Raw genomic sequence first — 67890 nt, forward strand, 5'->3', positions numbered from 1 at the left:
GGGTGGCGACCGAGGGGGCCTTTGGGGACGGCTCGCCAAGGGTGGCCTCTCCTCTGGGGGCGGCTCGCCCAGGGGGGGCCTCTCCTCTGGGGGCGGCTCGCCCAGGGGGGGGCCTGTCCTCTGCGGGCGGCTCGCCCATAGGGGGCCTCTCCTCTGGGGGCGGCTCGCCCAGGGGGGGCCTCTCTTCTGGAGGCGGCTCGCTCAGGGGGGCCTCTCCTCTGGAGGCGGCTCGCTCAGGGGGGCCTCTCCTCTGGGGGCGGCTCGCTCAGGGGGGCCTCTCCTCTGGGGGCGGCTCGCTCAGGGGGGCCTCTCCTCTGGGGGCGGCTCGCTCAGGGGGGCCTCTCCTCTGGGGGCGGCTCGCTCAGGGGGGCCTCTCCTCTGGGGGCGGCTCGCCCAGGAGGCCTCTTGGGGGGTGACGAACCAGGAGGTCTCTTAGGGGGCGGCGGCAAGGGAGGCCTCTTGAGGGGCAAAAACACAGGATTCCTTTTCCTCTCAGGAGGCCTCTTGGTTGGAGGCAAGAGGTCCAGGAGGCCTATTGGGGGGCGGCGACCCACGGGGACTCTTGGGGGGCGGCGACCCAGGAGGCCTCTTGGGGGGCGGCGGCCTAGGAGGCCTCTTGGGGGTGGCGACCCAGGAGGACTCTTGGGAGATGGCGGCCCAGGAGGCCTCTTGGGAGACGGCGGCCCAGGAGGCCTCTTGGGGGGCGGCGACTGTAAAAATGATTAATATACAATATAACATATGCAAGGGTATACAAGATGGCTGACAAGAGTCAAACCTAAAATGGATGCCATGACCTTTAGGAAAGTTGAGCTATAGCCCCAACTAGCTGAATACTATAGATAGAATTGCTGAGGTATGCATAACTATACTATTCTAGGAAGGGTAGTAATGTACAATCAGTATGTAAGTTAAGCGTGACATAATGTATACACCCATTAGTTAACCCCTTAAGGACTCAGGGTTTTTCCGTTTTTGCACTTTCGTTTTTACCTCCTTACCTTTTAAAAATCATAACCCTTTCAATTTTCCACCTAAAAATCCATATTATGGCTTATTTTTTGCGTCGCCAATTCTACTTTGCAGTGACATTAGTCATTTTACCCAAAAATGCACGGCGAAACGGAAAAAAAAATCATTGTGCGACAAAATTGAAAAAAAAACGCCATTTTGTAACTTTTGGGGGCTTTCGTTTCTACGCAGTGCATATTTCGGTAAAAATTACACCTTATCATTATTCTGTAGGTCCATACGGTTAAAATGATACCCTACTTATATAGGTTTAATTTTGTCGCACTTCTGGAAAAAATCATAACTACATGCAGGAAAATTTATACATTTAAAAATGTCATCTTCTGACCCCTATAACTTTTTTATTTTTCCACGTATGGGGTGGTATGAGGACTCATTTTTTGCGCCGTGATCTGAAGTTTTTATCGGTATGATTTTTGTTTTGATCGGACTTTTTGATCACTTTTTATTCATTTTTTAATGATATAAAAAGTGACCAAAATACGCTTTTTTGGACTTTGGAATTTTTTTGCGCGTACGCCATTGACCGTACGGCTTAATTAATGATATATTTTTATAGTTCGGACATTTACGCACGCGGCGATACCACATATGTTTATTTTTTATTTTTTTTACACTGTTTTATTTTTTTATGGGAAAAGGGGGGTGATTCAAACTTTTATTAGGGAAGGGGTTAAATGACCTTTATTAACACTTTTTTTTTACATTTTTTTTGCAGTGTTATAGGTCCCATAGGGACCTATAACACTGCACACACTGATCTCTAATGCTGATCACTGGCGTGCATTAACACGCCTGTGATCAGCATTATCGGCGCTTGACTGCTCCTGCCTGGATCTCAGGCACGGAGCAGTCATTCGTCGATCGGACATCGAGGAGGCAGGTAAGAGCCCTCCCGGTGTCCGATCAGCTGTTCGGGACGCCGCGATTTCACCGCGGCGGTCCCGAACAGCCCGACTGAGCAGCCGGGTCACTTTCACTTTCACTTTAGAAGCGGCGGTCAGCTTTGACCGCCGCTTCTAAAGGGTTAATACCGCACATCGCCGCGATCGGCGATGTGTGGTATTAGCCGCGGGTCCCTGCCGTTGATTAGCGCCGGGACCGACGCGATATGATGCGGGATCGCGGCGCGATCCCGCTTCATATCGCGGGAGCCGGCGCAGGACGTAAATATACGTCCTGCGTCGTTAAGGGGTTAAAGATATACTCAATCCAACCCACTAGGAGGAGATATATAGAGACAAGTATATTTATGGATATAAGGCGTAGTATAACCACGCCCACAAATGTAAAGAACACACCCATAAGTACAGTATTTAAGAAGACTGCATCATTATGGAAGGATGATCATTAAGGCATCATTAAGGAAGCATCATTAAGGAAGCCTCATCCATGGTGGACGAGGAGAACATCATGAAGCAAGACCATTGAAGTAAGCCAAGCCAAGCTAAGAGGAAGGAGGTGGAGCCAGACCAGTCTGATGAAGGAGGAAGCCATCTTGGATGAACTTTCCATGATGGATCCAGCCCACACAACCCTCACTTGGTGAGATTGTTCTGAGAACATGCCTGCACTTCCTACTGTTATTATTGTAATACTTAAGCAAGAACTGTTATTTACATAATATTTACTAGTTTGTTCTGTTTGCCATATTTGTCTATGAACCTAAAATAAATGTATGATTGTTTACTTAATTTGACGTAAAGTGAGTAATTTATTCCTCTCCAATGGTGACTGTGTCAAATGAAATTTGACCAGTATAAGAATGTAACAGCGACCCAGGAGGAGTCTTGGGGGGCGGCGACCCAGGTGGAGTCTTGGGGGGCAGCGACCCAGGAGGAGTCTTGGGGGGGCGGCGACCCAGGAGGAGTCTTGGGGGGCGGCGACCCAGGAGGAGTCTTGGGGGGCGGCGACCCAGGAGGAGTCTTGGGGGGCGGCGGACCAGGAGGCCTCTTGGGGGGCAGCGACCCAGGAGGCCTCTTGGGGGACGGCGACCCAGGAGGCCTCTTGGGTGGAGGCAAACCAGGAGGCCTATTGGGAGGAAGAGGTCAAGGAAGCCTCTTAGGGGGGTGGCAACCCAGGAGAACTCTTGGGGGAGACAGCCCAGGAGGCCTCTTGGGGGGCGGTGGCCCAGGAGGCCTCTTGGGGGGCGTCGGCCCAGGAGGCCTCCTGGGGGGGGCGGCCCAGGAGGCCTCTTGGGGGGCAACGAACCAGGAGGCCTCTTGGGGGGCGGTGGCCCAGGAGGCCTCTTCGGGGGCAAAAACACAGGATTCCTCTTCTGCTCAGGAGGCCTCTTGAGTGGAGGGGAACCAGGAGGCCTCTTGTGAGGAAGAGGTCCAGGAGGCCTCTTGGGGGGCGGCGACCTAGGAGGCCTCTTGGGGGGCGGCGGCCCAGGAGGCCTCTTGGGGGGCGGCTGCCCAGGAGGCCTTTTGGGGGGCGGCGGCCCAGGAGGCCTCTTGGGGGGCGGCGGCCCAGGAGGCCTCTTGGGGGGCGGCGGCCCAGGAGGCCTCTTGGGGGGCGGCGATCCAGGAGGCCTCTTGGGGGCGGTGACCAAGGAGGCCTCTTGGGGGTGGCGGCCCAGAACGTCTCTTGGGGTGCGGCAACCCAGGGGGCCTCTTGGGGGGCAACGAACCAGGAGGCCTCTTGGGGGGCGGCGGCCCAGGAGGCCTCTTGGGGGGCGGCGGCCCAGGAGGCCTCTTCGGGGGCAAAAACTCAGGATTCCTCTTCTGCTCAGGAGGCCTCTTGAGTGGAGGGGAACCAGGAGGCCTCTTGGGAGGAAGAGGTCCAGGAGGCCTCTTGGGGGGCGGCGACCCAGGAGGCCTCTTGGGGGGCGGCGGCCCAGGAGTCCTCTTGGGGGTGGGGCGGCGGCCCAGGAGGCCTTTTGGGGGGCGGCGGCCCAGGAGGCCTTTTGGGGGGCGGCGGCCCAGGAGGCCTCTTGGGGGGCGGCGGCCCAGGAGGCCTCTTGGGGGGCGGCGGCCCAGGAGGCCTCTTGGGGGGTGGCGACCCAGAACGTCTCTTGGGGTGCGGCGACCCAGGAGTAATCCTGGGGAGGTGCGACCCAGGAGCACTCTTGGGGGGCGGCGACCCAGGAGGACTCTTGGAGGGCGGCGACCCAGGAGGACTCTTGGGGGGTGGAGGACCAGGAGGCCTCTTGTGAGACGGCGGACCAGGAGGCCTCTTGGGAGACGGCGGCCAAGTAGGCCTCTTGGGGGGCAGCGACCCAGGAGGAGACTTGGGGGGCGGCGACCCAGGAGGAGTCTTGAGGGGCGGCGACCCAGGAGGAGTCTTGGGGGGCGGTGACCCAGGAGGAGTCCTAGGGGGTGGCGACCAAGGAGGAGTCTTGGGGGGCGGCGACCCAGGAGGAGTCTTGGGGGGCGGCGACCCAGGAGGAGTCTTGGGGGGAGGCGGACCAGAACGTCTCTTGCGGTGCGGCAACCCAGGAGTAATTCTGGGGTGTGACGACTCAGGAGTACTCTTGGGGGGCGGCAACCCAGGAGGACTCTTGAGTGGAGGCAAACCAGGAGGCCTATTGGGAGGAAGAGGTCCAGGAAGCCTCTTAGGGGGGCGGCGATCCAGGAGGCCTCTTGGGGGCGGTGACCCAGGAGGCCTCTTGGGGGCGGCGGCCCAGGAGGCCTCTTGGGGGCGGCGGCCCAGAACGTCTCTTGGGGTGCGGCGACCCAGGGGGCCTCTTGGGGGGCAACGAACCAGGAGGCCTCTTGGGGGCGGCGGCCCAGGAGGCCTCTTTGGGGGCAAAAACACAGGATTCCTCTTCTGCTCAGGAGGCCTCTTGAGTGGAGCGGAACCAGGAGGCCTCTTGGGAGGAAGAGGTCCAGGAGGCCTCTTGGGGGGCGGCGACCCAGGAGGCCTCTTAGGGGGCGGCGGCCCAGGAGGCCTCTTGGGGGGCGGCGGCCCAGGAGGCCTCTTGGGGGGCGGCGGTCCAGGAGGCCTCTTGGGGGCGGTGACCCAGGAGGCCTCTTGGGGGCGGTGGCCCAGAACCTCTCTTGGGGTGCGGTGACCCAGGAGTAATCCTGGGGTGCGACGACCCAGGAGTCCTCTTGGGGGGGGAGGACCAGGAGGACTCTTGGGGGGCGGAGGACCAGGAGGCCTCTTGGGGGGCGGAGGACCAGGAGGCCTCTTGGGGGGCGGAGGACAAGGAGGCCTCTTGGGAGACGGCGGCCCAGGAGGCCTCTTGGGAGACGGCGGCCCAGGAGGCCTTTTGGGAGATGGTGGCCCAGGAGGCCTCTTGAGTGGAGGGGAACCAGGAGGCCTCTTGGGAGGAAGAGGTCCAGGAGGCCTCTTGGGGGGCGGCGACCCAGGAGGACTCTTGGGGGACGGCGACCCAGGAGGACTCTTGGGGGGCGGCGACCAAGGAGGACTCTTGGGGGGCGGCGACCAAGGAGGACTCTTGGGGGGCGGCAACCCAGGAGGCCTCTTGGGAGGCGGCTGCCCAGGAGGCCTCTTGGGGGGTGGCGACCCAGAACGTCTCTTGGGGTGCGGCGACCCAGGAGTAATCCTGGGGAGGGGCGACCCAGGAGTACTCTTGGGGGGCGGCGACCCAGGAGGACTCTTGGAGGGCGGCGACCCAGGAGGACTCTTGGGGGGTCGAGGACCAGGAGGCCTCTTGGGAGACGGCGGACCAGGAGGCCTCTTGGGAGACGGCGGACCAGGAGGCCTCTTGGGAGACGGCGACCAAGGAGGCCTCTTGGGAGACGGCGGCCAAGTAGGCCTCTTGGGGGGCAGCGACCCAGGAGGAGATTTGGGGGGCGGCGACCCAGGAGGAGTCTTGAGGGGCGGCGACCCAGGAGGAGTCTTTGGGGGAGGCGGACCAGAACGTCTTGAGGTGTGCGGCAACCCAGGAGTAATCCTGGGGTGCGACGACCCAGGAGTACTCTTGGGGGGCGGCGACCCAGGAGGACTCTTGAGTGGAGGCAAACCAGGAGGCCTATTGGGAGGAAGAGGTCCAGGAAGCCTCTTAGGGGGGTGGCGACCCAGGAGAATTCTTGGGGGAGGCAGCCCAGGAGGCCTCTTGGGGGGCGACGAACCAGGAGGCCTCTTGGGGGCAAAAACACAGGATTCCTCTTCTGCTCAGGAGGCCTCTTGGGTGGAGGCGAACCAGGAGGCCTCTTGGGAGGAAGAGGTCCAGGAGGCCTCTTGGGGGAAGGCGACCCAGGAGGCCTCTTGGGGGGCGGCGGCCAAGGAGGCCTCTTGGGGGGCGGTGGCCCAGGATGCCTCTTGGGGGGCGGCGGCCCAGGAGGCCTTTTGGGGGGCGGCGACCCAGGAGGACTCTTGGGGGGGCGGCGACCAAGGAGGACTCTTGGGGGACGGCGACCAAGGAGGACTCTTGGGGTTCGGCGACCAAGGAGGACTCTTGGGGGGGCGGAGGACCAGGAGGCCTCTTGGAAGGCGGCGGCCCAGGAGGCCTCTTGGGGAGCGGCGGCCCAGGAGGCCTCTTGGGGAGCGGCGGCCCAGGAGGCCACTTGGGGAGCGGCGGCCCAGGAGGCCACTTGGGAAGCGGCGACCCAGGAGGCCTCTTGGGGAGCAGCGACCCAGGAGGCCTCTTGGGGAGCAGTGACCCAGGAGGCCTCTTGGGGGGCAGCGACCCAGGAGGCCTCTTGGGGGGCGGAGGACCAGGAGGCCTCTTGGAAGGCGGCGGCCTAGGAGGCCTCTTGGGGGCGGCGGCCTAGGAGGCCTCTTGGGGGGCGGCCTAGGAGGCCTCTTGGGGGGCGGCGACCCAGGATGCCACTTGGGGGGCGGCGACCCAGGAGGCCTCTTGGGGGGCGGTGACCAAGGAGGACTATTGGGGGGTGGCAACCAAGGAGGACTCTTGGGGGGCGGCGACCCAAGAGGACTCTTTGGGGGCAGAGGACCAGGAGGCCTCTCGGGAGGCGGCGGCCTAGGAGGCTTCTTGGGGGACGGCGACCCAGGAGGCCTGTTGGGGGCGGCGACCCAGGGAGCCTCTTGGCGCGGCGACCCAGGAGGCCTTTTGGGGGGCGGCGACCCAGGAGGCTTCATGGGGGGCGGCGACCAAGGAGTACTCTTGGGGGAGACAGCCCAGGAGTACTCTTGGGGGGCGGCGACCCAGGAAGACTCTTGGGGGGCCTAGATCCAGGAGGCCTCTTGGGGCTGCGACCCAGGAGGCCTTTTGGGGGGCGGCGACCCAGGAGGACTCTTGGGGGGCGGCGAACCAGGAGGCCTCTTGGGGGGCGGCGAACCAGGAGGACTCTTGGGGGGCGGCGACCCAGAAGAACTCTTGGGGGGCGGCGACCCAAGACGACTCTTGGGGGGCGGCGACCCAGGACGACTCTTGGGGGGTGGCGACCCATGACGATTCTTGGGGGGCGGCGACCCAGGACGACTCATGGGGGGCGGCGACCCAGGACGATTCTTGGGGGGCGGCGACCCAGGACGATTCTTGGGGGGCGGAGACCCAGGACGACTCTTGGGGGGCGGCGACCCAGGACGACTCTTGGGGGGCGGCGACCCAGGAGGCCTGTTGGGGGGCAGCGACCCAGGAGGACACTTGGGGTGCGGCGAACCAGGAGGTCTCTTGGGGGGCGACGACCCAGGATGCCTCTTGGGGGGCGGCGGCCCAGGAGGACTCTTGGGGGGCGGCAACCAAGGAGGACTCTTGGGGGACGGCGACCAAGGAGGACTCTTGGGGTTCGGCGACCAAGGAGGACTCTTGGGGGGGCGGAGGACCAGGAGGCCTCTTGGAAGGCGGCGGCCCAGGAGGCCTCTTGGGGAGCGGCGGCCCAGGAGGCCTCTTGGGGAGCGGCGGCCCAGGAGGCCACTTGGGGAGCGGCGGCCCAGGAGGCCACTTGGGGAGCGGCAACCCAGGAGGCCTCTTGGGGAGCAGCGACCCAGGAGGCCTCTTGGGGAGCAGTGACCCAGGAGGCCTCTTGGGCGGCAGCGACCCAGGAGGCCTCTTGGGGGGCGGTGTACCAGAAGGCCTCTTGGAAGGCGGCGGCCTAGGAGGCCTCTTGGGGGCGGCGGCCTAGGAGGCCTCTTGGGGGGCGGCCTAGGAGGCCTCTTGGGGGGCGGCGACCCAGGATGCCACTTGGGGGGCGGCGACCCAGGAGGCCTCTTGGGGGGCGGCGACCAAGGAGGACTATTGGGGGGTGGCAACCAAGGAGGACTCTTGGGGGGCGACGACCCAAGAGGACTCTTTGGGGGCAGAGGACCAGGAGGCCTCTCGGGAGGCGGCGGCCTAGGAGGCTTCTTGGGGGACGGCGACCCAGGAGGCCTCTTGGGGGCGGCGACCCAGGAAGCCTCTTGGCGCGGAGACCCAGGAGGCCTTTTGGGGGGCGGCGACCCAGGAGGAGTCTTGGGGGGCGTAGGACCAGAAGGCCTCTTGGGGGGTGGCGACCCAGGAGGCTTCATGGGGGGCGGCTACCCAGAGGCCTCTTTGGGGGGGCGGCGACCAAGGAGAACTCTTGGGGGAGACAGCCCAGGAGTACTCTTGGGGGGCGGCGACCCAGGAAGACTCTTGGGGGGCCTAGATCCAGGAGGCCTCTTGGGGCTGCGACCCAGGAGGCCTTTTGGGGGGCGGCGACCCAGGAGGACTCTTGGGGGGCGGCAAACCAGGAGGCCTCTTGGGGGGCGGCGAACCAGGAGGACTCTTGGGGGGCGGCGACCCAGGAGAACTCTTGGGGGGCGGCGACCCAGGACGACTCTTGGGGGGCGGCGACCCATGACGACTCTTGGGGGGCGGCGACCCAGGACGACTCATGGGGGGCGGCGACCCAGGACGACTCTTGGGGGGCGGCGACCCAGGACGATTCTTGGGGGGCGGAGACCCAGGACGACTCTTGGGGGGCGGCGACCCAGGACGACTTTTGGGGGGCGGCGACCCAGGAGGCCTGTTGGGGGGCAGCGACCCAGGAGGACTCTTGGGGTGCGGCGAACCAGGAGGTCTCTTGGGGGACGACGACTCCGGAGGCCTCTTGGGGGGCGGCGACCCAGGAGGCCTCTTGGGGGACGGCGACCCAAGAGGCCTCTTCGGTGGATGCAAACCAGGAAGCCTATTGGGAGGAAGAGTTCCAGGAAGCCTCTTAGGAGGGTGGCGACCCAGGAGAACTCTTGGGGGAGGCGGCCCTGGAGGACTCTTGGGGGGCGGCGACCCAAGAGGACTCTTGGGGGGCGGAGGACCAGGAGGCCTTTTGGGGGGCGGCGACCCAGGAGGACTCTTGGGGGGCGGCGAACCAGGAGGCCTCTTGGGGGTCGGCGAACCAGGAGGATTCTGGGGGGCGGCGACCCAGGAGGAGTCTTGGGGGGCGGCGACCCAGGACGACTCTTGGTGGGCGGCGACCCATGACGACTCTTGGGGGGCGGCAACTCAGGACGACTCATGGGGGGCGGCGACCCAGGACGACTCTTGGGGGGCGGCGACCCAGGACGATTCTTGGGGGGCGGAGACCCAGGACGATTCTTGGGGGGCGGAGACCCAGGACGACTCTTGGGGGGCGGCGACCCAGGACGACTCTTGGGGGGCGGCGACCCAGGAGACCTGTTGGGGGGCAGCGACCCAGGAGGACTCTTGGGGTGCGGCGAACCAGGAGGTCTCTTGGGGGGCGACGACCCAGGAGGCCTTTTGGGGGGCGGCGACCCAGGAGGCCTCTTGGGGGACGGCGACCCAAGAGGCCTCTTCGGTGGATGCAAACCAGGAAGCCTATTGGGAGGAAGAGTTCCAGGAAGCCTCTTAGGAGGGTGGCGACCCAGGAGAACTCTTGGGGGAGGCGGCCCTGGAGGACTCTTGGGGGGCGGCGACCCAAGAGGACTCTTGTGGGGCAGAGGACCAGGAGGCCTTTTGGGGGGCGGCGACCCAGGAGGACTCTTGGGGGGCGGCGAACCAGGAGGCCTCTTGGGGGGCGGCGAACCAGGAGGATTCTGGGGGGCGGCGACCCAGGAGGACTCTTGGGGGACGGCGACCCAGGACGACTCTTGGGGGGCGGCGACCCAGGACGACTCATGGGGGGCGGCGACCCAGGACGACTCTTGGGGGGCGGCGACCCAGGACGATTCTTGGGGGGCGGAGACCCAGGACGACTCTTGGGGGGCGGCGACCCAGGACGACTCTTGGGGGGCGGCGACGCAGGAGGCCTGTTGGGGGGCAGCGACCCAGGAGGCCTCTTGGGGTGCGGCGAACCAGGAGGACTCTTGGGGGACGGCGACCAAGGAGGACTCTTGGGGGACGGCGACCAAGGAGGACTCTTGGGGTTCGGCGACCAAGGAGGACTCTTGGGGGGGCGGAGGACCAGGAGGCCTCTTGGAAGGCGGCAGCCCAGGAGGCCTCTTGGGGAGCGGCGGCCCAGGAGGCCTCTTGGGGAGCGGCGGCCCAGGAGGCCACTTGGGGAGCGGCGGCCCAGGAGGCCACTTGGGGAGCGGCAACCCAGGAGGCCTCTTGGGGAGCAGCGACCCAGGAGGCCTCTTGGGGAGCAGTGACCCAGGAGGCCTCTTGGGGGGCAGCGACCCAGGAGGCCTCTTGGGGGGCGGTGTACCAGGAGGCCTCTTGGAAGGCGGCGGCCTAGGAGGCCTCTTGGGGGCGGCGGCCTAGGAGGCCTCTTGGGGGGCGGCCTAGGAGGCCTCTTGGGGGGCGGCGACCCAGGATGCCACTTGGGGGGCGGCGACCCAGGAGGCCTCTTGGGGGGCGGCGACCAAGGAGGACTATTGGGGGGTGGCAACCAAGGAGGACTCTTGGGGGGCGACGACCCAAGAGGACTCTTTGGGGGCAGAGGACCAGGAGGCCTCTCGGGAGGCGGCGGCCTAGGAGGCTTCTTGGGGGACGGCGACCCAGGAGGCCTCTTGGGGGCGGCGACCCAGGAAGCCTCTTGGCGCGGCGACCCAGGAGGCCTTTTGGGGGGCGGCGACCCAGGAGGAGTCATTGGGGGCGTAGGACCAGAAGGCCTCTTGGGGGGTGACGACCCAGGAGGCTTCATGGGGGGCGGCTACCCAGAGGCCTCTTTGGGGGGGCGGCGACCAAGGAGAACTCTTGGGGGAGACAGCCCAGGAGTACTCTTGGGGGGCGGCGACCCAGGAAGACTCTTGGGGGGCCTAGATCCAGGAGGCCTCTTGGGGCTGCGACCCAGGAGGCCTTTTGGGGGGCGGCGACCCAGGAGGACTCTTGGGGGGCGGCGAACCAGGAGGCCTCTTGGGGGGCGGCGAACCAGGAGGACTCTTGGGGGGGCGGCGACCCAGAAGAACTCTTGGGGGGCGGCGACCCATGACGACTCTTGGGGGGCGGCGACCCATGACGACTCTTGGGGGGCGGCGACCCAGGACGACTCATGGGGGGCGGCGACCCAGGACGACTCTTGGGGGGCGGCGACCCAGGACGATTCTTGGGGGGCGGAGACCCAGGACGACTCTTGGGGGGCGGCGACCCCGGACGACTCTTGGGGGGGCGGCGACCCAGGAGGCCTGTTGGGGGGCAGCGACCCAGGAGGACTCTTGGGGTGCGGCGAACCAGGAGGTCTCTTGGGGGGCGACGACTCCGGAGGCCTCTTGGGGGGCGGCGACCCAGGAGGCCTCTTGGGGGACGGCGACCCAAGAGGCCTCTTCAGTGGATGCAAACCAGGAAGCCTATTGGGAGGAAGAGTTCCAGGAAGCCTCTTAGGAGGGTGGCGACCCAGGAGAACTCTTGGGGGAGGCGGCCCTGGAGGACTCTTGGGGGGCGGCGGACCTGGAGTCCTTTTGGGGGGCGGCGACCCAGGAGGACTCTTGGGGGGCGGCGAACCAGGAGGCCTCTTGGGGGGCGGCGAACCAGGAGGATTCTGGGGGGCGGCGACCCAGGAGGAGTCTTGGGGGGCGGCGACCCAGGACGACTCTTGGTGGGCGGCGACCCATGACGACTCTTGGGGGGCGGCAACCCAGGACGACTCATGGGGGGCGGCGACCCAGGACGACTCTTGGGGGGCGGCGACCCAGGACGATTCTTGGGGGGCGGAGACCCAGGACGATTCTTGGGGGGCGGAGACCCAGGACGACTCTTGGGGGGCGGCGACCCAGGACGACTCTTGGGGGGCGGCGACCCAGGAGACCTGTTTGGGGGCAGCGACCCAGGAGGACTCTTGGGGTGCGGCGAACCAGGAGGTCTCTTGGGGGGCGATGACCCAGGAGGCCTTTTGGGGGGCGGCGACCCAGGAGGCCTCTTGGGGGACGGCGACCCAAGAGGCCTCTTCGGTGGATGCAAACCAGGAAGCCTATTGGGAGGAAGAGTTCCAGGAAGCCTCTTAGGAGGGTGGCGACCCAGGAGAACTCTTGGGGGAGGCGGCCCTGGAGGACTCTTGGGGGGCGGCGACCCAAGAGGACTCTTGGGGGGCGGAGGACCAGGAGGCCTTTTGGGGGGCGGCGACCCAGGAGGACTCTTGGGGGGCGGCGAACCAGGAGGCATCTTGGGAAGCGGCGAACCAGGAGGATTCTGGGGGGCGGCGACCCAGGAGGACTCTTGGGGGCGGCGACCCAGGACGACTCTTGGTGGGCGGCGACCCATGACGACTCTTGGGGGGCGGCGACCCAGGACGACTCATGGGGGGCGGCGACCCAGGACGACTCTTGGGGGGGCGGCGACCCAGGACGATTCTTGGGGGGCGGAGACCCAGGACGACTCTTGGGGGGCGGCGACCTAGGACGACTCTTGGGGGGCGGCGACCCAGGAGGCCTGTTGGGGGGGCAGCGACCCAGGAGGCCTCTTGGGGTGCGGCGAACCAGGAGGACTCTTGGGGGGCGACGACCCAGGAGGCCTCTTGGGGGGCGTCGACCCAGGAGGCCTCTTGGGGGACGGCGACCCAAGAGGCCTCTTCGGTGGATGCAAACCAGGAAGCCTATTGGGAGGAAGAGTTCCAGGAAGCCTCTTAGGAGGGTGGCGACCCAGGAGAACTCTTGGGGGAGGCGGCCCTGGAGGACTCTTGGGGGGCGGCGACCCAGGAGGACTCTTGGGGGGCGGAGGACCAGGAGGCCTTTTGGGGGGCGGCGACCCAGGAGGACTCTTGGGGGGCAGCGAACCAGGAGGCCTCTTGGGGGGCGGCGAACCAGGAGGACTCTTGGGGGGCGGCGACCCAGGAGGACTCTTGGGGGGCGGCGACCCAGGACGACTCTTGGGGGGCGGCGACCCATGACGACTCTTGGGGGGCGGTGACCCAGGACGACTCATGGGGGGCGGCGACCCAGGACGACTCTTGGGGGGCAGCGACCCAGGACGACTCTTGGGGGGCGGCGACCCAGGACGACTCTTGGGGGGCGGCGACCCAGGAGGCCTGTTGGGGGGCAGCGACCCAGGAGGCCTCTTGGGGTGCGGCGAACCAGGAGGACTCTTGGGGGCGACGACCCAGGAGGCCTCTTGGGGGGCGGCGACCCAGGAGGCCTCTTGGGGGACGGCGATCCAGGAAGCCTATTGGGAGGAAGAGTTCCAGGAAGCCTCTTAGGAGGGTGGCGACCGAGGAGAACTCTTGGGGGAGGCGGCCCTGGAGGACTCTTGGGGGGCGGCGACCCAGGAGGACTCTTGGGGGGCGGAGGACCAGGAGGCCTTTTGGGGGGCGGCGACCCAGGAGGACTCTTGGGGGGCGGCGAACCAGGAGGCCTCTTGGGGGGCGGCGAACCAGGAGGACTCTTGGGGGGCGGCGACCCAGGAGGACTCTTGGGGGGCGGCGACCCAGGACGACTCTTGGGGGGCGGCGACCCATGACGACTCTTGGGGGGCGGAGACCCAGGACGACTCATGGGGGGCGGCGACCCAGGACGATTCTTGGGGGGCGGCGACCCAGGACGACTCTTGGGGGGCGGCGACCCAGGACGACTCTTGGGGGGCGGCGACCCATGACGACTCTTGGGGGGCGGTGACCCAGGACGACTCATGGGGGGCGGCGACCCAGGACGACTCTTGGGGGGCGGCGACCCAGGACGACTCTTGGGGGGCGGCGACCCAGGACGACTCTTGGGGGGCGGCGACCCAGGAGGCCTGTTGGGGGGCAGCGACCCAGGAGGCCTCTTGGGGTGCGGCGAACCAGGAGGACTCTTGGGGGGCGACGACCCAGGAGGCCTCTTGGGGGGCGGCGACCCAGGAGGCCTCTTGGGGGACGGCGATCCAGGAAGCCTATTGGGAGGAAGAGTTCCAGGAAGCCTCTTAGGAGGGTGGCGACCCAGGAGAACTCTTGGGGGAGGCGGCCCTGGAGGACTCTTGGGGGGCGGCGACCCAGGAGGACTCTGGGGGGGCGGAGGACCAGGAGGCCTTTTGGGGGGCGGCGACCCAGGAGGACTCTTGGGGGGCGGCGAACCAGGAGGCCTCTTGGGGGGCGGCGAACCAGGAGGACTCTTGGGGGGCGGCGACCCAGGAGGACTCTTGGGGGGCGGCGACCCAGGACGACTCTTGGGGGGCGGCGACCCATGACGACTCTTGGGGGGCGGTGACCCAGGACGACTCATGGGGGGCGGCGACCCAGGACGATTCTTGGGGGGCGGCGACCCAGGACGACTCTTGGGGGGCGGCGACCCAGGACGACTCTTGGGGGGCGGCGACCCAGGACGAATCTTGGTGGGCGGCGACCCAGGAGGCCTGTTGGGGGGCAGCGACCCAGGAGGCCTCTTGGGGTGCGGCGAACCAGGAGGACTCTTGGGGGGCGACGACCCAGGAGGCCTCTTGGGGGGCGGCGACCCAGGAGGCCTCTTGGGGGACGGCGATCCAGGAAGCCTATTGGGAGGAAGAGTTCCAGGAAGCCTCTTAGGAGGGTGGCGACCCAGGAGAACTCTTGGGGGAGGCGGCCCTGGAGGACTCTTGGGGGGCGGCGACCCAGGAGGACTCTTGGGGGGCGGAGGACCAGGAGGCCTTTTGGGGGGCGGCGACCCAGGAGGACTCTTGGGGGGCGGCGAACCAGGAGGCCTCTTGGGGGGCGGCGAACCAGGAGGACTCTTGGGGGGCGGCGACCCAGGAGGACTCTTGGGGGGCGGCGACCCAGGACGACTCTTGGGGGGCGGCGACCCATGACGACTCTTGGGGGGCGGAGACCCAGGACGACTCATGGGGGGCGGCGACCCAGGACGATTCTTGGGGGGCGGCGACCCAGGACGACTCTTGGGGGGCGGCGACCCAGGACGACTCTTGGGGGGCGGCGACCCAGGACGACTCTTGGGGGGCGGCGACCCAGGAGGCCTGTTGGGGGGCAGCGACCCAGGAGGACTCTTGGGGTGCGGCGAACCAGGAGGACTCTTGGGGGGCGACGACCCAGGAGGCCTCTTGGGGGGCGGCGACCCAGGAGGCCTCTTGGGGGACGGCGATCCAGGAGGCCTCCCTCTTTGGTGGATGCAAACCAGGAAGTCTATTGGGAGGAAGAGTTCCAGGAAGCCTCTTAGGAGGGTGGCGACCCAGGAGAACTCTTGGGGGAGGCGGCCCTGGAGGACTCTTGGGGGGCGGCGACCCAAGAGGACTCTTGGGGGGCAGAGGACCAGGAGGCCTCTCGGGAGGCGGCGGCCTAGGAGGCCTCTTGGGGGGCGGCGACCCAGGAGACCTCTTGGGGGCGGCGACCCAGGAGGCCTTTTGGGGGGGCGGCGACCCAGGAGGACTCTTGGGGGGCGGAGACCCAGGAGACCTCTTGGGAGGGAGAGGTCCAGGAGGCCTCTTTGGGGGCGGCGACCCAGGAGGACTCTTGGGGGGCGGCGAACCAGGAGGCCTCTTGGGGGGCGGCGAACCAGGAGGACTCTTGCGGGGCTGCGACCCAGGACGACTCTTGGGGGGCGGCGACCAAGGACGACTCTTGGGGGGCGGCGACCCAGGACGACTCTTGGGGGGCGGCGACCCAGGACGACTCTTGGGGGGTGGCGACCCAGGACGACTCTTGGGGGGCGGCGACCCAGGAGGCCTGTTGGGGGGCTGTGACCCTGGAGGCCTCATGGGGTGCGGTGAACCAGGAGGACTCTTGGGGGGCGGCGACCCAGGAGGCCTCTTGGGGGGCGGCGACCCAGGAGGCCTCTTGGGGGGCGGCAACCCAGGAGGCCTCTTCGGTGGATGCAAACCAGGAAGCCTATTGGGAGGAAGAGTTCCAGGAAGCCTCCTAGGAGGGTGGCGACCCAGGAGAACTCTTGGGGGAGGCGGCCCTGGAGGCCTCTTGGGGGGCAGCGACCATTGGATCCTCTTGGGGGGCGGCGGCCCAGGAGGCCTCTTGGGGGTGGCGGCCCAGGAGGCCTCTTGGGGGGCAAAAACACAGGATTCCTCTTCCCCTACGGATGCCTCTTGGGTGGAGGAGAACCAGGAGGCCTCTTGGGAGGAAGAGGTCCAGGAGGCCTCTTGGGGGATGGCGACCCAGGAGGACTCTTGGGGGTTGGCGACCCAGGAAGCCTCTTGGGGGGCGGCAGCCCAGGAGGCCTTTTGGGGGGTGGCGGCCCAGGAGGCCTTTTGGGGGGCGGTGACCCCGAAGGCCTTTTGGGGGGGGGGCGGCCCAGGAGGAGTCTTTGGGGGCGGCGACCCAGGAGGACTCTTGGGGGTCGGAGGACCAGGAGGCCTCTTGGGAGGCGGCGGCCTAGGAGGCCTCTTGGGGGGCGGAGACCCAGGAGGACTCTTTGGGGGCGGAGACCCAGGAGGACTCTTGGGGGGCGGAGACCCAGGAGGACTCTTGGGGGGCGGAGACCCAGGAGGACTCTTGGGGGGCGGAAGACCAGGAGGCCTCTTGGGAGACGGGGGGCCTAGGAGTCCTTTTGGGAGACGGGGGCCTAGGAGGCCTCTTGGGGAGTGGTGACCCAGGACGACTCTTGGGGGGCGGCTCGCCTAGGGTGGCCTCTACTCTGGGGACGGCTCGCCCAGGGTGGCCTGTCCTCTGGGGGAGGCTCGCCCAGGGTGGCCTCTCCTCTGGGGCGGCATGCCCAGGTGGCCTTTCCTCTGGGGGCGGCACGCCCAGGTGGCCTCTCCTCTGGGGGCGGCACGCCCAGGGGGGCCTCTCCTCTTAGGGCGGCTAACCCAGGGGGGCCTCTCCTCTTGGGGCGGCTCGCCGACGGGGGCCTCTCCTCTGTGGGCAGCTCGCCCAGGGGGGCCTCTCCTCTGGGGCGGCTCGCCCAGGGGAGCTTCTCCTCTGGTGGCGGCTCGCCCAGGGGGGCTTCTCCTCTGGGGGCGGCTCGCCCAGGGAGGCCTCTTGGGGGGTGGCAGCCTAGGAGGACTCTTGGGGGGAGGCGGCCCAGGAGGCTTCTCCTCTGGGGGCGGCTCCCCCAGGGGGGCCTCTCCTCTGTGGGCGGCTCGCCCAGCGGGGCCTCTCCTATGGGGGCGGCTCGCCTTGGGGGGCGACTCCTGGGGGGCGACTCCTGGTGGGGCGGCGACCCTGGACGACTTTTGAGGGGTGGCGACCCAGGAGGCCTCTTGGGGTGCGGCGACCCAGGAGGACTCTTGGGGGGCGGCGACCCAGGAGGCCTCTTGGGATGTGGCGACCCAGGAGGCCTCTTGGGGGGCGGCAGCCCAGGAGGACTCTTGGGGGGAGGCAACCCAGGAGGACTCTTGGGGGGAGGCGACCCAGGAGGCCTCTTGGGGGCAGCGGTCCAGGAGGCTTTTTGCTTTTTGGGGCTGGCGGCCCAGGAGGCCTCTTGGGTGGCGGCGCCCCCCCCCCCAAGAGGCCTCTTGGGGGGGAAAAACACATTCCTCTTCTGCTCAGGAGGCCTCTTGGGTGGAGGTGAATCAGGAGGCCTCTTGGGAGGAAGAGGTCCAGGAGGCCTCTTGGGGGGCGGCAGCCCAGGAGGCCTTTTGGGGGGCGGCGACCCAGGTGGCATTTTTGGCGGCGGCGACCCAGGAGGACTATTTGGGGGTGGCAACCCAGGAGGCCTCTTGAGGGGCGGCAAACTTGGAGGCCTCTTGGGGGGGGGGGGCGGTGACCCAGGACAACTCTTAAGGGGCGGTGACCCAGGAGGAGTCTTGGGGGGTGGCGACCAAGGCGGACTCTTGGGGGGCGGCAGCCAAGGAGGACTCCTGGTGGGGCGGCGACACAGGACGACTTTTGAGGGGTGGCGAACCAGGAGGAGTCTTGGGGGGCGGCAACCCAGGAAGACTCTTGGGGGGCGGGGGACCTGGAGGCCTCTTGGGGGGCGGCTGCCCAGGAGGACTCTTGGGGGGTGGCGACCCAGGAGGACTCTTGGGGGCATATACCCAGGAGGACTCTTGGCGGGCATAGCCCCAGGAGGCCTCTTGGGGAGCGGCGACCCAGGAGTCCTCTTGGGGTGCAGCGAGCCAGGAGTCCTCTTGGGGTGCAGCGACCCAGGAGTCATCTTGTGGTGCAGCGACCCAGAAGGCCTCTTGGGGGGTGGCAGCCTAGGAGGACTCTTGGTGGGAGGCGACCCAGGAGGGCCTCTCCTCCGGGGGCGGCTCGCCCAGGGGAGCCTCTCCTCTGGGGGCGGCTTGCCCAGGGGGGCCTCTTATGGGGTGACAAACCATGAGGCCTCTTGGGGGGCAGCGGCCCATTAGGCCTCTTGGGGGGCAAGAACATAGGATTCCTCTTCCTCTCAGGAGGCCTCTTGGGTGGAGGCAAACCAGAAGGCCTATTGGGAGGAAGAGGTCCTGGAGGCCTCTTGGGGGGCGGCGACCCAGGAGGCCTCTTGGGGGCAGCGGCCCAGGAGGACTCTTGGGTGGCAGCACCCCCCCCAGAGGCCTCTTTGGGGGCAAAAACACAGGATTCCTCTTCTGCTCAGGAGGCCTCTTGGGAGGAAGAGGTCCAGGAGGCCTCTTGGGGGGCGGCAGCCCAGGTGGCCTTTTGGTGTGCGACGACCCAGGTGGACTCTTGGGGGGCGGAGGACCAGGAGGCCTATTGGGAGGCGGCGGCCTAGGAGGCCTCTTGGGGGTGACCCAGGGGGCCTCTTGGGGGCGGCGGCCTAGGAGGATTCTTGGGGGGCGGAAGCCTAGGAGGACTCTTGGAGGCGGAGACCCAGGAGGGCTCTTGGGGGGTGGTGACCCAGGAGGCCTCTTGGGGGCGGCGGAGACCCAGGAGGACTCTTGGGGGGCGGCGACCTAGGAAGCCTCTTGGGGGCGGTGACCCAGGAGGCCTCTTGGGGGCGGCGGAGACCCAGGAGGCCTCTTGGGGGCGGCGGAGACCCAGGAGGACTCTTGGGGGGCGGCGACCTAGGAAGCCTCTTGGGGGCGGTGACCCAGGAGGCCTCTTGGGGGCGGCGGAGACCCAGGAGGCCTCTTGGGGGCGGCGGAGACCCAGGAGGACTCTTGGGGGGCGGCGACCTAGGAAGCCTCTTGGGGGCGGTGACCCAGGAGGCCTCTTGGGGGGTGGAAACCCAGGAGGCCTCTTGGGGGGCGGCTACCCAGGAGGCCTCTCGGGGGTGGCAACCTAGGAGGCCTCTCGGGGGCGGCAACCTAGGAGACCTCTTGAAGGGCGGCGAGCCAGAAGTCCTCTTGGGGGACGGCGATCCAGAAGGCCTCTTAGGGGGCGGCGGCCTAGGAGGACTCTTGGGGGGCGGCGACCCAGGAGGACTCTTGGGGGGCGGAAACCTAGGTGGCCTCTTGGGGGGCGGCAACCAAGGAGGCCTCTTGTGGGGCGGCGAACTAGGAGGCCTCTTGGGGGACGGCTGTCCAGGAGGCCTCTTGGGGGGCAAACACCCAGGAGGCCTCTTGGGGGGCGGCGAACCAGGAGGCCTCTTGGGGGGCGGCGATCCAGAAGGCCTCTTGGGGGGCGGCGACCCAGGAGGCCTCTTGGGGGGCGGAAACCTAGGAGGCCTCTTGGGGGCGGCAACCTAGGAGGCCTCATGTTGGGCAGACACCTAGGAGGCCTCTTGGGAGGCGGCGACCCAGGAGGCCTCTTAGGGGGCGGAGACACAGGAGGACTCTTGGGGGGCGGAAACCTAGGAGGCCTCTTGGGGGGCGGCGGCCTAGGAGGACTCTTGGCGGCGGAGACACAGGAGGACTCTTGGGGGGCGGAAACCTAGGAGGCCTCTTGGGGGGCGGCAACCTAGGAGGCCTCTTGTGGGGCGGCGAACTAGGAGGCCTCTTGGGGGACTGCTGCCCAGGAGGATTCTTGGAGGGCGACAACCCAGGAGGCCTCTTGGGTGGCGGAAACCCAGGAGGCCTCTTGGGGGGCAAACACCCAGGAGGCCTCTTGGGGGGCGGCGACCCAGGAGGCCTCTTGGGGGACGGCTGCCCAGGAGGCCTCTTGGGGGGCGGCGTCCCAGGAAGCCTCTTGGGGGGCGGCGAACCAGGAGGCCTCTTGGGGGGCGGCGACCCAGGAGGCCTCTTGGGGGCGGCAACCTAGGAGGCCTCTTGGGGGGCAGACACCTAGGAGGCCTCTTGGGGGGCAGCGAACCAGGAGGCCTCTTGGCTGCGGCTACCTAGGAAGCCTCTTGGGGGCGGCAACCTAGGAGGCCTCTTGGGCGGCCGCGAACCAGGAGGCCTCTTGGGGGGCGGCGATCCAGGAGGCCTCTTGGGAGGCGGCGACCCAGGAGGCCTCTTAGGGGGCGGAGACACAGGAGGACTCTTGGGGGGCGGAAACCTAGGAGGCCTCTTGGGGGGCGGCGGCCTAGGAGGACTCTTGGCGGCGGAGACACAGGAGGACTCTTGGGGGGCGGAAACCTAGGAGGCCTCTTGGGGGGCGGCAGCCTAGGAGGCCTCTTGTGGGGCGGCGAAATAGGAGGCCTCATGGGGGACGGCTGCCCAGGAGGCTTGTTGGAGGGCAGCAACCCAGTAGGCCTCTTGGGGGCGGCAACCCAGGAGGCCTCTTGGAGGGTGGCGACCCAGGAGGCCTCTTGGGCGGTGGAAACCCAGGAGGCCTCTTGGGGGGCGGCTACCCAGGAGGCCTCTCGGGGGCGGCAACCTAGGAGGCCTCTCGGGGGCGGCAACCTAGGAGGCCTCTTGGGGGGCGGGGAACCAGGAGGCCTCTTGGGGGGCGGCGACCAAGGAGGCCTCTTGGGGGCGGCGACCCAGGAAGCCTCTTGGGTCGGCAACCTAGGAGGCCTCTTGGGGGGCGGCGGCCTAGGAGGACTCTTGGCGGCGGAGACACAGGAGGACTCTTGGGGGGCGGAAACCTAGGAGGCCTCTTGGGGGGCGGCAACCTAGGAGGCCTCTTGTTGGGCGGCGAACTAGGAGGCCTCTTGGGGGACTGCTGCCCAGGAGGCTTCTTGGAGGGCAACAACCCAGTAGGCCTCTTGGGGGCGGCGACCCAGGAGGCCTCTTGGGGGCGGCGAGCCAGGAAGCCTCTTGGGGGGCGGCAACCTGAGAAGCCTCTTGGGGGCGGCAACCTAGGAGGCCTCTTGGGGGGCGTCGAACCACGAGGCCTCTTGGGGGGCGGCGACCCAGGAGGCCTCTTGGGGGGCGGCGACCCAGGAGGCCTCTTGGGGGATGGCTGCACAGGAGGCCTCTTGGGGGGCGGCAACCCAGAAGGCCGCCCCAGGAGGCCTCCTGGATCGTCGTCCCCAAGAGGCCTCCTGGATCGCCGCCCCCCAAGAGGCATCCTAGGTTTCCGCCCCCCAAGAGGCCTCCTGGATCGCCGTCCCCTAAGAGGCTTCCTAGATTGCCGCCCCCAAGAGGCCTCCTAGGTATCCGCCCACCAAGAGGCCTCCTGGGTCGCCGCCCCCCAAGAGGCCTCCTGTGTCGCCGCCCCCCAAGAGGCCTCCTGGGTCGCCGCCCCCCAAGAGGTCTCCTGGGTCACCGCCCCCAAGAGGCCTCCTGGGTCGCCGCCCCCAAAGAAGCCTCCTGGTTCGCCGCCCCCCAGGAGGCCTCTTGGGGGGCGGCGACCCAGGAGGCCTCTTGGGGGGCGGCGACCCAGGAGGCCTCTTGGGGGACGGCGAACTAGGAGGCCTCTTGGGGGGCGTCGGCCTAGGAGGACTCTTGGGGGGCATCAGCCTAGGAGGACTCTAGGGGGGCGGCGACCCAGGAGGCCTCTTGGGGGGCTGCGACCCAGGAGGCCTCTTGGGGGGGAAACCTAGGAGGCCTCTTGGGGGCGGCAACCTACGAGGCCTCTTGAGGGGCGGCGAACCAGAAGGTCTCTTGGGGGACGGCGATCCAGGAGGCCTCTTAGGGGGCGGCGGCCTAGGAGGACTCTTGGGGGGAGGCGACCCAGGAGGCCTCTTGGGGGGCGGAAACCTAGGAGGCCTCTTGGGGGGCGGCAACCTAGGAAGCCTCTTGGGGGGCGGCTAACTAGGAGGCCTCTTGGGGAACGGCGACCCAGGAGGCCTCTTGGGGGGCGGAAACCCAGGAGGCCTCTTGGGGGGCGGCAACCTAGGAGGCCTCTTGGGGGGCGGCGAACCAGGAGGCCTCTTGGGGGGCGGCGACCCAGGAGGCCTCTTGGGGGCGGCGACCTAGGAGGCCTCTTGGGGGGCGGAAACCTAGGAGGCCTCTTGGGGGGCGGCAACCTAGGAGGCCTCTTGTGGGGCGGCGAACTAGGAGGCCTCTTGGGGGACGGCTGCCCAGGAGGCTTCTTGGAGGGCGGCAACCCAGGAGGCCTCTTGGGGGCGGCAACCTAGGAGGCCTCTTGGGGGACGGCGATCCAGGAGGCCTCTTGGGGGGCAGCGACCCAGGAGGTCTCTTGGGGGCGGCAACCTAGGAGGCCTCTTGGGGGCGGCAACCTAGGAAGCCTCTTGGGGGCGGCGACCTAGGAAGCCTCTTGGGGGCGGAAACCCAGGAGGCCTCTTGGAGGGCAAACACCCAGGAGGCCTCTTGGGGTGCGGCAACCTAGGAGGCCTCTTGGGGGGTGGCAAACTAGGAGGCCTCTTGGGGGACGGCTGCCCAGGAGGCCTCTTGGGGGGCGGCAACCTAGGAGGCCTCTTGGGGGGCGGCAACCTAGGAGGCCTCTTGGGGGGCGGAAACCTAGGAGGCCTCTTGGAGGGCGGAAACCTAGGAGGCCTCTTGGGGGACGGCTGCCCAGGAGGCCTCTTGGGGGGCGGCAACCTAGGAGGCCTCTTGGGGGGCGGCAACCTAGGAGGCCTCTTGGGGGGCGGAAACCTAGGAGGCCTCTTGGAGGGCGGAAACCTAGGAGGCCTCTTGGGGGCGGCAACCTAGGAGGCCTCTTGGGGGGCAGACACCCAGGAGGCCTCTTGGGGGGCGGCGAACTAGGAGGCCTCTTGGGGGACGGCTGCCAAGGACGCCTCTTGGGGGCGGCATCCAAGGAGGCCTCTTGGGGGGCGTCGGCCTAGGAGGACTCTTGGGGGGCGTCAGCCTAGGAGGACTCTAGGGGGGCGGCGACCCAGGAGGCCTCTTGGGGGGCTGCGACCCAGGAGGCCTCTTGGGGGGAAACCTAGGAGGCCTCTTGGGGGCGGCAACCTACGAGGCCTCTTGAGGGGCGGCGAACCAGAAGGTCTCTTGGGGGACGGCGATCCAGGAGGCCTCTTAGGGGGCGGCGGCCTAGGAGGACTCTTGGGGGGAGGCGACCCAGGAGGCCTCTTGGGGGGCGGAAACCTAGGAGGCCTCTTGGGGGGCGGCAACCTAGGAAGCCTCTTGGGGGGGCGGCGAACTAGGAGGCCTCTTGGGAAGGGCGACCCAGGAGGCCTCTTGGGGGGCGGAAACCCAGGAGGCCTCTTGGGGGGCGGCAACCTAGGAGGCCTCTTGGGGGGCGGCGAACCAGGAGGCCTCTTGGGGGGCGACGACCCAGGAGGCCTCTTGGGGGCGGCGAACCAGTAGGCCTCTTGGGGGGCGGAAACCTAGGAGGCCTCTTGGGGGGCGGCAACCTAGGAGGCCTCTTGTGGGGCGGCGAACTAGGAGGCCTCTTGGGGGACGGCTGCCCAGGAGGCTTCTTGGAGGGCGGCAATCCAGGAGGCCTCTTGGGGGCGGCAACCTAGGAGGCCTCTTGGGGGACGGCGATCCAGGAGGCCTCTTGGGGGGCGGCGTACCAGGAATCCTCGTGGGGGGCAGCGACCCAGGAGGTCTCTTGGGGGCGGCAACCTAGGAGGCCTCTTGGGGGCGGCAACCTAGGAAGCCTCTTGGGGGCGGCGACCTAGGAAGCCTCTTGGGGGCGGAAACCCAGGAGGCCTCTTGGGGGGCAAACACCCAGGAGGCCTCTTGGGGTGCGGCAACCTAGGAGGCCTCTTGGGGGGTGGCAAACTAGGAGGCCTCTTGGGGGACGGCTGCCCAGGAGGCCTCTTGGGGGGCGGCAACCTAGGAGGCCTCTTGGGGGGCGGCAACCTAGGAGGCCTCTTGGGGGGCGGAAACCTAGGAGGCCTCTTGGGGGCGGCAACCTAGGAGGCCTCTTGGGGGGCAGACACCCAGGAGGCCTCTTGGGGGGCGGCGAACAAGGAGGCCTCTTGGGGGGCGGCGATCCAGGAGGCCTCTTGGGGGGCGGCGACCCAGGAGGCTTCTTGGGGGGCGGACACCTAGGAGGCCTCTTGGGGGCGGAAACCTAGGAGGCCTCTTGGGGGGCAAACACCTAGGAGGCCTCTTGGGGGGCGGCGGCCTAGGAGGACTCTTGGGGGGCGGCGGCCTAGGAGGACTCTTGGCGGCGGAGACACAGGAGGCCTCTTGGGGGGCGGAAACCTAGGAGGCCTTTTGGGGGGCGGCAACCTAGGAGGCCTCTTGGGGGGTGGAAACCCAGGAGGCCTCTTGGGGGGCGGCTACCCAGGAGGCCTCTTGGAGGGGGCAACCTAGGAGGCCTCTTGGGGGCGGCAACCTAGGAGGAATCTTGGGGGGCGGCGACCAAGGAGACCTCTTGGGGGCGGCGACCCAGGAGGCCTCTTGGGGGCGGCAACCTAGGAGGCCTCTTGGGGGGCGGAAACCTAGGAGGCCTCATGGGGGGCGGAAACCAAAGAGGCCTCTTGGGGGCGGCAACCTAGGAGGCCTCTTGAGGGGCAGACACCCAGGAGGCCTCTTGCTGGGTGGCGAACCAGAAGGCCTCTTGGGGGACGGCTGCCCAGGAGGCCTCTTGGGGGGCGGCGTCCCAGGAAGCCTCTAGGGGGGCGGCGACCCAGAAGGCCTCTTGGGGGGCGGCGACCCAGGAGACCTCTTGGGGGGCGGCGACCCAGGAGGCCTCTTGGGGAGCGGCAACCCGGGAGGCCTCTTGGGGGGCGGCGACCCAGGAGGCCTCTTGGGGGGTGGCGACCCAGGAGGCCTCTTGGGGGGGGACACCTAGGAGGCCTCTTGGGGGCGGCAACTTAGGAGGCCTCTTGAGGGGCGGCGAGCCAGAAGGCCTCTTGGGGGACAGCGATCCAGGAGGCCTCTTAGGGGGCGGCGACCCAGGAGGCTTCTTGGGGGGCGGAAACCCAGGAGGCCTCTTGGGGGGGCAAACACCTAGGAGGCCTCTTGGGGGGCGGCAACCCAGGAGGCCTCTTGGGGGGCGGCAACCTAGGAGGCCTCTTGGGGGGCGGCGAACTAGGAGGCCTCTTGGGGGACGGCTGCCCAGGAGGCCTCTTGGGGTTGCGGCTGCCTAGGAGGCCTCTTGGGGGCGGAAACCTAGGAGGCCTCTTAGGGGGCGGAAACCTAGGAGGCCTCTTGGGGGCGGCAACCTAGGAGGCCTCTTGGGGGGCAGACACCTAGAAGGCCTCTTGGGGGACAGACACCTAGGAGGCCTTTTGGGGGCGGCAACCTAGGAGGCCTCTTGGGGGGCAGACACCAAGGAGGCCTCTTGGGGGGCAGCGACCCAGGAGGCCTCTTGGGGGGCAGACACATAGGAGGCCTCTTGGGGGGCGGCAACCCAGGAGTCCTCTTGGGGAGCAGCGAACCAGGAGGCCTCTTGGGGGCGGCGACCCAGGAGGCCTCTTAGGGGGCGGCGGCCTAGGAGGACTGTTGGGGGGCGGCGGCCTAGGAGGTCTCTTGGCGGCGGCGACCCAGGAGGCCTCTTGGGGGGCGGAAACCTAGGAGGCCTCTTGGGGCGGCAACCCAGGAGGACTCTTGGGGGGCTGCAACCTAAGAGGCCTCTTGGGGGTGGAAACCTAGGAGGCCTCTTGGGGGCGGCAACCCAGGAGGCCTCTTGGGGGGCAGACACCCAGGAGGCCTCTTGGGGGCGGCAACCCAGGAGGCCTCTTGGAGGGCGGCGACCCAGGAGGCCTCTTGGGGTGTGGAAACCCAGGAGGCCTCTTGGGGGGCGGCTACCCAGGAGGCCTCTTGGGGGCGGCAACGTAGCAGGCCTCTTGGGGGCGGCAACCTAGGAGGCCTCTTGGGGGGCGGCGACCCAGGAGGCCTCTTGGGGGCGGCGACCCAGGAGGCCTCTTGGGGGCAGCGACCTAGGAATCCTTTTGGGGGGCGGCGACCAAGGAGGCCTCTTGGAGGGTGGCGACCCAGGAGGCCTCTTGGGGGGTGGCGACCCAGGAGGCCTCTTGGGGGGGGACACCTAGGAGGCCTCTTGGGGGGGCGACGAACTAGGAGGCCTCTTGGGGGCGGCAACCTAGGAAGCCTCTTGGGGGGCGGCGAACCAGGAGGCCTCTTGGGGGGCGGCGACCCAGGAGGCCTCTTGGGGGGCGGCGACCCAGGAGGCCTCTTTGGGGCGGCGACCTAGGAAGCCTCTTGGGGTCGGCAACCTAGGAGGCCTCTTGGGGGGCCGCGAACCAGGAGTCCTCTTGGGGGCCGGAAACCCAGGAGGCCTCTTGGGGGGCGGAAACCTAGGAGGCCTCTTGGGGGCGGCAACCAAGGAGGCCTCTTGGGGGGCAGACACCCAGGAGGCCTCTTGGGGGGTGGCAACCCAGGAGGCCTCTTGAGGGGCCGTGATCCAGGAGGCCTCTTAGGGGGGCGGCGACCCAGGAGGCCTCTTGGGGGGCTGAATCCTAGGAAGCCTCTTGGGGGCGGCAACCTAGGAGGCCTCTTGGGGGGCAGACACCTAGGAGGCCTCTTGGGGGGCGGCAACCTAGGAGGCCTCTTGGGGGCGGCAACCTAGGAGGCCTCTTGGGGGGGGCGGCGAACCAGGAGGCCTCTTGGGGGGTTGCAACCCAGGAGGCCTCTTGGGGGGCAGTGATCCAGGAGGCCTCTTAGGGGGCGGCGACCCAGGAGGCCTCTTGGGGGGCTGAAACCTAGGAAGCCTCTTGGGGGCGGCAACCTAGGAGGCCTCTTGGGGGGCAGACACCTAGGAGGCCTCTTGGGGGGCGGCAACCTAGGAGGCCTCTTGGGGGCGGCAACCTAGGAGGCCTCTTGGGGGGGGCGGCGAACCAGGAGGCCTCTTGGGGGCAGCGACCTAGGAATCCTTTTGGGGGGCGGCGACCAAGGAGGCCTCTTGGAGGGTGGCGACCCAGGAGGCCTCTTGGGGGGTGGCGACCCAGGAGGCCTCTTGGGGGGGGACACCTAGGAGGCCTCTTGGGGGGGCGACGAACTAGGAGGCCTCTTGGGGGCGGCAACCTAGGAAGCCTCTTGGGGGGCGGCGAACCAGGAGGCCTCTTGGGGGGCGGCGACCCAGGAGGCCTCTTGGGGGGCGGCGACCCAGGAGGCCTCTTTGGGGCGGCGACCTAGGAAGCCTCTTGGGGTCGGCAACCTAGGAGGCCTCTTGGGGGGCCGCGAACCAGGAGTCCTCTTGGGGGCCGGAAACCCAGGAGGCCTCTTGGGGGGCGGAAACCTAGGAGGCCTCTTGGGGGCGGCAACCAAGGAGGCCTCTTGGGGGGCAGACACCCAGGAGGCCTCTTGGGGGGTGGCAACCCAGGAGGCCTCTTGAGGGGCCGTGATCCAGGAGGCCTCTTAGGGGGCGGCGACCCAGGAGGCCTCTTGGGGGGCTGAATCCTAGGAAGCCTCTTGGGGGCGGCAACCTAGGAGGCCTCTTGGGGGGCAGACACCTAGGAGGCCTCTTGGGGGGCGGCAACCTAGGAGGCCTCTTGGGGGCGGCAACCTAGGAGGCCTCTTGGGGGGGCGGCGAACCAGGAGGCCTCTTGGGGGGTTGCAACCCAGGAGGCCTCTTGGGGGGCAGTGATCCAGGAGGCCTCTTAGGGGGCGGCGACCCAGGAGGCCTCTTGGGGGGCTGAAACCTAGGAAGCCTCTTGGGGGCGGCAACCTAGGAGGCCTCTTGGGGGGCAGACACCTAGGAGGCCTCTTGGGGGGCGGCAACCTAGGAGGCCTCTTGGGGGCGGCAACCTAGGAGGCCTCTTGGGGGGGCGGCGAACCAGGAGGCCTCTTGGGGGTGGCGACACAGGAGGCCTCTTGGGGGAGGCGACCTAGGAGGCCTCATAGGGGCGGCAACTTAGGAAGCTTCTTGGGGGGTGGAAACCCAGGAGGCCTCTTGGGGGCGGCAACCTAGGAGGCCTCTTGGGGGGCGGAAACCTAGGAGGCCTCATGGGGGGCGGAAACCAAAGAGGCCTCTTGGGGGCGACAACCTAGGAGGCCTCTTAAGGGGCAGACACCCAGGAGGCCTCTTGGGGGGCGGCGAACCAGGAGGCCTCTTGGGGGGCGTCGATCCAGGAGGCCTCTTGGGGGGCGGCAACCCAGGAGGCCTCTTGGGGGGCGGAAACCTAGGAGGCCTCTTGGGGGCGGCAACCCAGGAGGCCTCTTGTTGGGCAGACACCTAGAAGGACTCTTGGGGGACGGCTGCCCAGGAGGACTCTTGGGGGGCGGCAACCTAGGAGGCCTCTTGGGGAGCGGAAACCTAGGAGGCCTCTTGGGGGGCGGAAACCAAAGAGGCCTCTTGGGGGCGGCAACCTAGGAGGCCTCTTGGGGGGCGCCGATCCAGGAGGCCTCTTGGGGGGCGGCGACTCAGGAGGCCTCTTTGGGGGCGGAAACCTAGAAGGCCTCTTGGGGGCGGCAACCTAGGAGGCCTCTTGTGGGGCAGACACCCAGGAGGCCTCTTGGGGATCGGCGACCCAGGAGGCCTCTTAGGGGGCGGCGGCCTAGGAGGACTCTTGGGGAGCGGCGGCCTAGGAGGACTCTTGGCGGCGGAGACACAGGAGGACTCTTGGGGTGCGGAAACCTAGGAGGCCTCTTGGGGGGCGGCAACCTAGGAGGCCTCTTGTGGGGCGGCGAACTAGGAGGCCTCTTGGGGGACGGCTGCCCAGGAGGCTTCTTGGAGGGCGACAACCCAGTAGGCCTCTTGGGGCGGCAACCCAGGAGGCCTCTTGGGGGGCGGAATCCCAGGAGGCCTCTTGGCGGGCAAACACCCAGAAGGCCTCTTGGGGGGTGGCGACCCAGGAGGCCTCTTCTGGGACAGCTGCCCAGGAGGCCTCTTTGGGGGCGGCGTCCCAGGAAGCCTCTTGGGGGCGGCGACCCAGGAGGCCTCTTGGGGGGCGGCGACCCAGGAGGCCTCTTGGGGGGCGGCGACCCAGGAGGCCTCTGGGGGGCGGCGACCCAGGAGGCCTCTTGGGGGGTGGCGACCCAGGAGGCCTCTTGGGGGGGGGCACCTAGGAGGCCTCTTGGGGGGGGCGACAAACTAGGAGGCCTCTTGGGGGCGGCAACCTAGGAGGCCTCTTGGGGGGCGGCGAACCAGGAGGCCTCTTGGGGGGCGGCGACCCTGGAGGCCTCTTGGGGTCGGCGACCCAGGAGTCCTCTTGGGGGCGGCGACCTAGGAAGCCTCTTGGCGGCGGCAACATAGGAGGCCTCTTGGGGGACGGCAATCTAGGAGGCCTCTTGGGGGGCGCCGATCCAGGAGGCCTCTTGGGGGCGGCAACCAAAGAGGACTCCTGGGGGGCGCCGATCCAGGAGGCCTCTTGGGGGGCGGCGACTCAGGAGGCCTCTTTGGGGGCGGAAACCTAGAAGGCCTCTTGGGGGCGGCAACCTAGGAGGCCTCTTGTGGGGCAGACACCCAGGAGGCCTCTTGGGGATCGGCGACCCAGGAGGCCTCTTAGGGGGCGGCGGCCTAGGAGGACTCTTGGGGAGCGGCGGCCTAGGAGGACTCTTGGCGGCGGAGACACAGGAGGACTCTTGGGGTGCGGAAACCTAGGAGGCCTCTTGGGGGGCGGCAACCTAGGAGGCCTCTTGTGGGGCGGCGAACTAGGAGGCCTCTTGGGGGACGGCTGCCCAGGAGGCTTCTTGGAGGGCGACAACCCAGTAGGCCTCTTGGGGCGGCAACCCAGGAGGCCTCTTGGGGGGCGGAATCCCAGGAGGCCTCTTGGCGGGCAAACACCCAGAAGGCCTCTTGGGGGGTGGCGACCCAGGAGGCCTCTTCTGGGACGGCTGCCCAGGAGGCCTCTTTGGGGGCGGCGTCCCAGGAAGCCTCTTGGGGGCGGTGACCCAGGAGGCCTCTTGGGGGGCGGCGACCCAGGAGGCCTCTTGGGGGGCGGCGACCCAGGAGGCCTCTGGGGGGCGGCGACCCAGGAGGCCTCTTGGGGGGTGGCGACCCAGGAGGCCTCTTGGGGGGGGGGCACCTAGGAGGCCTCTTGGGGGGGGCGACAAACTAGGAGGCCTCTTGGGGGCGGCAACCTAGGAGGCCTCTTGGGGGGCGGCGAACCAGGAGGCCTCTTGGGGGGCGGCGACCCTGGAGGCCTCTTGGGGTCGGCGACCCAGGAGTCCTCTTGGGGGCGGCGACCTAGGAAGCCTCTTGGCGGCGGCAACATAGGAGGCCTCTTGGGGGACGGCAATCTAGGAGGCCTCTTGTGGGGTGGCGAACTAGGAGGCCTCTTGGGGGGCGGCGACCCAGGAGGCCTCTTGGGGTCGGCGACCCAGGAGGCCTCTTGGGGGCGGCAACCTAGGAGGCCTCTTGTGGGGCGGCGAACTAGAAGGCCTCTTGGGGGACGGCTGCCCAGGAGGCTTCTTGGAGGGCGGCAACCCAGTAGGCCTCTTGGGGGCGGCATCCCAGGAGGCCACTTGGAGGTCGGCGACCCAGGAGGCCTCTTCGGGCGTGGAAACCCAGGAGTCCTCTTGGGGGGCGGCTACCCAGGAGGCCTCTTGGGGGCGGCAACCTAGGAGGCCTCACGGGGAAGGCAACCTAGGAGGCCTCTTGGGGGGCGGCGAACCAGGAGGCCTCTTGGGGGCGGCGACCCAGGAAGCCTCTTGGGGGGCGGAAAACCTAGGAGGCCTCTTGGGGGCGGCAACCTAGGAGGCCTCTTGGGGGGCGGCGATCCAGGAGGCCTCTTGGGGGGCGGCGACCCAGGAGGCCTCTTGGGGGGCGGAAACCTAGGAGGCCTCTTGGGGGCGGCAACCTAGGAGGCTTCTTGGGGGCGGCAACCGAGGAGGCCTCTTGAGGGGCAGCGAGCCAGAAGGCCTCTTGGGGAACAGCGATCCAGGAGGCCTCTTGGGGGGCGGAAACCCAGGAGGCCTCTTGGGGGGCAAACACCCAGGAGGCCTCTTGGGGGGTGGCGACCCAGGAGGCCTCTTAGGGGGCGGCTGCCGAGGAGGACTCTTGGGGGGCGACGTCCCAGAAGGCCTCTTGGGGGACGGCTGCCCAGAAGGCCTCTTGGGGGGCGGCGTCCCAGGAAGCCTCTTGGGGGGCGGCGACCCAGGAGGCCTCTTGGGGGGCGGCGATCCAGGAGACCTCTTGGGGGGCGGCGACCCAGGAGGCCTCTTGGGGAGCGGCGACCCAGGAGGCCTCTTGGGGGGCGGCGACCCGGGAGGCCTCTTGGGGGGGGACACCTAGGAGGCCTCTTGGGGGCGGCAACCTAGGAGGCCTCTTGAGGGGCGGCGAGCCAGAAGGCCTCTTTGGGGACAGCGATCCGGGAGGCCTCTTAGGGGGCGGCGACCCAGGAGGCTTCTTGGGGGGCGGAAACCCAGGAGGCCTCTTGGGGGGGCAAACACCTAGGAGGCCTCTTGGGGGGCGGCAACCCAGGAGGCCTCTTGGGGGCGGCAACCTAGGAGGCCTCTTGGGGGGCGGCGAACTAGGAGACCTCTTGGGGGACGGCTGCCCAGGAGGCCTCTTGGGGTTGCGGCTGCCTAGGAGGCCTCTTGGGGGCGGAAACCTAGGAGGCCTCTTAGGGGGCGGAAACCTAGGAGGCCTCTTGGGGGCGGCAACCTAGGAGGCCTCTTGGGGGGCAGACACCTAGAAGGCCTCTTGGGGGACAGACACCTAGGAGGCCTTTTGGGGGCGGCAACCTAGGAGGCCTCTTGGGGGGCAGACACCAAGGAGGCCTCTTGGGGGGCGGCGACCCAGGAGGCCTCTTGGGGGGCAGACACATAGGAGGCCTCTTGGGGGGCGGCAACCCAGGAGTCCTCTTGGGGAGCAGCGAACCAGGAGGCCTCTTGGGGGCGGCGACCCAGGAGGCCTCTTAGGGGGCGGCGGCCTAGGAGGACTGTTGGGGGACTTCGGCCTAGGAGGTCTCTTGGCGGCGGCGACCCAGGAGGCCTCTTGGGGGGCGGAAACCTAGGAGGCCTCTTGGGGGCGGCAACCCAGGAGGACTCTTGGGGGGCTGCAACCTAAGAGGCCTCTTGGGGGGTGGAAACCTAGGAGGCCTCTTGGGGGCGGCAACCCAGGAGGCCTCTTGGGGGGCAGACACCCAGGAGGCCTCTTGGGGGCGGCAACCCAGGAGGCCTCTTGGAGGGCGGCGACCCAGGAGGCCTCTTGGGGGGGTGGAAACCCAGGAGGCCTCTTGGGGGGCGGCTACCCAGGAGGCCTCTTGGGGGCGGCAACGTAGGAGGCCTCTTGGGGGCGGCAACCTAGGAGGCCTCTTGGGGGGCGGCGACCCAGGAGGCCTCTTGGGGGCGGCGACCCAGGAGGCCTCTTGGGGGCAGCGACCTAGGAAGCCTCTTGGGGGGCGGCGACCCAGGAGGCCTCTTGGAGGGCGGTGACCCAGGAGGCCTCTTTGGGGGGTGGCGACCCAGGAGGCCTCTTGGGGGGGGACACCTAGGAGGCCTCTTTGGGGGCGACGAACTAGGAGGCCTCTTGGGGGCGGCAACCTAGGAAGCCTCTTGGGGGGCGGCGAACCAGGAGGCCTCTTGGGGGGGCGGCGATCCGGGAGGCCTCTTGGGGGCGGCGACCCAGGAGGCCTCTTGGGGGCGGCAACCTAGGAAGACTCTTGGGGGCGGCAACCTAGGAGGCCTCTTGGGGGGCCGCGAACCAGGAGTCCTCTTGGGGGCCGGAAATCCAGGAGGCCTCTTGGGGGGCGGAAACCTAGGAGGCCTCTTGGGGGAGGCAACCAAGGAGGCCTCTTGGGGGGCAGACACCCAGGAGGCCTCTTGGGGGGTGGCAACCCAGGAGGCCTCTTGGGGGGCAGTGATCCAGGAGGCCTCTTAGGGGGCAGCGACCCAGGAGGCCTCTTGGGGGGCTGAAACCTAGGAAGCCTCTTGGGGGCGGCAACCTAGGAGGCCTCTTGGGGGGCAGACACCTAGGAGGCCTCTTGGGGGGCGGTAACCTAGGAGGCCTCTTGGGGGCAACAACTTAGGAGGCCTCTTGGGGGGGCGGCGAACCAGGAGGCCTCTTGGGGGTGGCGACACAGGAGGCCTCTTGGGGGCGGCGACCTAGGAGGCCTCATAGGGGCGGCAACTTAGGAAGCCTCTTGGGGGCGGCAACCTAGGAGGCCTCTTGGGGGTTGGCTACCCAGGAGGTCTCTTGGGGGCGGCAACCTAGGAGGCCTCTTGGGGGCGGCAATCTAGGAGGCCTCTTGGGGGGCGGCGACCCAGGAGACCTCTTTGGGGCGGCGACCTAGGAGGCCTCTTGGGGGGCGGCGAACCAGGAGGCCTCTTGGGGGTCGGCGATCCACGGGGCCTCTTGGGAGGCGGCGACCCAGGTGGCCTCTTGGGGTGCGGAAGCCTAGGAGGCCTCTTGGGGGCGGCAACCTAGGAGGCCTCTTGAGGGGCGGCGAGCCAGAAGGCCTCTTGGGGGACGGCGACCCAGGAGGCCTCTTGGGGGGCGGAAACCCAGGAGGCCTCTTGGGGGGAGGCAACCCAGGAGGCCTCTTGGGGGGCGGCAACCTAGTAGGCCTCTTGGGGGGTGGCGAACTAGGAGGCCTCTTGGGGGACGGCTGCCCAGGAGGCCTCTTGGGGGGCGGAAACCTAGGAGGCCTCTTGGGGGCGGCAACCTAGAAGGCCTCTTGGGGGGCAAACACCCAGGAGGCCTTTTAGGGGGCGGCGAACAAGGAGGCCTCTTGGGGGGCGGCGATCCAGGAGGCCTCTTGGGGGGCGGCGACCCAGGAGGCCTCTTGTGGGGCGGACACCTAGGAGGCCTCTTGGGGGCGGCAACCTAGGAGGCCTCTTGGGGGCAAACACCTAGGAGGCCTCTTGGGGGGCGGCGACCCAGGAGGCCTCTTAGGGGGCGGCGACCTAGGAGGACTCTTGGGGGGCGGCGGCCTAGGAGGACTCTTGGTGGCAGAGAAACAGGAGGCCTCTTGGGGGGTGGAAACCCAGGAGACCTCTTGGGGGGCAAACACCTAGGAGGCCTCTTGGGGGGCGGCAACCTAGGAGGCCTCTTTGGGGGCGGCGAACCAGGAGGCCTCTTGGGGGACGGCTTCCCAGGAGGCCACTTGGGGGGCGGCTGCCTAGGAGGCCTCTTGGGGGGCGGAAACCCAGGAGGCATCTTAGGTGGCGGCAGCCTAGGAGGACTGTTGGGGGGCGGCGGCCTAGAAGGACTCTTGGCGGCGGTGACTCAGGAGGCCTTTTGGGGGGCGGAAACCTAGGAGGCCTCTTGGGGGGCAAACACCTAGGAGGCCTCTTGGGGGGCGGCAACCTAGGAGGCCTCTTTGGGGGCGGCGAACCAGGAGGCCTCTTGGGGGACGGCTTCCCAGGAGGCCACTTGGGGGGCGGCTGCCTAGGAGGCCTCTTGGGGGGCGGAAACCCAGGAGGCATCTTAGGTGGCGGCAGCCTAGGAGGACTGTTGGGGGGCGGCGGCCTAGAAGGACTCTTGGCGGCGGTGACTCAGGAGGCCTTTTGGGGGGCGGAAACCTAGGAGGCCTCTTGGGGGCGGCAACCAGGGAGGCATCTTGGGGGGTGGAAACCTAGGAGGCCTCTTGGGGGCGGCAACCTAGGAGGCCTCTTCGGGGGCGGCAACCTAGGAGGCCTCTTGGGGGGCGGCGAACTAGGAGGCCTCTTGCGGTTGCGGCTGCCTAGGAGGCCTCTTGGGGGGCGGAAACCTAGGAGGCCTCTTGGGGGGCAAACACCTAGGAGGCCTCTTGGGGGACGGCAACCCAGGAGGCCTCTTCGGGGGCGGCAACCTAGGAGGCCTCTTGGGGGGCGGCGAACTAGGAGGCCTCTTGGGGTTGCGGCTGCCTAGGAGGCTTCTTGGGGGGCGGAAACCTAGGAGGCCTCTTAGGGGGCGGAAACCTAGGAGGCCTCTTGGGGGCGGCAACCTAGGAGGCCTCTTGAGGGGCGGCGAGCCAGAAGGCCTCTTGGGGGACGGCGATCAAGGAGACCTCTTAGGGGGCGGCGACCCAGGAGGCCTCTTGGGGGGCGGAAACCCAGGAGGCCTCTTGGGGGGCGACGAACTAGGAGGCCTCTTGGGGGGCGACGAACTAGGAGGCTTCTTGGGGGCGGCAACCTAGGAAGCCTCTTGGGGGGCGGCGAACCAGGAGGTCTCTTGGGGGGCGGCGACCCAGGAGGCCTCTTGGGGGGCGGACACCTAGGAGGCCTCTTGGGGGCGGCAACCTAGGAGGCCTCTTGGGGGCAAACACCTAGGAGGCCTCTTGGGGGGCGGCGACCCAGGAGGCCTCTTAGGGGGCGGCGACCTAGGAGGACTCTTGGGGGGCGGCGGCCTAGGAGGACTCTTGGCGGCGGAGAAGCAGGAGGCCTCTTGGGGGGCGGAAACCCAGGAGGCCTCTTGGGGGGCAAACACCTAGGAGGCCTCTTGGGGGGCGGCAACCTAGGAGGCCTCTTGGGGGGCGGCGAACCAGGAGGCCTCTTGGGGGACGGCTGCCCAGGAGGCCTCTTTGGGGGCGGCTGCCTAGGAGGCCTCTTGGGGGGCGGAAACCTAGGAGGCCTCTTGGGGGGCGGAAACCTAGGAGGCCTCTTGGGGGCGGACACCTAGGAGGCCTCTTGGGGGCGGCAACCTAGGAGGCCTCTTGGGGGCAAACACCTAGGAGGCCTCTTGGGGGGCGGCGACCCAGGAGGCCTCTTAGGGGGCGGCGACCTAGGAGGACTCTTGGGGGGCGGCGGCCTAGGAGGACTCTTGGTGGCAGAGAAACAGGAGGCCTCTTGGGGGGTGGAAACCCAGGAGACCTCTTGGGGGGCAAACACCTAGGAGGCCTCTTGGGGGGCGGCAACCTAGGAGGCCTCTTTGGGGGCGGCGAACCAGGAGGCCTCTTGGGGGACGGCTTCCCAGGAGGCCACTTGGGGGGCGGCTGCCTAGGAGGCCTCTTGGGGGGCGGAAACCCAGGAGGCATCTTAGGTGGCGGCAGCCTAGGAGGACTGTTGGGGGGCGGCGGCCTAGAAGGACTCTTGGCGGCGGTGACTCAGGAGGCCTTTTGGGGGGCGGAAACCTAGGAGGCCTCTTGGGGGGCAAACACCTAGGAGGCCTCTTGGGGGGCGGCAACCTAGGAGGCCTCTTTGGGGGCGGCGAACCAGGAGGCCTCTTGGGGGACGGCTTCCCAGGAGGCCACTTGGGGGGCGGCTGCCTAGGAGGCCTCTTGGGGGGCGGAAACCCAGGAGGCATCTTAGGTGGCGGCAGCCTAGGAGGACTGTTGGGGGGCGGCGGCCTAGAAGGACTCTTGGCGGCGGTGACTCAGGAGGCCTTTTGGGGGGCGGAAACCTAGGAGGCCTCTTGGGGGCGGCAACCAGGGAGGCATCTTGGGGGGTGGAAACCTAGGAGGCCTCTTGGGGGCGGCAACCTAGGAGGCCTCTTCGGGGGCGGCAACCTAGGAGGCCTCTTGGGGGGCGGCGAACTAGGAGGCCTCTTGCGGTTGCGGCTGCCTAGGAGGCCTCTTGGGGGGCGGAAACCTAGGAGGCCTCTTGGGGGGCAAACACCTAGGAGGCCTCTTGGGGGACGGCAACCCAGGAGGCCTCTTCGGGGGCGGCAACCTAGGAGGCCTCTTGGGGGGCGGCGAACTAGGAGGCCTCTTGGGGTTGCGGCTGCCTAGGAGGCTTCTTGGGGGGCGGAAACCTAGGAGGCCTCTTAGGGGGCGGAAACCTAGGAGGCCTCTTGGGGGCGGCAACCTAGGAGGCCTCTTGAGGGGCGGCGAGCCAGAAGGCCTCTTGGGGGACGGCGATCAAGGAGACCTCTTAGGGGGCGGCGACCCAGGAGGCCTCTTGGGGGGCGGAAACCCAGGAGGCCTCTTGGGGGGCGACGAACTAGGAGGCCTCTTGGGGGGCGACGAACTAGGAGGCTTCTTGGGGGCGGCAACCTAGGAAGCCTCTTGGGGGGCGGCGAACCAGGAGGTCTCTTGGGGGGCGGCGACCCAGGAGGCCTCTTGGGGGGCGGACACCTAGGAGGCCTCTTGGGGGCGGCAACCTAGGAGGCCTCTTGGGGGCAAACACCTAGGAGGCCTCTTGGGGGGCGGCGACCCAGGAGGCCTCTTAGGGGGCGGCGACCTAGGAGGACTCTTGGGGGGCGGCGGCCTAGGAGGACTCTTGGCGGCGGAGAAGCAGGAGGCCTCTTGGGGGGCGGAAACCCAGGAGGCCTCTTGGGGGGCAAACACCTAGGAGGCCTCTTGGGGGGCGGCAACCTAGGAGGCCTCTTGGGGGGCGGCGAACCAGGAGGCCTCTTGGGGGACGGCTGCCCAGGAGGCCTCTTTGGGGGCGGCTGCCTAGGAGGCCTCTTGGGGGGCGGAAACCTAGGAGGCCTCTTGGGGGGCGGAAACCTAGGAGGCCTCTTGGGGGTGGCAACCTAGGAGGCCTCTTGGGGAGCAGACACCCAGGAGGCCTCTTAGGGGGCAGCGAACCAGGAGGCCTCTTGGGGGCGGCGACCCAGGAGGCCTCTTAGGTGGCGGCGGCCTAGGAGGACTGTTGGGGGGCGGCGTCCTAGGAGGACTCTTGGCGGCGGTGACCCAGGAGGCCTTTTGGGGGGCGGAAACCTAGGAGGCCTCTTGGGGACGGCAACCCAGGAGGCCTCTTGGGGGGTGGGGGCCCAGGAGGCCTCTTGGGGGGGCAAGCCAGGAGGCCTCTTGGGGGACGGCGATCCAGGAGGCCTCTTGAGGGGGGGCGAGCCAGGAGGCCTCTTGGGGGCCGGCGACCCAGGAGGCCTCTTGGGGGGCGGCGACCCAGGAGGCCTCTTGGGGGACGGCGACCCAGGAGGCCTCTTGGGGGGCGGAAACCTAGGAGGCCTCTTGGGGGCGGCAACCTAGGAGGCCTCTTGGGGGCGGCAACCTAGGAGGCCTCTTGAGGGGATGCGAGCCAGAAGGCCTCTTGGGGGACGGCGATCCAGGAGGCCTCTTAGGGGGCGGCGACCCAGGAGGCTTCTTGGGGGGCGGAAACCCAGGAGGCCTCTTGGGGGGCAAACACCTAGGAGGCCTCTTGGGGGGCGGAAACCCAGGAGGCCTCTTGGGGGGCAAACACCTAGGAGGCCTCTTGGGGGGCGGCAACCCAGGAGGCCTCTTGGGGGGCGGCAACCTAGGAGGCCTCTTGGGGGGCGGAAACCTAGGAGGCCTCTTGGGGGGCGGAAACCTAGGAGGCCTCTTGGGGGTGGCAACCTAGGAGGCCTCTTGAGGGGCAGACACCCAGGAGGCCTCTCGGGGGGTGGCAACCCAGGAAGCCTCTTGGGGGGCGGCAATCCAGGAGGCCTCTTTGGGGGGCGGTGACCCAGGAGGCCTCTTGGGGGGCGGAAACCTAGGAGGCCTCTTGGGGACGGCAACCTAGGAGGCCTCTTGGGGGGCAGACACCTAGGAGGCCTCTTGGGGGGCGGCAACCTAGGAGGCCTCTTGGGGGCGGCAACCTAGGAGGCCTTTTGGGGGGCAGACACCCAGGAGGCCTCTTGGGGGGTGGCAACCCAGGAGGCCTCTTGGGGGGCGGCGATCCAGGAGGCCTCTTGGGGGGCGGCGAACCAGGAGGCCTCTTGGGGGGCGGCAACCTAGGAGGCCTCTTGGGGGGCGGAAACCTAGGAGGCCTCTTGGGGGTGGCAACCTAGGAGGCCTCTTGAGGGGCAGACACCCAGGAGGCCTCTCGGGGGGTGGCAACCCAGGAAGCCTCTTGGGGGGCGGCGATCCAGGAGGCCTCTTGGGGGGCGGTGACCCAGGAGGCCTCTTGGGGGGCGGAAACCTAGGAGGCCTCTTGGGGACGGCAACCTAGGAGGCCTCTTGGGGGGCAGACACCTAGGAGGCCTCTTGGGGGGCTGCAACCTAGGAGGCCTCTTGGGGGCGGCAACCTAGGAAGCCTTTTGGGGGGCAGACACCCAGGAGGCCTCTTGGGGGGTGGCAACCCAGGAGGCCTCTTGGGGGGCGGCGATCCAGGAGGCCTCTTGGGGGGCGGCGAACCAGGAGGCCTCTTGGGGGGCGGAAACCTAGGAGGCCTCTTGGGGACGGCAACCTAGGAGGCCTCTTGGGGGGCGGCAACCTAGGAGGCCTCTTGGGGGCGGCAACCTAGGAGGCCTCTTGGGGGCGGCAACCTAGGAGGCCTTTTGGGGGGCGGCGAACCAGGAGGCCTCTTGGGGGCGGCGACCCAGGAGGCCTCTTGGGGGCAGACACCTAGGAGGCCTCTTGGGGGCGGCAACCTAGGAGGCCTCTTGGGGGCGGCAACCTAGGAGACCTCTTGGGGGGCGGCGAACCAGGAGGCCTCTTGGGGGGCGGCGACCCAGGAGGCCTCTTGGGGGCGGCGACCTAGGAGCCCTCTTGGGGGCGGCAACTTAGGAAGCCTCTTGGGGGTGGCAACCAAGGAGGCCTCTTGGGGGGCCGCGAACCAGGAGGCCTCTTGGGGGGCAGAAACCTAGGAGGCCTCTTGTGGGCGGCAACCTTGGAGGCCTCTTGGGGGGCGGCGAACTAGGAGGCCTCTTGGGGGACGGCTGCCCAGGAGGCTTCTTGGAGGGCGGCAGCCCAGGAGGCCTCTTGGGGGCGGCAACCCAGGAGGCCTCTTGGGCGGCGGCGACCCAGGAGGCCTCTTGGGGCCGCGACCCAGGATGCCTCTTGGGGGGCGGAGACCTAGGAGGCCTCTTGGGGGGCGGCCACCTAGGAGGCCTCTTGGGGGGCGGCGAACCAGGAGGCCTCTTGGGGGACGGCCACCCAGGATGTCTTTTGGGGGCGGCAACCCAGGAGGCCTCATGGGGGGCGGACACCGATGAGGCCTCCACGGAGGCGGAAACCCATTAGGCCTCTTGGGGGACGGCTGCCCAGGAGGCTTCTTGGAGGGCGGCAGCCCAGGAGGCCTCTTGGGGGCGGCAACCCAGGAGGCCTCTTGGGCGGCGGCGACCCAGGAGGCCTCTTGGGGCCGCCACCCAGGATGCCTCTTGGGGGGCGGAGACCTAGGAGGCCTCTTGGGGGGCGGCCACCTAGGAGGCCTCTTGGGGGGCGGCGAACCAGGAGGCCTCTTGGGGGACGGCCACCCAGGATGTCTTTTGGGGGCGGCAACCCAGGAGGCCTCATGCGGGGCGGACACCCAGGAGGCCTCCACGGAGGCGGAAACCCATTAGGCCTCTTGGGGGCGGCAACCTAGGAGGCCTCTTGGGGGGCGGAGACCTAGGAGGCCTCTTGGGGGGCAGCCACCTAGGAGGCCTCTTGGGGGGCGGCAAACCAGGAGGCCTCTTGGGGAACGGCCACCCAGGATGTCTTTTTGGGGCGGCAACCCAGGAAGCCTCTTGGGGGGCGGCGACCCAGGAGGCCTCTTGGGGGCGGCGACCCAGGAGGCCTCATGGGGGGCGGACACCCAGGAGGCCTCCACGGGGGCGGAAACCCAGGAGGCCTCTTGGGGGCGGCAACCTAGGAGGCCTCTTGGGAGCGGCAACCTAGGAGGCCTCTTTGGAGCGGCAACCTAGGAGGCCTCTTGGGGGGCGGCAACCCAGGAGTCCTCTTGGGGAGCTGCGAACCAGGAGGCCTCTTGGGGGCGGCGACCCAGGAGGCCTCTTGGGGGCGGCGACCCAGGAGGCCTCTTAGGGGGCGGCGGCCTAGGAGGACTCTTGGGGGGCGGCGGTCTAGGAGGCCTCTTGGGGGCAGCAACCTAGGAGGCCTCTTGGGGGCTGCAACTTAGGAGGCCTCTTGGGGGGCGGCAACCTAGGAGGCCTCTTGGGGGTCAGACACCAAGGAGGCCTCTTGGGGGGTGACAACCTAGGAGGCCTCTTGGGGGGCGGCTACCCAGTAAATCTCTTGGGGGCGGCAACCTAGGAGGCCTCATGGGGGCGGCAACCTAGGAGGCCTCTTGGGGGGCGGCGAACTAGGAGGCCTCTTGGGGGACGGCTGCCCAGGAGGCTTCTTGGAGGGCGGCAGCCCAGGAGGCCTCTTGGGGGCGGTAACCCAGGAGGCCTCTTGGGCGGCGGCGACCCAGGACTCCTCTTGGGGGCGGCGACCCAGGATGTCTCTTGTGGGCGGCGAACCAGGAGGCCTCTTGGGGGACGGCCACCCAGGAGGTTTTTTGGGGGCAATAACCCAGGAGGCCTCTTGGGGGGCGGCGACCCAGGAGGCCTCTTGGGGGCGGCGACCCAGGAGGCCTCATGGGGTTTATACACCCAGGAGGCTTCCACGGGGGCGGCAACCCAGGAGGCCTCTTGGGGGCGGCAACCTAGGGGGCGGCAACCTAGGAGGCCTCATGGGGGCGGCAACCTAGGAGGCCTCTTGGGGGGCGGAGACCTAGGAGGCCTCTTGGGGGGCGGCCACCTAGGAGGCCTCTTGGGGGGCGGCGAACCAGGAGGCCTCTTGGGGAACGGCCACCCAGGACGTCTTTTGGGGGCGGCAACCCAGGAGGCCTCTTTGGGGGCGGCGACCAAGGAGGCCTCTTGGGGGCAGCGACCCAGGAGGCCACATGGGGGGCGGACACCCAGGAGGCCTCCACGGGGGCGGAAACCCAGGAGGCCTCTTGGGGGCGGCAACCTAGGAGGCCTCTTTGGGGCGGAAACCAGGAGGCCTGTTGGGGGGCGGCTACCCAGGAGGCCTTTTGGGGGGCGGAAACCCAGGAGGCCTCTTGGGGGGCGGCGACCCAGGAGGGCTCTTGGGGGGCGGAGACCCAGGAGGCCTCTTGGGGGGCGGCTACCCAGGAGGCCTCTTAGGGGCAGCAACCTAGAAGGCCTCTTGGGGGCGGCAACCTAGGAGGCCTCTTGGGGGGCGGAAACCTAGGAGGCTTCTTGGGGGGCGGCCACCCAGGAGGCCTCTTGGGGGCGGCAACCTAGGAGGCCTCTTAGGGGCGGCTACTCAGGAGGCCTCTTGGGGGGCGGCTACCCAGGAGGCCTCTTGGGGGGCGGCGACCCAGGAGGGCTCTTGGGGGGCGGAGACCCAGGAGGCCTCTTGGGGGGCGGCAACACAGGAGGCCTCTTTGGGGCGGCAACCTAGAAGGCCTCTTGGGGGCTGCAACCTAGGAGGCCTCTTGGGGGGCAGACACCTAGGAGGCCTCTTGGGGGGCAGCGACCCAGGAGGCCTCTTAGGGGGCGGCGGCCTAGGAGGACTCTTGGGGGGCGGCGGCCTAGGAAGACTCTTGGCCGCGGAGACACAGGAGGACTCTTGGGGGGCGGAAACCTAGGAGGCCTCTTGGGGGGCGGAAACCTAGGAGGCCTCTTGGGGGGCGGCAACCCAGGAGTCCTCTTGGGGAGCTGCGAACCAGGAGGCCTCTTGGGGGCGGCGACCAAGGAGGCCTCTTAGGGGGCGGGGGCCTAGGAGGACTCTTGGGGGCGGCGGTCTAGGAGGCCTCTTTGGGGCGGCAACCTAGGAGGCCTCTTGGGGGGCGGCAACCCAGGAGGCCTCTTGGGGGGCGGCAACCTAGGAGGCCTCTTGGGGGGCGGCGAACTAGGAGGCCTCTTGGGGGACGGCTGCCCAGGAGGCTTCTTGGAGGGCGACAACCCAGTAGGCCTCTTGGGGGCGGCAACCCAGGAGGCCTCTTGGGGGGCGGTGACCCAGGAGGCCTCTTGGGGGCGGAGACCCAGGAGGCCTCTTGGGGGGCAGACACCTAGGAGGCCTCTTGGGGGGCGGCTACCCAGGAGTCCTCTTGGGGAGCAGCGAACCAGGAGGCCTCTTGGGGGTGGCGACCCAGGAGGCCTCTTAGGGGGCGGCGGCCTAGGAGGACTATTGGGGGGGCGGCGGCCTAGGAGGACTCTTGGCGGCGGCGACCCAGGAGGCCTCTTGGGGGGCGGAAACCTAGGAGGCCTCTTGGGGGCGGCAACCTAGGAGGCCTCTTGGGGGGCGGCAACCTAGGAGGCCTCTTGGGGGGCGGAAACCTAGGAGGCCTCTTGGGGGGCAGACACCCAGGAGGCCTCCACGAGGGCGGCAACCCAGGAGGCCTCTTGGGGGCGGCAACCTAGGAGGCCTCTTGGGGGAGGCTACCCAGGAGGCCTCTTGGGCGGCGGCGACCCTGGAGGCGTCTTGGGGGCGGCGACCCAGGATGCCTCTTGGGGGGCGGAGACCTAGGAGGCCTCTTGGGGGGCGGCGACCCAGGAGGCCTCTTGGGGGGCGGCGACCCAGGAGGCCTCTTGGGGGCAGCGACCCAGGAGGCCTCTTGGGGGGTGGCAACCTAGGAGGCCTCTTGGGGGGCGGCTACCCAGTAAACCTCTTGGGGGCGGCAACCTAGGAGGCCTCATGGTTGCGGCAACCTAGGAGGCCTTTTGGGGGGCGGCGAACTAGGAGGCCTCTTGGGGGACGGCTGCCCAGGAGGCTTCTTGGAGGGCGGCAGCCCAGGAGGCCTCTTGGGGGCGGTAACCCAGGAGGCCTCTTGGGCGGCGGCGACCCAGGAGGCCTCTTGGGGGCGGCGACCCAGGATGCCTCTTGGGGGGCAGAGACCTAGGAGGCCTCTTGGGGGGCGGAAACCTAGGAGGCCTCTTGGGGGGTGGCGAACCAGGAGGCCTCTTGGGGGACGGCCACCCAGGAGGTCTTTTGGGGGCGGCAACCCAGGAGGCCTCTTGGGGGGCGGCGACCAAGGAGGCCTCTTGGGGGCGGCGACCCAGGAGGCCTCATGGGGGGCGGACACCCAGGAGGCCTCCACGGGGGCGGCAACCCAGGAGGCCTCTTGGGGGCGGCAACCTAGGAGGCCTCTTGGGGGCGGCGACCCAGGAGGCCTCTTAGGGGGCGGCGGCCTAGGAGGACTCTTGGGGGGCGGCGGTCTAGGAGGCCTCTTGGGGGCGGCAACCTAGGAGGCCTCTTGGGGGCGGCAAACTAGGAGGCCTCTTGGGGGGCGGCAACCCAGGAGGCCTCTTGGGGGGCGGCAACCTAGGAGGCCTCTTGGGGGGCAGCGAACTAGGAGGCCTCTTGGGGGATGGCTGCCCAGGAGGCCTCTTGGGGGGTGGCAACCTAGGAGGCCTCTTGGGGGGTGGCTACCCAGTAAACCTCTTGGGGGCGGCAACCTAGTAGGCCTCATGGGGGCGGCAACCTAGGAGGCCTCTTGGGGGGCGGCGAACTAGGAGGCCTCTTGGGGGACGGCTGCCCAGGAGGCGTCTTGGAGGGCGGCAGCCCAGGAGGCCTCTTGGGGGCGGTAACCCAGGAGGCCTCTTGGGCGGCGGCGACCCAGGAAGCCTCTTGGGGGCGGCGACCCAGGATGCCTCTTGGGGGGCGGCGAACTAGGAGGCCTCTTGGGGGACAGCTGCCCAGGAGGCTTCTTGGAGGGCGGCAGCCCAGGAGGCCTCTTTGGGGCGGTAACCCAGGAGGCCTCTTGGGCGGCGGCGACCCAGGAGGCCTCTTGGGGGCGGCGACCCAGGATGCCTCTTGGGGGGCGGAGACCTAGGAGGCCTCTTGGGGGGGCGGCAACCTAGGAGGCCTCTTGGGGGGCGGCGAACCAGGAGGCCTCTTGGGGGGCGGCTACCCAGTAAACCTCTTGGGGGCGGCAACCTAGGAGGCCTCATGGGGGCGGCAACCTAGGAGGCCTCTTGTGGGGCGGCGAACTAGGAGGCCTCTTGGGGGACGGCTGCCCAGGAGGCTTCTTGCAGGGCAGCAGCCCAGGAGGCCTCTTGGGGGCGGTAACCCAGGAGGCCTCTTGGGCGGCGGCGACCCAGGAGGCCTCTTGGGGGCGGCGACCCAGGAGGCCTCTTGGGGGCGGCGACCCAGGATGCCTCTTGGGGGGCGGAGACCTAGGAGGCCTCTTGGGGGGCGGCAACCTAGGAGGCCTCTTGGGGGGCGGCGAACCAGGAGGCCTCTTGGGGGACGGCCACCCAGGAGGTCTTTTGGGGGCAGCAACCCAGGAGGCCTCTTGGGGGTCGGCGACCCAGGAGGCCTCTTGGGGGCGGCGACCCAGGAGGCCTCATGGGGGGCGGACACCCAGGAGGCCTCCACGGGGGCGGCAACCCAGGAGGCCTCTTGGGGGCGGCAACCTAGGAGGCCTCTTGGGGGCGGCAACCCAGGAGGCCTCTTGGGGGGGCGGCGATCCAGGAGGCCTCTTGGGGGGGCGGCGACCCAGGAGGCCTCTTGGGGGGCGGAAACCTAGAAGGCCTCTTCGGGGGCGGCTACCCAGGAGGCCTCTTGGGGGGCGGCTACCCAGGAGGCCTCTTGGGGGGCGGCGACCCAGGAGGGCTCTTGGGGGCCGGAGACCTAGGAGACCTCTTCGGGGCGGCAACCTAGGAGGCCTCTTGGGGGGCAGACACCTAGGTGGCCTCTTGGGGGGCGGCAACCTAGGAGGCCTCTTGTAGGGCGGCTACCCAGGAGGCCTCTTGGGGGGGGCTACCCAGGAGGCCTCATGGGGGGCGGACACCCAGGAGGCCTCCACGGGGGCGGCAACCCAGGAGGCCTCTTGGGGGCGGCAACCTAGGAGGCCTCTTGGGGGCGGCGACCCAGGAGGCCTCTTAGGGGGCGGCGGCCTAGGAGGACTCTTGGGGGGCGGCGGTCTAGGAGGCCTCTTGGGGGCGACAACCTAGGAGGCCTCTTGGGGGCGGCAACCTAGGAGGCCTTTTGGGGGGCGGCTACCCAGTAAACCTCTTGGGGGCGGCAACCTAGTAGGCCTCATGGGGGCGGCAACCTAGGAGGCCTCTTGGGGGACGGCTGCCCAGGAGGCTTCTTGGAGGGCGGCAGCCCAGTAGGCCTCTTGGGGGCGGTAACCCAGGAGGCCTCTTGGGCGGCGGCGACCCAGGAAGCCTCTTGGGGGCGGCGACCCAGGATGCCTCTTGGGGGGCGGCGAACTAGGAGGCCTCTTGGGGGACGGCTGCCCAGGAGGCTTCTTGGAGGGCGGCAGCCCAGGAGGCCTCTTGGGGGCGGTAACCCAGGAGGCCTCTTGGGCGGCGGCGACCCAGGAGGCCTCTTGGGGGCGGCGACCCAGGATGCCTCTTGGGGGGCGGAGACCTAGGAGGCCTCTTGGGGGACGGCTGCCCAGGAGGCTTCTTGGAGGGCGGCAGCCCAGGAGGCCTCTTGGGGGCGGTAACCCAGGAGGCCTCTTGGGGGGTGGCAACCTAGGAGGCCTCTTGGGGGGCGGCTACCCAGTAAACCTCTTGGGGGCGGCAACCTAGTAGGCCTCAAGGGGGCGGCAACCTAGGAGGCCTCTTTGGGGTCGGCGAACTAGGAGGCCTCTTGGGGGACGGCTGCCCAGGAGGCTTCTTGGAGGGCGGCAGCCCAGTAGGCCTCTTGGGGGCGGTAACCCAGGAGGTCTTTTGGGGGCAGCAACCCAGGAGGCCTCTTGGGGGGCGGCGACCCAGGAGGCCTTTTGGGGGCGGCAACCCAGGAGGCCTCATGGGGGGCGGACACCCAGGAGGCCTCTTGGGGGCGGCAACCTAGGAGGCCTCTTGGGGGCGGCAACCCAGGAGGCCTCTTGGGGGGGCGGCGATCCAGGAGGCCTCTTGGGGGGGCGGCGACCCAGGAGGCCTCTTGGGGGGCGGAAACCTAGAAGGCCTCTTCGGGGCGGCAACCTAGGAGGCCTCTTGGGGGGCAGACACCTAGGTGGCCTCTTGGGGGGCGGCAACCTAGGAGGCCTCTTGGGTGGCGGAAACCTAGGAGGTCTCTTGGGGGCGGAAACCTAGGAGGGCTCTTGGGGGCGGCTACCCAGGAGGCCTCTTGGGGGGCGGCTACCCAGGAGGCCTCTTGGGCGGCGGCGACCCAGGAGGCCTCTTGGGGGCGGCGACCCAGGAGGCCTCTTGGGGGGCGGAGACCTAGGAGGCCTCTTGGGGGGCGGAAACCTAGGAGGCCTCTTGGGGGGCGGCGAACCAGGAGGCCTCTTGGGGGGCGGCTACCCAGTAAACCTCTTGGGGGCGGCAACCTAGGAAGCCTCATGGGGGCGGCAACCTAGGAGGCCTCTTGGGGGGCGGCGAACTAGGAGGCCTCTTAGGGGACGGCTGCCCAGGAGGCTTCTTGCAGGGCGGCAGCCCAGGAGGCCTCTTGGGGGCGGTAACCCAGGAGGCCTCTTGGGCGGCGGCGACCCAGGAGGCCTCTTGGGGGCGGCGACCCAGGATGCCTCTTGGGGGGCGGAGACCTAGGAGGCCTCTTGGGGGGCGTCAACCTAGGAGGCCTCTTGGGGGAGGGCGAACCAGGAGGCCTCTTGGGGGACGGCCACCCAGGAGGTCTTTTGGGGGCAGCAACCCAGGAGGCCTCTTGGGGGGCGGCGACCCAGGAGGCCTCTTGGGGGCGGCGACCCAGGAGGCCTCATGGGGGGCGGACACCCAGGAGGCCTCCACGGGGGCGGCAACCCAGGAGGCCTCTTGGGGGCAGCAACCTAGGAGGCCTCTTGAGGGCGGCAACCCAGGAGGCCTCTTGGGGGGGCGGCGATCCAGGAGGCCTCTTGGGGGGGCGGCGACCCAGGAGGCCTCTTGGGGGGCGGAAACCTAGGAGGCCTCTTGGGGGCGGCAACCTAGGAGGCCTCTTGTGGGGCAGACACCTAGGTGGCCTCTTGGGGGGCGGCAACCTAGGAGGCCTCTTGGGTGGCGGAAACCTAGGAGGCCTCTTGGGGGCGGAAAAACCTAGGAGGCCTCTTGGGGGCGGCTACCCAGGAGGCCTCTTGGGGGGCGGCTACCCAGGAGGCCTCTTGGGGGGCGGCGACCCAGGAGGGCTCTTGGGGGCCGGAGACCTAGGAGACCTCTTCGGGGCGGCAACCTAGGAGGCCTCTTGGGGGGCAGACACCTAGGTGGCCTCTTGGGGGGCGGCAACCTAGGAGGCCTCTTGTAGGGCGGCTACCCAGGAGGCCTCTTGGGGGGCGGCTACCCAGGAGGCCTCTTGGGGGGGGGCTACCCAGGAGGCCTCTTGGGGGGTGGTGACCCAGGAGGGCTCTTGGGGGGTGGAGACCCAGGAGGCCTCTTGGGGGGCGGCTACCCAGGAGGACTCTTGGGGGCGGCAACCTAGGAGGCCTCTTGGGGGCGGCGACCCAGGAGGCCTCTTGGGGGGCGGCTACCCAGGAGGCCTCTTGGGGGGCGGCGACCCAGGAGGGCTCTTGGGGGGCGGAGACCCAGGAGGCCTCTTGGGGGGCGGCAACCCAGAAGGCCTCTTGGGGGCGGCAACCTAGGAGGTCTCTTGGGGGCGGCAACCTAGGAGGCCTCTTGGGGGGCGGACACCTAGGTGGCCTCTTGGGGGGCGGCTACCCAGGAGGCCTCTTGGGGGCAGAAACCTAGGAGGCCTCTTGGGGGCGGCAACCTAGGAGGCCTCTTGGGGGGCGGACACCTAGGTGGCCTCTTGGGGGGCGGCTACCCAGGAGGCCTCTTGGGGGCGGCAATCCAGGAGGCCTCTTGGGGGGCGGCGACCCAGGAGGCCTCTTTGGGGGCGGAAACCTAGGAGGCCTCTTCGGGGTGGCAACCTAGGAGGCCTCTTGGGGGCAGACACCTAGGTGGCCTCTTGGGGGGCGGCAACCTAGGAGGCCTCTTGGGGGGCGGCGAACCAGGAGGCCTCTTGGGGGGCGGCTACCCAGGAGGCCTCTTGGGGGGCGGCTACCCAGGAGGCCTCTTGGGGGGCGGCGACCAAGGAGGGCTCTTGGGGGGCGGAGACCCAGGAGGCCTCTTGGGGGCGGCAACCTAGAAGGCCTCTTGGGGGGCGGCGAACCAGGAGGCCTCTTGGGGGTCGGCGACCCAGGAGGGCTCTTGGGGGGGTGGCGACCCAGGAGGCCTCTTGGGGGGGGAAACCTAGGAGGCCTCTTTGGGGGCAGACACCCAAGAGGCCTCTTAGGGGGAGGCAACCCAGGAGGCCTCTTGGGGGGGCGGCAATCCAGGAGGCCTCTTGGGGGGCGGCGACCCAGGAGGCCTCTTGGGGGGCGGAAACCTAGGAGGCCTCTTCGGGGTGGCAACCTAGGAGGCCTCTTGGGGGGCAGACACCTAGGTGGCCTCTTCGGGGCGGCAACCTAGGAGGCCTCTTGGGGGGCGGCGAACCAGGAGGCCTCTTGGGGGGCGGCTACCCAGGAGGCCTCTTGGGGGGCGGCTACCCAGGAGGCCTCTTGGGGGGCGGCTACCCAGGAGGCCTCTTGGGGGGCGGCGACCAAGGAGGGCTCTTGGGGGGCGGAGACCCAGGAGGCCTCTTGGGGGCGGCGACCAAGGAGGGCTCTTGGGGGGCGGAGACCCAGGAGGCCTCTTGGGGGCGGCAACCTAGAAGGCCTCTTGGGGGGCGGCGAACCAGGAGGCCTCTTGGGGGTCGGCGACCCAGGAGGGCTCTTGGGGGGTGGCGACCCAGGAGGCCTCTTGGGGGGGGAAACCTAGGAGGCCTCTTGGGGGCGACAACCTAGGAGGTCTCTTGGGGGGCAGACACCTAGGAGGCTTCTTGGGGGGCGGCAACCTAGGAGGCCTCTTGGGGGCGGCAACCTAGGAGGCCTTTTGGGGGGCGGCGAACCAGGAGGCCTCTTGGGGGGCGGTGACCCAGGAGGCCTCTTGGGGGCAGACACCTAGGAGGCCTCTTGGGGGCGGCAACCTAGGAGGCCTCTTGGGGGCGGCAACCTAGGAGGCCTCTTGGGGGCGGCAACCTAAGAGGCCTCTTGGGGGGGCGGCGAACCAGGAGGCCTCTTGAGGGGCGGCGACCCAGGAGGCCTCTTGGGGGCGGCGACCAAGGAGGCCTCTTGGGGGCGGCAACTTAGGAAGCCTTTTGGGGGCGGCAACCTAGGAGGCCTCTTGGGGGGCCGCGAACCAGGAAGCCTCTTAGGGGGCGGAAACCTAGGAGGCCTCTTGTGGGCGGCAACCTAGGAGGCCTCTTGGGGGGCAGACACCAAGGAGGCCTCTTGGGGGTCGGCGACCCAGGAGGCCTCTTGGGGGGCAGACACCTAGGAGGCCTCTTGGGGGGCGGCTACCCAGTAAACCTCTTGGGGGGGGCAACCTAGGAGGCCTCATGGGGGCGGCAACCTAGGAGGCCTCTTGGGGGGCGGCGAACTAGGAGGCCTCATGGGGGACGGCTGCCCAGGAGGCTTCTTGGAGGGCAGCAGCCCAGGAGGCCTCTTGGGGGCGGTAACCCAGGAGGCCTCTTGGGCGGCGGCGACCCAGGAGGCCTCTTGGGGGCGGCGACCCAGGAGGCCTCTTGGGGGCGGCGACCCAGGATGCCTCTTGGGGGGCGGAGACCTAGGAGGCCTCTTGGGGGGCGGCAACCTAGGAGGCCTCTTGGGGGGCGGCGAACCAGGAGGCCTCTTGGGGGACGGCCACCCAGGAGGTCTTTTGGGGGCAGCAACCCAGGAGGCCTCTTGGGGGTCGGCGACCCAGGAGGCCTCTTGGGGGCGGCGACCCAGGAGGCCTCATGGGGGGCGGACACCCAGGAGGCCTCCACGGGGGCGGCAACCCAGGAGGCCTCTTGGGGGCGGCAACCTAGGAGGCCTCTTGGGGGCGGCAACCCAGGAGGCCTCTTGGGGGGGCGGCGATCCAGGAGGCCTCTTGGGGGGGCGGCGACCCAGGAGGCCTCTTGGGGGGCGGAAACCTAGAAGGCCTCTTCGGGGCGGCAACCTAGGAGGCCTCTTGGGGGGCAGACACCTAGGTGGCCTCTTGGGGGGCGGCAACCTAGGAGGCCTCTTGGGTGGCGGAAACCTAGGAGGTCTCTTGGGGGCGGAAACCTAGGAGGCCTCTTGGGGGCGGCTACCCAGGAGGCCTCTTGGGGGGCGGCTACCCAGGAGGCCTCTTGGGGGGCGGCGACCCAGGAGGGCTCTTGGGGGCCGGAGACCTAGGAGACCTCTTCGGGGCGGCAACCTAGGAGGCCTCTTGGGGGGCAGACACCTAGGTGGCCTCTTGGGGGGCGGCAACCTAGGAGGCCTCTTGTAGGGCGGCTACCCAGGAGGCCTCTTGGGGGGCGGCTACCCAGGAGGCCTCTTGGGGGGGGCTACCCAGGAGGCCTCATGGGGGGCGGACACCCAGGAGGCCTCCACGGGGGCGGCAACCCAGGAGGCCTCTTGGGGGCGGCAACCTAGGAGGCCTCTTGGGGGCGGCGACCCAGGAGGCCTCTTAGGGGGCGGCGGCCTAGGAGGACTCTTGGGGGGCGGCGGTCTAGGAGGCCTCTTGGGGGCGACAACCTAGGAGGCCTCTTGGGGGCGGCAACCTAGGAGGCCTTTTGGGGGGCGGCTACCCAGTAAACCTCTTGGGGGCGGCAACCTAGTAGGCCTCATGGGGGCGGCAACCTAGGAGGCCTCTTGGGGGACGGCTGCCCAGGAGGCTTCTTGGAGGGCGGCAGCCCAGTAGGCCTCTTGGGGGCGGTAACCCAGGAGGCCTCTTGGGCGGCGGCGACCCAGGAAGCCTCTTGGGGGCGGCGACCCAGGATGCCTCTTGGGGGGCGGCGAACTAGGAGGCCTCTTGGGGGACGGCTGCCCAGGAGGCTTCTTGGAGGGCGGCAGCCCAGGAGGCCTCTTGGGGGCGGTAACCCAGGAGGCCTCTTGGGCGGCGGCGACCCAGGAGGCCTCTTGGGGGCGGCGACCCAGGATGCCTCTTGGGGGGCGGAGACCTAGGAGGCCTCTTGGGGGACAGCTGCCCAGGAGGCTTCTTGGAGGGCGGCAGCCCAGGAGGCCTCTTGGGGGCGGTAACCCAGGAGGCCTCTTGGGGGGTGGCAACCTAGGAGGCCTCTTGGGGGGCGGCTACCCAGTAAACCTCTTGGGGGCGGCAACCTAGGAGGCCTCTTGGGGGTCGGCGAACTAGGAGGCCTCTTGGGGGACGGCTGCCCAGGAGGCTTCTTGGAGGGCGGCAGCCCAGTAGGCCTCTTGGGGGCGGTAACCCAGGAGGTCTTTTGGGGGCAGCAACCCAGGAGGCCTCTTGGGGGGCGGCGACCCAGGAGGCCTTTTGGGGGCGGCAACCCAGGAGGCCTCATGGGGGGCGGACACCCAGGAGGCCTCCACGGGGGCGGCAACCCAGGAGGCCTCTTGGGGGCGGCAACCTAGGAGGCCTCTTGGGGGCGGCAACCCAGGAGGCCTCTTGGGGGGGCGGCGATCCAGGAGGCCTCTTGGGGGGGCGGCGACCCAGGAGGCCTCTTGGGGGGCGGAAACCTAGAAGGCCTCTTCGGGGCGGCAACCTAGGAGGCCTCTTGGGGGGCAGACACCTAGGTGGCCTCTTGGGGGGCGGCAACCTAGGAGGCCTCTTGGGTGGCGGAAACCTAGGAGGTCTCTTGGGGGCGGAAACCTAGGAGGGCTCTTGGGGGCGGCTACCCAGGAGGCCTCTTGGGGGGCGGCTACCCAGGAGGCCTCTTGGGCGGCGGCGACCCAGGAGGCCTCTTGGGGGCGGAGACCTAGGAGGCCTCTTGGGGGGCGGAAACCTAGGAGGCCTCTTGGGGGGCGGCGAACCAGGAGGCCTCTTGGGGGGCGGCTACCCAGTAAACCTCTTGGGGGCGGCAACCTAGGAAGCCTCATGGGGGCGGCAACCTAGGAGGCCTCTTGGGGGGCGGCGAATTAGGAGGCCTCTTGGGGGACGGCTGCCCAGGAGGCTTCTTGCAGGGCGGCAGCCCAGGAAGCCTCTTGGGGGCGGTAACCCAGGAGGCCTCTTGGGCGGCGGCGACCCAGGAGGCCTCTTGGGGGCGGCGACCCAGGATGCCTCTTGGGGGGCGGAGACCTAGGAGGCCTCTTGGGGGGCGTCAACCTAGGAGGCCTCTTGGGGGAGGGCGAACCAGGAGGCCTCTTGGGGGACGGCCACCCAGGAGGTCTTTTGGGGGCAGCAACCCAGGAGGCCTCTTGGGGGGCGGCGACCCAGGAGGCCTCTTGGGGGCGGCGACCCAGGAGGCCTCATGGGGGGCGGACACCCAGGAGGCCTCCACGGGGGCGGCAACCCAGGAGGCCTCTTGGGGGCAGCAACCTAGGAGGCCTCTTGAGGGCGGCAACCCAGGAGGCCTCTTGGGGGGGCGGCGATCCAGGAGGCCTCTTGGGGGGGCGGCGACCCAGGAGGCCTCTTGGGGGGCGGAAACCTAGGAGGCCTCTTGGGGGCGGCAACCTAGGAGGCCTCTTGGGGGGCAGACACCTAGGTGGCCTCTTGGGGGGCGGCAACCTAGGAGGCCTCTTGGGTGGCGGAAACCTAGGAGGCCTCTTGGGGGCGGAAAAACCTAGGAGGCCTCTTGGGGGTGGCTACCCAGGAGGCCTCTTGGGGGGCGGCTACCCAGGAGGCCTCTTGGGGGGCGGCTACCCAGGAGGCCTCTTGGGGGGGGGCTACCCAGGAGGCCTCTTGGGGGGTGGTGACCCAGGAGGGCTCTTGGGGGGTGGAGACCCAGGAGGCCTCTTGGGGGGCGGCTACCCAGGAGGACTCTTGGGGGCGGCAACCTAGGAGGCCTCTTGGGGGCGGCTACCCAGGAGGCCTCTTGGGGGGCGGCTACCCAGGAGGCCTCTTGGGGGGCGGCGACCCAGGAGGGCTCTTGGGGGGCGGAGACCCAGGAGGCCTCTTGGGGGGCGGCAACCCAGAAGGCCTCTTGGGGGCGGCAACCTAGGAGGTCTCTTGGGGGCGGCAACCTAGGAGGCCTCTTGGGGGGCGGACACCTAGGTGGCCTCTTGGGGGGCGGCTACCCAGGAGGCCTCTTGGGGGCAGAAACCTAGGAGGCCTCTTGGGGGCGGCAACCTAGGAGGCCTCTTTGGGGGCAGACACCCAAGAGGCCTCTTAGGGGGAGGCAACCCAGGAGGCCTCTTGGGGGGCGGCAATCCAGGAGGCCTCTTGGGGGGCGGCGACCCAGGAGGCCTCTTGGGGGGCGGAAACCTAGGAGGCCTCTTCGGGGTGGCAACCTAGGAGGCCTCTTGGGGGGCAGACACCTAGGTGGCCTCTTGGGGGGCGGCAACCTAGGAGGCCTCTTGGGGGGCGGCGAACCAGGAGGCCTCTTGGGGGGCGGCTACCCAGGAGGCCTCTTGGGGGGCGGCTACCCAGGAGGCCTCTTGGGGGGCGGCGATCAAGGAGGGCTCTTGGGGGGCGGAGACCCAGGAGGCCTCTTGGGGGCGGCAACCTAGAAGGCCTCTTGGGGGGCGGCGAACCAGGAGGCCTCTTGGGGGTCGGCGACCCAGGAGGGCTCTTGGGGGGTGGCGACCCAGGAGGCCTCTTGGGGGGGGAAACCTAGGAGGCCTCTTTGGGGGCAGACACCCAAGAGGCCTCTTAGGGGGAGGCAACCCAGGAGGCCTCTTGGGGGGCGGCAATCCAGGAGGCCTCTTGGGGGGCGGCGACCCAGGAGGCCTCTTGGGGGGCGGAAACCTAGGAGGCCTCTTCGGGGTGGCAACCTAGGAGGCCTCTTGGGGGGCAGACACCTAGGTGGCCTCTTCGGGGCGGCAACCTAGGAGGCCTCTTGGGGGGCGGCGAACCAGGAGGCCTCTTGGGGGGCGGCTACCCAGGAGGCCTCTTGGGGGGCGGCTACCCAGGAGGCCTCTTGGGGGGCGGCTACCCAGGAGGCCTCTATGGGGGCGGCGACCAAGGAGGGCTCTTGGGGGGCGGAGACCCAGGAGGCCTCTTGGGGGCGGAGACCAAGGAGGGCTCTTGGGGGGCGGAGACCCAGGAGGCCTCTTGGGGGCGGCAACCTAGAAGGCCTCTTGGGGGGCGGCGAACCAGGAGGCCTCTTGGGGGTCGGCGACCCAGGAGGGCTCTTGGGGGGTGGCGACCCAGGAGGCCTCTTGGGGGGGGAAACCTAGGAGGCCTCTTGGGGGCGACAACCTAGGAGGTCTCTTGGGGGGCAGACACCTAGGAGGCTTCTTGGGGGGCGGCAACCTAGGAGGCCTCTTGGGGGCGGCAACCTAGGAGGCCTTTTGGGGGGCGGCGAACCAGGAGGCCTCTTGGGGGGCGGTGACCCAGGAGGCCTCTTGGGGGCAGACACCTAGGAGGCCTCTTGGGGGCGGCAACCTAGGAGGCCTCTTGGGGGCGGCAACCTAGGAGGCCTCTTGGGGGCGGCAACCTAAGAGGCCTCTTGGGGGGGCGGCGAACCAGGAGGCCTCTTGAGGGGCGGCGACCCAGGAGGCCTCTTGGGGGACGGCCACCCAGGAGGTCTTTTGGGGGCAGCAACCCAGGAGGCCTCTTGGGGGGCGGCGACCCAGGAGGCCTCTTGGGGGCGGCGACCCAGGAGGCCTCATGGGGGGCGGACACCCAGGAGGCCTCCACGGGGGCGGCAACCCAGGAGGCCTCTTGGGGGCAGCAACCTAGGAGGCCTCTTGAGGGCGGCAACCCAGGAGGCCTCTTGGGGGGGCGGCGATCCAGGAGGCCTCTTGGGGGGGCGGCGACCCAGGAGGCCTCTTGGGGGGCGGAAACCTAGGAGGCCTCTTGGGGGCGGCAACCTAGGAGGCCTCTTGGGGGGCAGACACCTAGGTGGCCTCTTGGGGGGCGGCAACCTAGGAGGCCTCTTGGGTGGCGGAAACCTAGGAGGCCTCTTGGGGGCGGAAAAACCTAGGAGGCCTCTTGGGGGCGGCTACCCAGGAGGCCTCTTGGGGGGCGGCTACCCAGGAGGCCTCTTGGGGGGCGGCTACCCAGGAGGCCTCTTGGGGGGGGGGCTACCCAGGAGGCCTCTTGGGGGGTGGTGACCCAGGAGGGCTCTTGGGGGGTGGAGACCCAGGAGGCCTCTTGGGGGGCGGCTACCCAGGAGGACTCTTGGGGGCGGCAACCTAGGAGGCCTCTTGGGGGCGGCTACCCAGGAGGCCTCTTGGGGGGCGGCTACCCAGGAGGCCTCTTGGGGGGCGGCGACCCAGGAGGGCTCTTGGGGGGCGGAGACCCAGGAGGCCTCTTGGGGGGCGGCAACCCAGAAGGCCTCTTGGGGGCGGCAACCTAGGAGGTCTCTTGGGGGCGGCAACCTAGGAGGCCTCTTGGGGGGCGGACACCTAGGTGGCCTCTTGGGGGGCGGCTACCCAGGAGGCCTCTTGGGGGCAGAAACCTAGGAGGCCTCTTGGGGGCGGCAACCTAGGAGGCCTCTTTGGGGGCAGACACCCAAGAGGCCTCTTAGGGGGAGGCAACCCAGGAGGCCTCTTGGGGGGCGGCAATCCAGGAGGCCTCTTGGGGGGCGGCGACCCAGGAGGCCTCTTGGGGGGCGGAAACCTAGGAGGCCTCTTCGGGGTGGCAACCTAGGAGGCCTCTTGGGGGGCAGACACCTAGGTGGCCTCTTGGGGGGCGGCAACCTAGGAGGCCTCTTGGGGGGCGGCGAACCAGGAGGCCTCTTGGGGGGCGGCTACCCAGGAGGCCTCTTGGGGGGCGGCTACCCAGGAGGCCTCTTGGGGGGCGGCGACCAAGGAGGGCTCTTGGGGGGCGGAGACCCAGGAGGCCTCTTGGGGGCGGCAACCTAGAAGGCCTCTTGGGGGGCGGCGAACCAGGAGGCCTCTTGGGGGTCGGCGACCCAGGAGGGCTCTTGGGGGGTGGCGACCCAGGAGGCCTCTTGGGGGGGGAAACCTAGGAGGCCTCTTGGGGGCGACAACCTAGGAGGTCTCTTGGGGGGCAGACACCTAGGAGGCTTCTTGGGGGGCGGCAACCTAGGAGGCCTCTTGTTGGCGGCAACCTAGGAGGCCTTTTGGGGGGCGGCGAACCAGGAGGCCTCTTGGGGGGGCGGTGACCCAGGAGGCCTCTTGGGGGCAGACACCTAGGGGCCTCTTGGGGGCGGCAACCTAGGAGGCCTCTTGGGGGCGGCAACCTAGGAGGCCTCTTGGGGGCGGCAACCTAAGAGGCCTCTTGGGGGGGGCGGCGAACCAGGAGGCCTCTTGAGGGGGCGGCGACCCAGGAGGCCTCTTGGGGGCGGCGACCAAGGAGGCCTCTTGGGGGCGGCAACTTAGGAAGCCTTTTGGGGGCGGCAACCTAGGAGGCCTCTTGGGGGGCCGCGAACCAGGAAGCCTCTTAGGGGGCGGAAACCTAGGAGGCCTCTTGTGGGCGGCAACCTAGGAGGCCTCTTGGGGGGCAGACACCAAGGAGGCCTCTTGGGGGTCGGCGACCCAGGAGGCCTCTTGGGGGGCAGACACCTAGGAGGCCTCTTGGGGGGCGGCTACCCAGTAAACCTCTTGGGGGGGGCAACCTAGGAGGCCTCTTGGGGGGCGGCGAACTAGGAGGCCTCATGGGGGACGGCTGCCCAGGAGGCTTCTTGGAGGGCGGCAGCCCAGGAGGCCTCTTGGGGGGCGGCAACCCAGGAGGCCTCTTGGGGGGCAGCAACCTAGGAGGCCTCTTGGGGGGCGGCGAACTAGGAGGCCTCTTGGGGGACTGCTGCCCAGGAGGCTTCTTGGAGGGCGGCAGCCCAGGAGGCCTCTTGGGGGCGGCAACCCAGGAGGCCTCTTGGGCGGGCGGCGACCCAGGAGGCCTCTTTGGGGCGGCGACCCAGGATGCCTCTTGGGGGGCGGAGACCTAGGAGGCCTCTTGGGGGGCGGAGACCTAGGAGGCCTCTTGGGGGGGGCGAACCAGGAGGCCTGTTGGGGAACGGCAACCCATGACGTCTTTTGGGGGCGGCAACCCAGAAGGCCTCTTTGGGGCGGCGACCCAGGAGGCCTCTTTGGGGCGGTGACCCAGGAGGCCTCATGGGGGCCGGACACCCAGGAGGCCTCCACGGGGGAGGAAACCCAGGAGGCCTCTTGGGGGAGGCAACCTAGGAGGCCTCTTGGGAGCGGCAACCTAGGAGGCCTCTTGGGGGGCGGCAACCCAGGAGTCCTCTTGGGGAGCTGCGAACCAGGAGGCCTCTTGGGGGCGGCAACCTAGGAGGCCTCTTGGGGGCGGCAACCTAGGAGGCCTCTTGGGGGCGGCAACCTAGGAGGCCTCTTGGGGGGCGGCAACCCAGGAGTCCTCTTGGGGAGCTGCGAACCAGGAGGCCTCTTGGGGGGCGGCGAACTAGGAGGCCTCTTGGGGGACTGCTGCCCAGGAGGCTTCTTGGAGGGCGGCAGCCCAGGAGGCCTCTTGGGGGCGGCAACCCAGGAGGCCTCTTGGGCGGCGGCGACCCAGGAGGCCTCTTTGGGGCGGCGACCCAGGATGCCTCTTGGGGGGCGGAGACCTAGGAGGCCTCTTGGGGGGCGGCCACCTAGGAGGCCTCTTGGGGGGGGGCGAACCAGGAGGCCTGTTGGGGAACGGCAACCCATGACGTCTTTTGGGGGCGGCAACCCAGAAGGCCTCTTTGGGGCGGCGACCCAGGAGGCCTCTTTGGGGCGGTGACCCAGGAGGCCTCATGGGGGCCGGACACCCAGGAGGCCTCCACGGGGGAGGAAACCCAGGAGGCCTCTTGGGGGAGGCAACCTAGGAGGCCTCTTGGGAGCGGCAACCTAGGAGGCCTCTTGGGGGGAGGCAACCCAGGAGTCCTCTTGGGGAGCTGCGAACCAGGAGGCCTCTTGGGGGCGGCAACCTAGGAGGCCTCTTGGGGGCGGCAACCTAGGAGGCCTCTTGGGGGCGGCAACCTAGGAGGCCTCTTGGGGGGCGGCGAACTAGGAGGCCTCATGGGGGACAGCTGCCCAGGAGGCTTCTTGGAGGGCGGCAGCCCAGGAGGCCTCTTGGGGGGCGGCAACCCAGGAGGCCTCTTGGGGGGCGGCAACCTAGGAGGCCTCTTGGGGGGCGGCGAACTAGGAGGCCTCTTGGGGGACGGCTGCCCAGGAGGCTTCTTGGAGGGCGGCAGCCCAGGAGGCCTCTTGGGGGCGGCAACCCAGGAGGCCTCTTGGGCGGCGGCGACCCAGGAGGCCTCTTTGGGGCGGCGACCCAGGATGCCTCTTGGGGGGCGGAGACCTAGGAGGCCTCTTGGGGGGCGGCCACCTAGGAGGCCTCTTGGGGGGGGGGCGAACCAGGAGGCCTGTTGGGGAACGGCAACCCATGACGTCTTTTGGGGGCGGCAACCCAGAAGGCCTCTTTGGGGCGGCGACCCAGGAGGCCTCTTTGGGGCGGTGACCCAGGAGGCCTCATGGGGGCCGGACACCCAGGAGGCCTCCAAGGGGGAGGAAACCCAGGAGGCCTCTTGGGGGAGGCAACCTAGGAGGCCTCTTGGGAGCGGCAACCTAGGAGGCCTCTTGGGGGGCGGCAACCCAGGAGTCCTCTTGGGGAGCTGCGAACCAGGAGGCCTCTTGGGGGCGGCAACCTAGGAGGCCTCTTGGGGGCGGCAACCTAGGAGGCCTCTTGGGGGCGGCAACCTAGGAGGCCTCTTGGGGGGCGGCAACCCAGGAGTCCTCTTGGGGAGCTGCGAACCAGGAGGCCTCTTGGGGGCGGCGACCCAGAAGGCCTCTTAGGGGGCAGCAACCTAGGAGGCCTTTTGGGGGCGGCAACCTAGGAGGCCTCTTGGGGGGCGGCAACCCAGGAGGCCTCTTTGGGGGCGGCAACCTAGGAGGCCTCTTGGGGGGCGGCGACCCAGGAGGCCTCTTGGGGGGCAGACACCTAGGAGGCCTCTTGTGGGGGGGGCCACCCAGGAGGCCTCTTAGGGGGCGGCGGCCTAGGAGGACTCTTGGGGGGCGGCGGCCTAGGAAGACACATGGCAGCGGAGACACAGGAGGACTCTTGGGGGGCGGAAACCTAGTAGGCCTTTTGGGGGGCGGCAACCTAGGAGGCCTCTTGGGGGGCGGCGAACTAGGAGGCCTCTTGGGGGACGGCAACCCAGTAGGCCTCTTGGGGGCGGCAACCCAGGAGGCCTCTTGGGGGCGGCGACCCAGGAGGCCTCTTGGGGGCGGCGACCTACGAGGCCTCTTGGGGGCGGCAACCTAGGAGGCCTCTTGGGGGGCGGAAACCGAGGAGGCCTCTTGGGGGGCAGACACCCAGGAGGCCTCTTGGTGGGCGTCAACCCAGGAGGCCTCTTCGGGGTGGCAACCTAGGAGGCCTCTTGGGGGGCGGCGATCCAGGAGGCCTCTTGGGGGGTGGCGACCCAGGAGGCCTCTTGGGGGGCGGAAACCTAGGAGGCCTCTTCGGGGCGGCAACCCAGGAGGCCTCTTGGGGGCGGCTACCCAGGAGGCCTCTTGGGGGGCGGCTACCCAGGAGGCCTCTTGGGGGGCGGCGACCCAGGAGGGCTCTTGGGGGGCGGAGACCCAGGAGGCCTCTTGGGGGGCGGCAACCCAGGAGGCCTCTTGGGGGCGGCAACCTAGGAGGCCTCTTGGGGGGCAGACACCTAGGAGGCCTCTTGGGGGGCGGCGACCCAGGAGGCCTCTTAGGGGGCGGCGGCCTAGGAGGACTCTTGGGGGGCGGCGGCCTAGGAAGACTCTTGGCGGCGGAGACACAGGAGGACTCTTGGGGGGCGGAAGCCTAGGAGGCGTCTTGGGGAGCGGCAACATAGGAGGCCTCTTGGGGGGTGGCGAACTAGGAGGCCTCTTGGGGGACGGCTGCCCAGGAGATTAATTGGAGGGCGGCAACCCAGTAGGCCTCTTGGGGGCGGCGACCCAGGAGGCCTCTTGGGGGCGGCGACCCAGGAGGCCTCTTGGGGGCGGCGACCTAGGAGGCCTCTTGGGGGTGGCAACCTTGGAGGCCTCTTGGGGGCGGCAACCTAGGAGGCCTCTTGGGGGCGGAAACCTAGGAGGCCTCTTGGGGGGCAGACACCCAGGAGGCCTCTTGGGGGGCGGCAACCCAGGAGGCCTCTTGGGGGGCGGCGATCCAGGACGCCTCTTGGGGGGCGGCGACCCAGGAGGCCTCTTGGGGGGCGGCGACCCAGGAGGCCTCTTGGGGGGGGGAAACCTAGGAGGCCTCTTTGGGATGGCAACCTAGGAGGCCTCTTGGGGGGCAGACACCTAGGTGGCCTCTTGGGGGGCGGCAACCTAGGAGGCCTCTTGGGGGCGGCAACCTAGGAGGCCTTTTGGGGGGCGGCGAACCAGGAGGCCTCTTGGGGGGCGTCGACCCAGGAGGCCTCTTGGGGGCAGACACCTAGGAGGCCTCTTGGGGGGCGGCAACCTAGGAGGCCTCTTGGGGGCGGCAACCTAGGAGGCCTCTTGGGGGGCGGCGAACCAGGAGGCCTCTTGAGGGGCGGCGACCCAGGAGGCCTCTTGGGGGCGGCGACCTAGGAGGCCTCTTGGGGGCGGCAACTTAGGAAGCCTCTTGGGGGCGGCAACCTAGGAGGCCTCTTGGGGGGCCGCGAACCAGGAAGCCTCTTAGGGGGCGGAAACCTAGGAGGCCTCTTGTGGGCGGCAACCTAGGAGGCCTCTTGGGGGGCAGACACCAAGGAGGCCTCTTGGGGGTCGGCGACCCAGAAGGCCTCTTGGGGGGCAGACACCTAGGAGGCCTCTTGGGGGGCGGCTACCCAGTAAACCTCTTGGGGGCGGCAACCTAGGAGGCCTCATGGGGGCGGCAACCTAGGAGGCCTCTTGGGGGGCGGCGAACTAGGAGGCCTCATGGGGGACGGCTGCCCAGGAGGCTTCTTGGAGGGCGGCAGCCCAGGAGGCCTCTTGGGGGGCGGCAACCCAGGAGGCCTCTTGGGGGGCGGCAACCTAGGAGGCCTCTTGGGGGGCGGCGAACTAGGAGGCCTCTTGGGGGACAGCTGCCCAGGAGGCTTCTTGGAGGACGGCAGCCCAGGAGGCCTCTTGGGGGCAGCAACCCAGGAGGCCTCTTGGGCGGCGGCGACCCAGGAGGCCTCTTTGGGGCGGCGACCCAGGATGCCTCTTGGGGGGCGGAGACCTAGGAGGCCTCTTGGGGGGCGGCCACCTAGGAGGCCTCTTGGGGGGGGCGAACCAGGAGGCCTGTTGGGGAACGGCAACCCATGACGTCTTTTGGGGGCGGCAACCCAGAAGGCCTCTTGGGGGGCGGCGACCCAGGAGGCCTCTTTGGGGCGGCGACCCAGGAGGCCTCATGGGGGCCGGACACCCAGGAGGCCTCCACGGGGGCGGAAACCCAGGAGGCCTCTTGGGGGCGGCAAACTAGGAGGCCTCTTGGGAGCGGCAACCTAGGAGGCCTCTTGGGGGGCGGCAACCCAGGAGTCCTCTTGGGGAGCTGCGAACCAGGAGGCCTCTTGGGGGCGGCTACCTAGGAGGCCTCTTGGGGGCGGCAACCTAGGAGGCCTCTTGGGGGCGGCAACCTAGGAGGCCTCTTGGGGGCGGCAACCTAGGAGGCCTCTTGGGGGGCGGCAACCCAGGAGTCCTCTTGGGGAGCTGCGAACCAGGAGGCCTCTTGGGGGCGGCGACCCAGAAGGCCTCTTAGGGGGCGGCAACCTAGGAGGCCTTTTGGGGGCGGCAACCTAGGAGGCCTCTTGGGGGGCGGCAACCCAGGAGGCCTCTTTGGGGGCGGCAACCTAGGAGGCCTCTTGGGGGGCGGCAACCTAGGAGGCCTCTTGGGGGGCGGCGACCCAGGAGGCCTCTTGGGGGGCGGACACCAAGGAGGCCTCTTGGGGGCGGACACCCAGGAGGCCTCTTGGGGGGCGAACACCCAGGAGGCCTCTTAGGGGGCAGCGGCCTAGGAGGACTCTTGGGGGGCGGCGGCCTAGGAGGCCTCTTGGGGGCGGCAACCTAGGAGGCCTCTTGGGGGCGGCGACCCAGGATGCCTCTTGGGGGGCGGAGACCTAGGAGGCCTCTTGGGGGGGCGACCCCGGAGGCCTCTTAGGGGGCGGCGGCCTAGGAGGACTCTTGGGGGGCGGCGGCCTAGGAGGCCTCTTGGGGGCGGCAACCTAAAAGGCCTCTTGGGGGGCGGCAACCCAGGAGGCCTCTTGGGGGGCGGCAACCTAGGAGGCCTCTTGGGGGGCGGCGAATTAGGAGGCCTCTTGGGGGACGGCAACTTAGGAAGCCTCTTGGGGGCGGCAACCTAGGAGGCCTCTTGGGGGGCCGCGAACCAGGAAGCCTCTTGGGGGGCGGAAACCTAGGAGGCCTCTTGTGGGTGGCAACCTAGGAGGCCTCTTGGGGGGCAGACACCAAGGAGGCCTCTTGGGGGTCGGCGACTCAGGAAGCATCTTGGGGGGCAGACACCTAGGAGGCCTCTTGGTGGGCGGCAACCCAGGAGTCCTCTTGGGGAGCAGCGAACCAGGAGGCCTCTTGGGGGAGGCGACCAAGGAGGCCTCTTAGGGGGCGGCTGCCTAGGAGGACTCTTGGGGGGCGGCGGCCCAGGAGGACTCTTGGCGGAGGCGACCCAGGAGGCCTCTTGGGGGGGCGGAAACGTAGGAGGCCTCTTTGGGGCGGCAACTTAGGAGGCCTCTTGGGGGGCGGCGACCCAGGAGGCCTCTTTGGGGGCGGCAACCTAGGAGGCCTCTTGGGGGGCGGTGACCCAGGAGGCCTCTTGGGGGGCGGACACCAAGGAGGCCTCTTGGGGGCGGACACCCAGGAGGCCTCTTGAGGGGCGAACACCCAGGAGGCCTCTTAGGGGGCAGCGGCCTAGGAGGACTCTTTAGGGGGCGGCGGCCTAGGAGGCCTCTTGGGGGCGGCAACCTAGGAGGCCTCTTGGGGGCGGCGACCCAGGATGCCTCTTGGGGGGCGGAGACCTAGGAGGCCTCTTGGGGGGCGGCAACCCAGGAGGCCTCTTGGGGCGGCGACCCCGGAGGCCTCTTAGGGGGCGGCAACCTAGGAGGCCTCTTGGGGGGCGGCGAACCAGGAGGCCTCTTGGGGGGCGGCGACCCAGGAGGCCTCTTGGGGGCGGCGACCTAGGAGGCCTCTTGGGGGCGGCAACTTAGGAAGCCTCTTGGGGGCGGCAACCTAGGAGGCCTCTTGGGGGGCGGCGAACCAGGAGGCCTCTTGGGGGACGGCCACCCAGGAGGTCTCTTGGGGGCGGCAACCTAGCAGGCCTCTTGGGGGCGGCAACCTAGGAGGCCTCTTGGGGGCGGCAACCTAGGAGGCCTCATGGGGGGCGGCGACCCAGGAGGCCTCTTGGGGCGGTGACCCAGGAGGCCTCTTGGGGGCGGCGGCCTAGGAGGCCTCTTGGGGGCGGCAACCCAGGAGGCCTCGTGGGGGGCGGCTACCCAGTAAACCTCTTGGTGGCGGCAACCTAGGAGGCCTCTTGGGGGCGGCTACCCAGGAGGCCTCTTGGGGGGCGGCTACCCAGGAGGCCTCTTGGGGGGCGGCGACCCAGGAGGGCTCTTGGGGGGCAGAGACCCAGGAGGCCTCTTGGGGGGCGGCAACCCAGGAGGCCTCTTGGGGGCGGCAACCTAGGAGGCCTCTTGGGGGCGGCAATCTAGGAGGCCTCTTGGGGGGCGGCGAACTAGGAGGCCTCTTGGGGGACGGCAACTTAGGAAGCCTCTTGGGGGCGGCAACCTAGGAGGCCTCTTGGGGGGCCGCGAACCAGGAAGCCTCTTGGGGGGCGGAAACCTAGGAGGCCTCTTGTGGGTGGCAACCTAGGAGGCCTCTTGGGGGGCAGACACCAAGGAGGCCTCTTGGGGGTCGGCGACCCAGGAATCCTCTTGGGGGGCAGACACCTAGGAGGCCTCTTGGGGGGCGGCAACCCAGGAGTCCTCTTGGGGAGCAGCGAACCAGGAGGCCTCTTGGGGGGGCGACCAAGGAGGCCTCTTAGGGGGCGGCTGCCTAGGAGGACTCTTGGGGGGCGGCGGCCCAGGAGGACTATTGGCGGAGGCGACCCAGGAGGCCTCTTGGGGGGGCGGAAACGTAGGAGGCCTCTTGGGGGCGGCAACTTAGGAGGCCCCTTGGGGGGCGGCGACCCAGGAGGCCTCTTAGGGGGCGGCAACCTAGGAGGCCTCTTGGGGGGCGGCGAACCAGGAGGCCTCTTTGGGGGCGGCGACCCAGGAGGCCTCTTGGGGGCGGCGACCTAGGAGGCCTCTTGGGGGCGGCAACTTAGGAAGCCTCTTGGGGGCGGCAACCTAGGAGGCCTCTTGGGGGGCGGCGAACCAGGAGGCCTCTTGGGGGACGGCCACCCAGGAGGTCTCTTGGGGGCGGCAACCTAGGAGGCCTCTTGGGGGCGGCAACCTAGGAGGCCTCTTGGGGGAGGCAACCTAGGAGGCCTCTTGGGGGGCGGCTACCCAGTAAACCTCTTGGGGGCGGCAACCTAGGAGGCCTCTTGGGGGCGGCTACCCAGGAGGCCTCTTGGGGGGCGGCTACCCAGGAGGCCTCTTGGGGGGCGGCGACCCAGGAGGGCTCTTGGGGGGCTGAGACCCAGGAGGCCTCTTGGGGGGCGGCAACCCAGGAGGCCTCTTGGGGGCGGCAACCTAGGAGGCCTCTTGGGGGCGGCAACCTAGGAGGCCTCTTGGCGGGCACACACCCAGGAGGCCTCTTGGTGGGCGGCAACCCAGGAGGCCTCTTCGGGGCGGCAACCTAGGAGGCCTCTTGGGGGGCGGCGATCCAGGAGGCCTCTTGGGGGGCGGCGACCCAGGAGGCCTCTTGGGGGGCGGAAACCTAGGAGGCCTCTTCGGGGCAGCAACCTAGGAGGCCTCTTGCGGGGCAGACACCTAGGTGGCCTCTTGGGGGGCGGCAACCTAGGAGGCCACTTGGGGGGCGGAAACCTAGGAGGCCTCTTGGGGGCGGAAACTTAGGAGGCCTCTTGGGGGCGGAAACCTAGGAGGCCTCTTGGGGGCGGCAACCTAGGAGGCCTCTTGGGGGGCGGCGATCCAGGAGGCCTCTTGGGGGGCGGCGATCCACGAGGCCGCTTGGGGGGCGGCTACCCAGGAGGCCTCTTGGGGGGCGGCTACCCAGGAGGCCTCTTGTGGGGCGGCGACCCAGGAGGGCTCTTGGGGGGCGGAGACCCAGGAGGCCTCTTGGGGGGCGGCTACCCAGGAGGCCTCTTGGGGGCGGCAACCTAGAAGGCCTCTTGGGGGCGGCAACCTAGGAGGCCTCTTGGGGGGCGGAAACCTAGGAGGCCTCTTCGGGGCGGCAACCTAGGAGGCCTCTTGGGGGGCAGACACCTAGGTGGCCTCTTGGGGGGCGGCTACCCAGGAGGCCTCTTGGGGGCAGAAACCTACGAGGCCTCTTGGGGGCGGCAACCAAGGAGGCCTCTTGGGGGGCAGACACTCAAGAGGCGTCTTGGGGGCGGCAACCCAGGAGGCCTCTTGAGGGGCGGCGATCCAGGAGGCCTCTTGGGGGGCGGCGACCCAGGAGGCCTCTTGTGGGGCGGAAACCTAGGAGGCCTCTTCGGGGTGGCAACCCAGGAGGCCTCTTGGGGGGCGGAAACCTAGGAGGCCTCTTCGGGGTGGCAACCTAGGAGGCCTCTTGGGGGGAAGACACCTAGGTGGCCTCTTGGGGGGCGGCAACCTAGGAGGCCTCTTGGGGGGCGGCGAACCAGGAGGCCTCTTGGGGGGCGGCGAACCAGGAGGCCTCTTAGGGGATGGCGGCCCAGGAGGCCTCTTGGGGACGGCAACCTAGGAGGCCTCTTGAGGGGCGGCAACCCAGGAGGCCTCTTGGGGACGGCAACCTAGGAGGCCTCTTGAGGGGCGGCAACCCAGGAGGCCTCTTAGGGGGCGGCGGCCTAGGAGGACTCTTTGGGGGCGGCGACCCAGGAGGCCTCTTGGGGGGCGACGACCCAGGAGGCCTCTTGGGGGCGGAAACCGAGGAGGCCTCTTGGGGGGCGGCGGCCCAGGAGGACTCTTGGGGTGCGTCGACCCAGGAGGCCTCTTGGGGTGCGTCGACCCAGGAGGCCTCTTGGGGGGCGGCGACCCAGGAGTCCTCTTGGGGGCGGCGACCCAGGAGGCCTCTTAGGGGGCGGCGGCCTAGGAGGACTCTTGGGGGGCGGCGACCCAGGAGGCCTCTTGGGGGGCAGACACCTAGGAGGCCTCTTGGGGGGCGGCAACCCAGGAGTCCTCTTGGGGGGCGGCGACCCAGGAGGCCTCTTGGGGGGCGGCAACCCAGGAGGCCTCTTGGGGGGCAGACACCCATGAGGCCTCTTGGGGGGCGGTGGCCTAGGAGGCCTCTTGGGGGCGGCAACCTAGGAGGCATCTTGAGGGGCGGCGAAACGGAAGGCCTCTTGGGGGTGGAAACCCAGGAGGCCTCTTGGGGGCACCAACCCAGGAGTCCTCTTGGAGGGCGGCGACCCAGGAGGCCTCTTGGGGGGCGGCAACCTAGGAGGCCTCTTGGGGGGCGGCGACCTAGGGGGCCTCTTGGGGGGCGGCGACCAAGGAGGCCTCTTGGGGGGCGGCAACCAAGGAGGCCTCTTGGGGGGCGGAAACCTAGGAGGCCTCTTGGGGGGCGGCGAACTAGGAGGCCTCTTGGGGGACGGCTGCCCAGGAGGCTTCTTGGAGGGCGGCAACCCAGGAGGCCTCTTGGGGGCGGCAACCAAGGAGACCTCTTGGGGGGCGGCGACCCAGGAGGCCTCTTGGGGGGCAGCGACCCAGGAGGCCGATTGGGGGGCGGAAACCCAGGAGGCCTATTGGGGGCGGCAACCTAGGAGGCCTCTTGAGGGGCGGCGAACCAGAAGGCCTCTTGGGGGACGGCGATCCAGGAGGCCTCTTAGGGGATGGCGGCCCAGGAGGCCTCTTGGGGGGCGGAAACCCAGGAGGCCGCTTGGGGGGCGGCAACCTAGGAGGCCTCTTGGGGACGGCAACCTAGGAGGCCTCTTGAGGGGCGGCAACCCAGGAGGCCTCTTGGGGGGCGGAAACCTAGGAGGCCTCTTGGGGGGCGGCGAACTAGGAGGCCTCTTGGGGGACGGCTGCCCAGGAGGCTTCTTGGAGGGCGGCAACCCAGGAGGCCTCTTGGGGGCGGCAACCAAGGAGGCCTCTTTGGGGGCGGCGACCCAGGAGGCCTCTTGGGGGGCGGTGACCCAGGAGGCCTCTTGGGGGGCGGAAACCCAGGAGGCCTATTGGGGGCGGCAACCTAGGAGGTCTCTTGAGGGGCGGCGAACCAGAAGGCCTCTTGGGGGACGGCGATCCAGGAGGCCTCTTAGGGGACGACGGCCCAGGAGGCCTCTTGGGGGGCGGAAACCCAGGAGGCCTCTTGGGGGCGGCAACCAAGGAGTCCTCTTGGAGGGCGGCGACCAAGGAGGCCTCTTGTGGGGCGGCGACCCAGGAGGCCTCTTGGGGGGCGGCGACCAAGGAGGCCTCTTGGGGGGCGGAAACCCAGGAGGCCTCTTGGGGGGCGGCGGCCTAGGAGGACTTTTGGGGAGTGTCGACCCAGGAGGCCTCTTGGGGGGCAGC

The sequence above is a fragment of the Hyla sarda genome, chromosome 1 (assembly GCF_029499605.1).
Source record: "Hyla sarda isolate aHylSar1 chromosome 1, aHylSar1.hap1, whole genome shotgun sequence".
Classification (NCBI taxonomy): domain Eukaryota; kingdom Metazoa; phylum Chordata; class Amphibia; order Anura; family Hylidae; genus Hyla; species Hyla sarda.